General features: G+C 45.6%; 2 protein-coding genes across 3 annotated transcripts; one reads left to right on the top strand and one right to left on the bottom strand.

Annotated features, from left to right (window-relative positions):
- Nucleotides 1–22,628: 22,628 nt before the first annotated feature.
- LOC144112459 (uncharacterized) lies at nt 22,629–24,040 on the top strand. The gene has a single exon (XM_077645289.1). The coding sequence runs from the start codon at nt 22,886–22,888 to the stop codon at nt 23,696–23,698; it is 813 nt and encodes a 270-aa protein (XP_077501415.1). The 5' UTR covers nt 22,629–22,885; the 3' UTR covers nt 23,699–24,040.
- Nucleotides 24,041–40,807: 16,767 nt separating this feature from the next.
- Nucleotides 40,808–63,627, bottom strand: Rpi (Ribose-5-phosphate isomerase). Of its 2 annotated transcripts, none has more exons than XM_077645292.1 (8): nt 63,374–63,627; nt 62,410–62,470; nt 59,610–59,665; nt 57,155–57,214; nt 54,459–54,592; nt 51,763–51,904; nt 41,944–42,043; nt 40,808–41,134 (listed from the first exon to the last, which is right to left on the bottom strand). In XM_077645292.1, exons 1-8 carry the CDS (start codon nt 63,611–63,613, stop codon nt 41,043–41,045), a joined length of 885 nt encoding a protein of 294 aa, XP_077501418.1. In that variant the 5' UTR covers nt 63,614–63,627; the 3' UTR covers nt 40,808–41,042. The 2 variants fall into 2 exon arrangements, with proteins under 2 accessions (XP_077501418.1, XP_077501419.1); XM_077645293.1 differs by having other exon boundaries at nt 63,407–63,625.
- Between the last annotated feature and the right edge of the window lie 8,462 nt (nt 63,628–72,089).

Genomic DNA, 72,089 nt, shown 5'->3' with positions numbered 1-72,089 from the left:
GAAAACACAAAAAAGCCAGATCCGAAAAAGGAGCCAAGCATCTCCCACCCGTCCCGAATACGAGGCGAATGCGCCATCCACCAAGCCACCACTGTGATACTGTATATTAGCGCATGCATTATGTCTCGTCGATCGTCGCGATTACAAGCCAGCTAAGGCGGGGTCATTGCCGCTAGAAGTCGTGCCCGCAAAAACGCGAATAATAAAACAATTTTCAAAACCCGATGGAATTGAGTAAAAAGCCACGGCTGGAAGTGTTTTCGTCATCCCGTCTGTCAAGAAAAAAGTATATAGTCTCAACGTCAGCGCATGCTCCGCCGCATTGTTGTTGTTATTGTTGTTGTTGTCATCAAGATGAAAATGGCGCATACCCACTGCGGGGATTGGCCAAGACGCAGGCGGCAGCTGACAGGTGCTGAAAACGTTAAAAAATTAATAAGAAAATAAAAATAAAAATAAGAATGCAGAATTGTTGGCGGGAATTAAAAAAAAACACTGTGAGATCAAACGGAATGATCACCACGACTTTTTTGGTCGTCTTTTCCATGGAAGGCTGTAAGCGGTCACCCGTTGAATATATACCGACGTTTGTTCGCATCAATTTCCACATTATATTCGCTGTAAAAGTTGTTTGTATCGCACATATTAGCAGCACAGCGTGCTAATATTTTTCAAATTCAACTTCTGGTTGCGCTTCTGAACAGCTGAGGCATCACTTCCGGCGGAACGGAAGAAAAACGAAGCTGGAAAGCATCAGCGCCATTGCTCAGAGCCAACAACATTGCTCAGAGGCAGCAGCAGGAACAGCAAGAAGTATGCAACGGGTAAGCCGACGTTCGATTTCCCCAACTAAGAACGTACCCGCCCAGGACCTGTTCCTGTGGCTGAGCAGAGTCACAAAGCGAGAAGTAAATAGCTTCAAACAGTTGCTCTGTGGAGAACTGTATTGTAAGGTGATCGCAAAGGTGTGGCCGAATATGCTGAATGCCAAGAAAATAAAGACCAACACGGGACGGTTTTTTGACCCGGAACCCAACATGAGGCTTTTAGAAACGGCGCTTAAGAAGATGGCAGGAGAAAATGCTTTTCCTGTGCAGAACCTAGCGAAAGGAAACTTTAACGACCACCTGCAGTTCTGCAGGTGGTTAAAAAAGCTTCATGACGACCAAAGTTCTAAAGAGGCCGCTGGACCATTGAAGGCGACTGCAAGCCGCCCGGAGCGCCGCACCGTGTCTACGGCATCAGCGGACTGCAACGCAAGTGCCGACGTCAAGAATGGCACGAAGAAGGATTCACATTCGAAGGAGACGCACGGTGGACTGGGAACAAGTTCTGCAAGCATCATTGAGATGATAAAACAAGGCGAAATCAACCAATCAAAAATTTTTAAAATTCAACACTTGTGCCAAGTAAAAATTGACAAGAACGAAGGGGACCAAATGTTTGCCCGACAAATCATGGACATTATTCAAGATGTCGGGAACATATCAATGAGTGCTGAAGGCAATGTGGATGACTTGCAAGAGCTCAAGTGAGGCCAGGTTGGCCGTCAAGTGAAGTGAGGACGCACCATTTAACCAGACGTCAATTGAAGACAAAAATGAATTTTCGCGAAAATTCTGGTGCAGTTTCTTTTTTTTAACTGAAGCTGCATGTTGTGTGGTGGTGGTGTTTCTTTAGCCGCGATTTGCCTTAGATTTGCCTGCATTTTTGCTTTTGCTTTTCATGTTGTGTCCTTTGTGTTTCATTTTCTTCACCTTTACCATCGGCGACTGTAAGCGACTATTCTTTGAAATTATAGCGAAGTTTGTGTCGAATTCCCGATCCTTATTACTTTGTAAAAGTCATTCCTGTCACATACATGAGCAGCAAGGTGCGCTAATCATTTCGAAGTGCAATGACAATCCACTGTTATTGCGCCCCTTTTTGTGACTTTTATTTCTTTACATTTATTTTCCGCTCCTCCTCCTCAATGACTACGGGACCTGAGAGGAGACCACGACAGACAAGTAATAAATAATTTTGTCTTCACGTGGCAGTTATTGCGCTTTTGAGAGCATACATTGCGTATGTTCCCTATAGCGAGTCCATGCCAGGTACAGGGAGGGCAGATGGTTCTTGATAATTACCAATTGAACAAGGCAGGGACACTCCACGGGCTCTTCCCAGCGTCTCGACAAGAGGACTTGTCTTCGTCCGGGCACACTGTTCATTACTGACGGAGTTCAAATAGGGTCTTCACTTCACTGCGAAGAGGAAGGCCCGGTAAAGGGGGGGGGGGGGGGTTAAAGTGGAAGGGGGTTAGAATGGGGAGGGTGAATCGTGTCCAGGCACGATGGCTTCTACGGAGGATTAACCGGTTGACCTGCAAAACTGCGAAAAGACAAATTTATTATGGAATAGCTCAGCTAATCCAGGATATACAAAACGAAAGACGTCGGTTTTCACTGTGTTTATTGGCGTTGGCGTTGACAATGTTCTATACGGCGATGGCATTGAGGAAACGAAGGGGGCATAACTGGCTCCTTGGATACACGGCAGCCTCATTCGTGCTTTGATACATGTGGCGGTGGTGAGACAGAGATGTGGCCTGAATGCATTAGCGCTGACAGCGTTGTGGCTGACATGCGGCACTGCAGCAATAGCTAGGCCGCAGCGTTCATTTGGTGATCAATCTCTCGCGATCAACCATTAACTGCATGCTACCTCCCAGGGGGGCAGGGAGGGCGCGCTGCCTATCCAGTGGGCGGAAGGCAATCAAAGCAGGCTTTTGCAGTTGGACACCAACGCCACGTACATGAAAGCGAGATTTAGGTTCAAACCAGACCGCGGCGGCTACGTTTTTATGGAGGCAAAACGCTAAGGCGCCCGTGTGGTGTGCGATGTCAGTGCATGTTAAAGGTCGCCAGGTGGTCGAAATTATTCCGGAGCCCGCCACTACGGCACCTCTTTCTTCTTTTCTTCTTTCACTTCCTCCTTTATCCCTTCCCTTACGGCGCGGTTCAGGTGTCCGCCGATATATGAGACAGATGCTGCGCCATTTCCTTTGCCCCCAAAACCAATTATTATTCCACTTACCCACCGAGCCGGTTGTGCGCCTTTCCTTTCGTGAAAATGAACGGCCTTTGCAAAGTTGTCAACGCCAATTAATTGTATGAACGCCGTCGGCTCACTTGTTTTGTTTGGTTTTTGAGGAAAGTAAATGGCGCAGTAAATCGTCTCACATATCCCTGTGGACACCCGAACCGCGCCGTAAAGGAAGGGATGAAGGGGGAAGGGAAAGAAGACAGACAAAACTGAAAATTGAAAGCTGGATTTTGAGGAAAGGTGCGGCGCTGCGCAGCGGGGGAACGCCTGTGGCTCGGTGCTACTAGCGGCGCCTGCGCTGTAGTGACTAGGGAGCGATTGAGAAATATCCGCGACGAGTTGTGATGTCATGTTACTCCTCGGAGTACCGCCATGGCGAAATCGCAAGTTCGCGGCCAGGAAAGCTTTCGCTCTAAAAGGATAGCGCAGTAAATAAGAATCCGGGAGTGTGGAGCATGGAGAAAAAACTAACTAGGGCTCGAAAGGCTGTGTGTCCGGCTGCGACCGGAGGCTTGGTATGACTGGCTGCGTTGACCTGAAAAACTCACATAAAAGAATTAAGCAGCGTGGCGAAACAAAATAGCAGCCCCATCCCTCCCCCCAAGAAAAAAAAAAGAAACTGAAGGAAAAGGAAAAAATGGCGGCCAGCTCACAGAAACAATGAATAAGAATAATGATATTAAAAAGAATAAATATAATACCGAATAAAAACAGAAACGATGACAAAACACAGCCTTTCTTTCTTACGAAAGTTTCTTTCCATGGCGCAAAACATAAATTGTAGGCGGTCTAAAACTTCATGTACCCTACAGCAGCACCTATGTCCGCAAGGACTGACTTCACAAGGAATTTATTTACACTGTTCATTACCATCCTTGCATTTCATATTTCAGAGCTCCCGTTTATACCAAATACAGCCCAGTAAGCGCTTGTCCAATACTATCATCAAATAAAAAATTTAATCTCTTTAATTAACCTTATTTCGTGGCCCATATTGGATTGTGTTGCACTTAATGTTACCAAATCTACCAGTGTGCTCAACAGTAGCATCTTAATATCCATGGCCTTTCCCTTTCTTGGCATTATCGCGATGTACCTGGAAGCCCTTTAGATTTGCTCGCTGTTGATTTGTTTCAGGGTTTAATGTCCCAAAGCGGCTCAGGCTATGAAGCAAGCCGTAGTGAAGGGTTCCGGAAATTTCAACCACGTGGAGTTCTTTAACGTGCACTGACATCGTACAGTAGGCGGGCCTCTAGAACTTCGCCTTCATCGGAATCCGACCGCCGCAGCCGGGATTGAACCCGCATCTTTCGGGCCAGCAGCCGAGCGCCATAACCAGTTAGCCTCCGCGGCGGATTGCTGCCTCTTGAATAGACACACAGAAACATAGCATAAAGTTGGTATCCCTGACCCGCTCATTTAAAACTTTCGCCAAAAGAAAAGGTTCATAAACATTGAAAAACGTCACTCAGAGGATCTGAGCATAGCGCGTCGTTGACGTAAATATTAATTAGCTAAATAACAAGCGCCTCCCCAACACATAGGATGCGGTGAGGGTGTACAGCGGCTTACCTAAACCTCTGAAAATGAGTCTTTATATAACAGTTGTAACTGCGAGTGGCCATCTAGGGGGAAACAACAAGGAGGCCAACGAAAAGGCTGGAAGTTAGAATGAGGAAAACACAGGCAAGCAACAATGTTAGGACCCAGAAAGAAAGCATACTGTGTTAGGGGGCGAGCACTAGTTCATGGCATCCAAGCTGAAATCTAAGCTGAGAGTAAGGACAACCGTCGACTTCAATCAACCAAAAGATGAGACGGCTTTCGTAAACGGTACTCGACAATAGATCATACTGACACTATCAATCAGGCGACAGAAAATGTGTAGAGTATAACCAAACCTATGGAGCGTTCGTTGATTTTGAGAAGGCATTTGAATCAATGAAACCTCAGCAGTCATGCAGACATTGCGGAATTAAGGTGTAGAAGAGTCTAATCAGAAAATACTGTAAATATATCACGACTGCGCAGCTACATAGTCCTCCATGAATTCGGCGATAAAATTCCAATATGGAAGGGTGCCTGGCAGGGAGACACCATCTCGCCAATGATATTCACCGCCTGCTTACAGGAGGATTCCGAGGTCTGGATTGGGAACGGTCGGCGATAAGAGTTCATGGAGAATACCTAAGTAATTTGCGATTCGCTCATGATAGTGCCTTGCTCAGTCACTTAAGAAATGAGCTGCAAAGCATGATCAAAAGTTAAACAGGCAGAGCGGGACGGTAGGTCTTAATATTAACACGGAGAAAACCAAAGTAATGTTCAACCGTCTCGCAAGGAAACAGCTGTTCACAATTGGTTGCAAGGTGCTGGAAGTGGTAAGGGAATACGTCTACTTAGGGCAGGTAGTGAAGAATGGGGTGCAGCGCATATGGCAGGTTCTCTCAGATCATGAATGGCACTTTACCAAAATTCATTAAGGGAAAAGTATACAACCACTGTATCTTACCGGTACTCACCTATGGGGCAGAAACGTGGAAGCCAACGAAAAGGGTTCAGCTTAAGTTAAGGACAACACAGCGAGCTATTGAAATAAAAATTATAGGCGTAACGTTAAGAGACCGGAAGCGGGCTGAATGGGTGAGGAAACAAACGCGCGTTAATGACATCCTAGTCGAAATCAAGAGTAAGAAATGGGCTTGGCCAGGGCATGTAATGCAATGTCACCACTGGTCCTAAAGGGTAACGGAGTGGATTCCAAGAGAAGGCAAGCGTAGCAGGGGGCGGCAGAAAGTTGGGTGGGCGCATGCGATCAAGAAGTTTGCAGGGTTAAGGTGGCCGCAGCTGGGCAAAGGACACAGTTAATTGCAGAGACATGAGAGAGGCCTTTTCCCTGTAGTGGGCGTAGTCAGGCTGATTATGCGCGGTGTCGCACATTTGATGCCGAGACTTAAGCCACCAGAGTTCTCTTGGAATAGCATTAATGTAAAAAAAAAACAGTTTAAAATGACCGAAAAAGATGAAAACACAAAAAAGCCAGATCCGAAAAAGGAGCCAAGCATCTCCCACCCGTCCCGAATACGAGGCGAATGCGCCATCCACCAAGCCACCACTGTGATACTGTATATTAGCGCATGCATTATGTCTCGTCAATCGTCGCGATTACAAGCCAGCTAAGGCGGGGTCATTGCCGCTAGAAGTCGTGCCCGCAAAATGGCGCATACCCGCTGCGGGGATTGGCCAAGACGCAGGCGGCAGCTGACAGGTGCTGAAAACGTTAAAAAATTAATAAGAAAATAAAAATAAAAATAAGAATGCAAAATTGTTGGCGGGAATTAAAAAAAAAACACTGTGAGATCAAACGGAATGATCACCACGACTTTTTTGGTCGTCTTTTCCATGGAAGGCTGTAAGCGGTCACCCGTTGAATATATACCGACGTTTGTTCGCATCAATTTCCACATTATATTCGCTGTAAAAGTTGTTTGTATCGCACATATTAGCAGCACAGCGTGCTAATATTTTTCAAATTCAACTTCTGGTTGCGCTTCTGAACAGCTGAGGCATCACTTCCGGCGGAACGGAAGAAAAACGAAGCTGAAAAGCATCAGTGCCATTGCTCAGAGCCAACAACATTGCTCAGAGGCAGCAGCAGGAACAGCAAGAAGTATGCAACGGGTAAGCCGACGTTCGATTTCCCCAACTAAGAACGTACCCGCCCAGGACCTGTTCCTGTGGCTGAGCAGAGTCACAAAGCGAGAAGTAAATAGCTTCAAACAGTTGCTCTGTGGAGAACTGTATTGTAAGGTGATCGCAAAGGTGTGGCCGAATATGCTGAATGCCAAGAAAATCAAGACCAACACGGGACGGTTTTTTGACCCGGAGCCCAACATGAGGCTTTTAGAAACGGCGCTTAAGAAGATGGCAGGAGAAAATGCTTTTCCTGTGCAGAACCTAGCGAAAGGAAACTTTAACGACCACCTGCAGTTCTGCAGGTGGTTAAAAAAGCTTCATGACGACCACGGTTCTAAAGAGGCCGCTGGACCATTGAAGGCGACTGCAAGCCGCCCGGAGCGCCGCACCGTGTCTACGGCATCAGCGGACTGCAACGCAAGTGCCGACGTCAAGAATGGCACGAAGAAGGATTCACATTCGAAGGAGACGCACGGTGGACTGGGAACAAGTTCTGCAAGCATCATTGAGATGATAAAACAAGGCGAAATCAACCAATCAAAAATTTTTAAAATTCAACACTTGTGCCAAGTAAAAATTGACAAGAACGAAGGGGACCAAATGTTTGCCCGACAAATCATGGACATTATTCAAGATGTCGGGAACATATCAATGAGTGCTGAAGGCAATGTGGATGACTTGCAAGAGCTCAAGCGAGGCCAGGTTGGCCGTCAAGTGAAGTGAGGACGCACCATTTAACCAGACGTCAATTGAAGACAAAAATGAATTTTCGCGAAAATTCTGGTGCAGTTTCTTTTTTTTAACTGAAGCTGCATGTTGTGTGGTGGTGGTGTTTCTTTAGCCGCGATTTGCCTTAGATTTGCCTGCATTTTTGCTTTTGCTTTTCATGTTGTGTCCTTTGTGTTTCATTTTCTTCACCTTTACCATCGGCGACTGTAAGCGACTATTCTTTGAAATTATAGCGAAGTTTGTGTCGAATTCCCGATCCTTATTACTTTGTAAAAGTCATTCCTGTCACATACATGAGCAGCAAGGTGCGCTAATCATTTCGAAGTGCAGATGACAATGCACTGTTATTGCGCCCCTTTTTGTGACTTTTATTTCTTTACATTTATTTTCCGCTCCTCCTCCTCAATGACTACGGGACCTGAGAGGAGACCACGACAGACAAGTAATAAATAATTTTGTCTTCACGTGGCAGTTATTGCGCTTTTGAGAGCATACATTGCGTATGTTCTCTATAGCGAGTCCATGCCAGGTACAGGGAGGGCAGATGGTTCTTGATAATCACCAATTGAACAAGGCAGGGACACTCCACGGGCTCTTCCCAGCGTCTCGACAAGAGGACTTGTCTTCGTCCGGGCACACTGTTCATTATTGACGGAGTTCAAATAGGGTCTTCACTTCACTGCGAAGAGGAAGGCCCGGTAAAGGGGGGGGGGGGGTTAAAGTGGAAGGGGGTTAGAATGGGGAGGGTGAATCGTGTCCAGGCACGATGGCTTCTACGGAGGATTAACCGGTTGACCTGCAAAACTGCGAAAAGACAAATTTATTATGGAATAGCTCAGCTAATCCAGGATATACAAAACGAAAGACGTCGGTGTTCACTGTATTTATTGGCGTTGGCGTTGACAATGTTCTATACGGCGATGGCATTGAGGAAACGAAGGGGGCATAACTGGCTCCTTGGATACACGGCCGCCTCATTCGTGCTTTGATACATGTGGCGGTGGTGAGACAGAGATGTGGCCTGAATGCATTAGCGCTGGCAGCGTTGTGGCTGACATGCGGCACTGCAGCAATAGCTAGGCCGCAGCGTTCATTTGGTGATCAATCTCTCGCGATCAACCATTAACTGCATGCTACCTCCCAGGGGGGCAGGGAGGGCGCGCTGCCTATCCAGTGGGCGGAAGGCAATCAAAGCAGGCTTTTGCAGTTGGACACCAACGCCACGTACATGAAAGCGAGATTTAGGTTCAAACCAGACCGCGGCGGCTACGTTTTTATGGAGGCAAAACGCTAAGGCGCCCGTGTGGTGTGCGATGTCAGTGCATGTTAAAGGTCGCCAGGTGGTCGAAATTATTCCGGAGCCCGCCACTACGGCACCTCTTTCTTCTTTTCTTCTTTCACTTCCTCCTTTATCCCTTCCCTTACGGCGCGGTTCAGGTGTCCGCCGATATATGAGACAGATGCTGCGCCATTTCCTTTGCCCCCAAAACCAATTATTATTCCACTTACCCACGGAGCCGGTTGTGCGCCTTTCCTTTCGTGAAAATGAACGGCCTTTGCAAAGTTGTCAACGCCAATTAATTGTATGAACGCCGTCGGCTCACTTGTTTTGTTTGGTTTTTGAGGAAAGTAAATGGCGCAGTAAATCGTCTCACATATCCCCGTGGACACCCGAACCGCGCCGTAAAGGAAGGGATAAAGGGGGAAGGGAAAGAAGACAGACAAAACTGAAAATTGAAAGCTGGATTTTGAGGAAAAGGTGCGGCGCTGCGCAGCGGGGAACGCCTGTGGCTCGGTGCTACTAGTGGCGCCTGCGCTGTAGTGACTAGGGAGCGATTGAGAAATATCCGCGACGAGTTGTGATGTCATGTTACTCCTCGGAGTACCGCCATGGCGAAATCGCAAGTTCGCGGCCAGGAAAGCTTTCGCTCTAAAAGGATAGCGCCGTAGATGAGAATCCGGGGGTGTGAGCATGGAGAAAAAACTAACTAGGGCTCGAAAGGCTGTGTGTCCGGCTGCGACTGGTGGCTTGGTATGACTGGCTGCGTTGACCTGAAAAACTCACATAAAAGAATTAAGCAGCGTGGCGAAACAAAATAGCAGCCCCATCCCCCCCCCCCCCAACAAAAAAAAAGAAACTGAAGAAAAAGGAAAAAATGGCGGCCAGCTCACAGAAACAATGAATAAGAATAATGATATTAAAAAGAATAAATATAATACCGAATAAAAACAGAAACGATGACAAAACAGAGCCTTTCTTTCTTACGAAAGTTTCTTTCCATGGCGCAAAACAAATTGTAGGCGGTCTAAAACTTCATGTACCCTACAGCAGCACCTATGTCCGCAAGGACTGACTTCACAAGGAATTTATTTACACTGTTCATTAGCATCCTTGCATTTCATATTTCAGAGCTCCCGTTTATACCAAATACAGCCCAGTAAGGGCTTGTCCAATACTATCATCAAATAAAAAATTTAATCTCTTTAATTAACCTTATTTCGTGGCCCATATTGGATTGTGTTGCACTTAATGTTACCAAATCTACCAGTGTGCTCAATAGTAGCATTTTAATGTCCATGGCCTTTCCCTTTCTTGGCATTATCGCGATGTACCTGGAAGCCTTTTAGATTTGCTCGCTGTTGATTGTTTTCAGGGTTTAATGTCCCAAAGCGGCTCAGGCTATGAAGCAAGCCGTAGTGAAGGGTTCCCGGAAATTTCGACCACGTGGAGTTCTTTAACGTGCACTGACATCGTACAGTAGGCGGGCCTCTAGAACTTCGCCTTCATCGGAATCCGACCGCCGCAGCCGGGATTGAACCCGCATCTTTCGGGCCAGCAGCCGAGCGCCATAACCAGTTAGCCTCCGCGGCGGATTTGCTGCCTCTTGAATAGACACACAGAAACATAGTATAAAGTTGGTATCCCTGACCCGCTTATTTAAAACTTTCGCCAAAAGAAAAGGTTCATAAACATTGAAAAACGTCACTCAGAGGATCTGAGCATAGCGCGTCGTTGACGTAAATATTACATTAGCTGAAATAACAAGCGCCTCCCAACACATAAGATGCGGTGAGGGTGTACAGCGGCTTACATTAACCTCTGAAAATGAGTCTTTATATAACAGTTGTAATTGCGAGTGGCCATCTCGGGGGAAACAACAAGGAGGCCAACGAAAAGGCTGGAAGTTAGAATGAGGAAAACACAGGCAAGCAACAATGTTAGGACCCAGAAAGAAAGCATACTGTGTTAGGGGGCGAGCACTAGTTCATGGCATCCAAGCTGAAATCTAAGCTGAGAGTAAGGACAACCGTCGACTTCAATCAACCAAAAGATGAGACGGCTTTCGTAAAGGGTACTCGACAATAGATCATACTGACACTATCAATCAGGCGACAGAAAATGTGTAGAATATAACCAAACCTATGGAGCGTTCGTTGATTTTGAGAAGGCATTTGAATCAATGAAACCTCAGCAGTCATGCAGGCATTGCGGAATTAAGGTGTAGAAGAGTCTAATCAGAAAATACTGTAAATATATCACGACTGCGCAGCTACATAGTCCTCCATGAATTCGGCGATAAAATTCCAATATGGAAGGGTGCCTGGCAGGGAGACACCATCTCGCCAATGATATTCACCGCCTGCTTACAGGAGGATTCCGAGGTCTGGATTGTGAAGGGTTGGCGATAAGAGTTCATGGAGAATACCTAAGTAATTCGCGATTCGCTCATGATAGTGCCTTGCTCAGTCACTTAAGAAATGAGCTGCAAAGCATGATCAAAAGTTAAACAGGCAGAGCGGGACGGTAGGTCTTAATATTAACACGGAGAAAACCAAAGTAATGTTCAACCGTCTCGCAAGGAAACAGCTGTTCACAATTGGTTGCAACGTGCTGGAAGTGGTAAGGGAATACGTCTACTTAGGGCAGGTAGTGAAGAATGGGGTGCAGCGCATATGGCAGGTTCTCTCAGATCATGAATGGCAGTTTACCAAAATCCATCAAGGGAAAAGTATACAACCCCTGTATCTTACCGGTACTCACCTATGGGGCAGAAACGTGGAGGCCAACGAAAAGGGTTCAGTTAAGGACAACGCAGCGAACTATTGAAAGAAAAATTATAGGCGTAACGTTAAGAGACCGGAAGCGGGCTGAGTGGGGATGAAACAAACGCGCGTTAATGACATCCTAGTCTAAATCAAGAGTAAGAAATGGGCTTGGCCAGGGCATGTAATGCAATGTAACCGCTGGTCCTAAAGGGTAACGGAGTGGATTCCAAGAGAAGGCAAGCGTAGCAGGGGGCGGTAGAAAGTTGGGTGGGCAAAGGACAGAGTTAATTGCAGAGACATGAGAGAGGCCTTTTCCCTGTAGTGGGCCTAGTCAGGCTGATTATGATGATGAATGAAGCTGAAATCGAGAGAAGTAAAAAGACATGGGCAAGGCATGCAAATGAAAAAAACAAACGATGGACGGTCCCTTTGGGCAACGACATTGTTTCTAAGGGAACATAGGTTTTTCCGCGACTTCTTTCCCATACGGAGAGCGAGGCTAGCATGTTAAGCAGTATGTTCAGTAGGTTGAGCAGTAGCCGTAATTGGCTGGCTTGTATGTTAGGCAAGTGCGTGGCCATATCACACTGAACGAATTATGGCATACTGTTGTTTTGCCAAGTTAGCTTATGGTGCTGAGAATATTCGTAAGGTGCACAGCTTCACGTTTTCAGTGTATGAAGTTTCGTGGGCGAACTTCTCGACGTGACTTGCGCAATAACCAATTCTAACTCGGAAGAAGCACCTTTATTTCTCCGAAACGTTCGCTGCACTGAGAGTTTCGGTGTGTTAGAGTTCGTTCAACCCGAACACATTTTCATTAACTACCAGCGAGCTTCGGCGAAGTATCTCACAAATGACCGTTTTACTGAAAAGCTCCTTCAAGTTGTATTTCACTGCATTCCGCTGAGTGCTTTTCGATCGACTTGTGCTCCCTTTCAGCTGTGCCTGATCGTCCGGGCGGAAAGAAATAACTACGCCTCTTTCGCGTTCGTCAAACTTGGACACCGCAGCGCCAGTACCGCATGAGAAAAACAGGCGCTTGTGTTCGATTGAAAGTGAGCGAGCTCTGCAGGTTGTTGCTACTCGGGTAGCATGGCCGGACCGGTGATCGAACGAGGATGATCGGAGACGGGGTAACGAAGAAGGCAAGGAGAACTTTATAAATATCTTTACATTATTCACACGTACAGCAAATTAGAGTACTTCTCAGTGAAAAAGTCTCGATGTGAGGAAGCTCTCGATGTGAGGTCGCTCTTGGTCGTACTCTGCGCCGAGTTTTATAGGGTTTTTCTTCCCTGAAATCCCTAGATGGAGGCCGTATTTGCTGAGGAAGGCGTGTCCAAGTTCACAGTGGCAGATCCCACACTCTCTATCCAGGGAGCACGCCCCCGTCATGTGCGGAGCTTGAGAGGAGGGTGCCATCTACGTCGGGAAGACACAGGAATCTCCACAGTCACATCCCCACGGTTTGCAGGTGGTCGCAAGTGTTTCTCATCAATGCACGGGCGAGGCTACGCGGAAGGGTACGCGGTGTCCGCTTCCCCTTTAGAGATGAATGCCAATGTCAAAACATGATTACTGGATCCGCCGACCACTGGATCTTCTCGAGACGGTCTATTACGCTGGCAGAGCTGCGCCGGCGGCTTTCAGGGAAGGCCAACTGGCGCCGTTGTCGAGGATAAGTCGGGGATTAACACCGCGTCGCTTCCCGGTACTCTCCCGTAGGATAGTCTGCTGCAGTCGCGCAGGCCTCAGTCTTCCAGCGCCCCATCGAAGTGGCCAGCATGAGCGATAGAGGGAACCTTTTTCTGTTTTCAGACAAAGGGCATCTGGTTAGCAGCCGTCGCGAGGTTGTCGGCTTTGCTGACAGTTCTCGGATGTCTTTGTTCCAGCCCACGTGTACAGAAGTACGATAATAGCAAAGGGTCTTGAATGAGCTTTCTTATCTCTTCGAATGCCTCTTGGTGTACATTTTTGCTCAGTCGTATCGTTTACTGTCGAATAAGCTTGCTGGACATGTGAACGTAGGGCCCCAAACAAAATATGAAGGTCAGACATACCTTGATTTTTGAGCTCCTTATTTTGCGCAACGCACTCACTTAAAACATCGACAAAAGATGCCGACGGGGACACACTCTTGGCCGCAGTAGCTGGTTCTTTTGTCACTTGTGCATATGAGAGTCCCCCTTGCAGTCTGGCTGTGATTCGGTCGCTCAGGAACATAGACACTTTTTGCTGGAGGTCGAACAACCGACTCGCACGCAATGGACCTTGGCGTCTTGCTGGACTCGTCTCTTAGGGACATTGTTGGGTAACGCAACAACATCAGGCTCCAACACTGGGAACTCGTCTAATCCTGGAACAGGCGTCTCAGTCGGTTGGGTTTTGGGACCAGCAATAAAGGATATTCGACAGTGCAGTGCGCTCACACAGAATGGGCAGCCTCCGAAACTCGCTGGATGATCCCCACCGCAATTGGCGCAAGCAAAATCGGCCTTGCAGGTTTTAAAGTCGTGGCCGCCTCCGCTCCGCTTACAGCGCGTCGATACTTTGTGCAAACTTTGGCCACGTGCCCAAACCGTTCGCATCTAAAACACCGTGGAGGAACTTCAGTGAAGTCGGCAACTGCGTGTTTTGTGAATCCCACATCAATATTTTCGGGGCGCTCTGAGTTGGGAGCGAATGTCAACACGATAGAGTTGGTAGGTTTCGCAGCCCATTCTTTTCCTGGAGACTCCACACGACGCACAAGTCGTTTCCACGTGCAGAACACATTGTGGTTTCAGATAATCAAGTAGGTCGCGTTCTGAATACCGCTTTGGTACACCATTAATACACAGGTGTTCTTCATGTAGGAATGGGACAATCGCACGTTAACTTTGATGCCAAAAATATGAGAGCTCTGCAGGAGCTTGTCAACCTGCTTTTCCGTTGAGACATCCAGCTGAATAGCCCCGTGCATGGTGAACCGACTACGAATCGGAGATGATCCCAGCAGTGATCGAATGGCCGCGAAAAGTAAGATGGGATTCTTCTCTCTTAAATCAACCCCTTTCTCTGTGGGCTCAACCACTACCGGGATCCTGACCGTTCGTTGCTTGCGATGACTCACCAAATTGAAGCCCTCGTTGTCCACGTCAGCCATATCGGCCACTGACTCGTCACCGTTCACAATCGTTGACTCATCCCCACTGAACGATGAGGTCTCGCTGGACGGGTGGTATTCTCGATGTTCTGGTCGCTCCACAGCCTGGGAAGCCATGGCCGCCTCTTCCGAGCCAGCCTCCTTAGATTGGCGTGGTCCCTTTAGGCTTGCCGGCGCCGGAGCAGCAGTACTCTTCCCATAGGGACAGTACCGTCTTGAAGATGCTGCCGTCCTCGAATATTCAAATAAAACTAGGTCATTTAGGCAAAATTAGGTAAACAAACAGAGCTGAGGCGACAGTAGATCGAACAACGTCTTCCTCTTCCTCCCGTGACTGTCTTGAGTGAAGAGCTGCTATAGCCGTAAGGGAAGCTAAGTTTGAATTTTTTTTCATTATAGTCATTAAAACTGTTTTGTCTAAGTTAAGAGCCATTTGCCACTTCGAACACCATTCAGCTACCTTGCCAAAATCGTTGTTTAAGCTTATTTGATCTTCCCGGCTTTTGTTTCTCTATATAGTACGCAATCATCTGCGAACAACCTCAGTTTCGCTTCTACCTGGTCAGCAATGTCATTTATGAAGAGAAGGAAGAAAATTGCCCTGTGGTACACCGGAAAGGACCGGGACAGTATCTGAAGTGTAGTCGCCGAGTTGCACGAACTGGCGGCGGCCGAATAAATAATTGGCGATCTATTGGACTACTGACCCACTGCCTAATATATGACAGCTTCTGTAGCAGTTTGGCGTGGCAGCCCCGGTCGAAGGCCTTTGAGAAGTCTAAGAAGATTACATCTGTTTGCATTTGGTGGTTAATTGCTTTTGCGAAGTCATGTAAAGTCACGACAAATTGTGTAACAGTAGACAGACCACGTCTGAAGCCATGTTGTTGGGGATAGGGAATGTTATTTGATTCAACAAACTCTGTTATTGATTTTAGGATAATGTGTTCTAAAACTTTACAGGAAGTACACGTAAGAGAAACCGGCCGGTAATTTGACTGGAGTCTTATCACCTGATTTATGAACTGCATGGTATTATTTTTCCAACTTTCCATTCCGCTGGGAGGCAGAGCTCGCATATGGACTTATTGAATACAAGGCATAGGTATACTTACTCATGGGTTCGGCATAACGTTTCAAGAAGACATTTGGAATTTCGCCCGGATCGCTGCACTTTTTATCATCTAGGTTTAACAACAACGTTAATACTCCTTCAGCAACGACTCCGGCATCCAGTACCCCATATTGTTCTGTTTTCTTGCCTAAACGAATGCATAATACCAATGTCTGGTGTAAATACGGATTGGAAAAATGCATTAAACGCAACCGCCTGCTTTTTTTTTCGTAAGATGGCAAAGCGTTTGGAGGGTGTTCTTTGTCACTAATATAGCGCCAGAATTTGTGGGGTGATTCTTTGATAAAGTTGCTAAGAGTTGCTTTACAGAAGTGCTGCTCTGCTTCTTTTGTCTTTTCCTTCAATTCTTTGTTCACTGTATTAACCTTCTGGCAGTAGTCTGATACCGCGGGCTTGATTTGTTGGATTTTCTCAACCTTTTAATTCTACGTTTTAAGTGAATTATTTCGCGAGTTATCTATGGAGTGTGCTTTGTTGTGGTCTTTTTTATTAGAGGGACAAACTGCCTCATACAGTGCAGTACATACTTTTTCAACAGCAGCCGTATCTCATCGATGTCTGCAGAGCCTTCTGTGCATAGGTTGTAGAAATCGAGGTATTCGTGTGCAAGGTATATAATGATAGCTGCATCATCAGCTTTGTTAAAGGCATGCATATACACGCTTTGTATAACCACTCTGGCGAAACCGTACTGGATACGATAGTGTGCACACAACAATATTATGATCATATAAACCATCGAAAATATTTACGCTAACCTTTTCCTTCAGAAAATGGTCGCTTAGGAAAATAAGACCCAGAATATAGCTTGAAGTACCCTGCACTCGAGTAGCATTGGAAACAACCTGTGTTAGATTCAGAGCGAATAAAAAGTGTACCAGCAAGATAGTTTATTGGCGTGGACGGGCTTAACAAGTTCCATTTTATGTCTGGAAGGTTGAAGTCTCCTACCATTATTACACCGCTTCCCAGCATGTACCTCTGCATATACTCAAGGAGCGGCTCAAGATAGGAAGGCTCTGCGTTTTGGAGACTGTACACAGGGCCAACGCAGGCAGAGCTCTCACTCAGCTGAACCTTACACCAGACTGCTTCAACGCCTGAAACGTCTGGCATTAGTGAATAGCGCATGCTTTGCCTCAGAAGCACAGCCACTCCCCCACTTCTAGTTATTCTATCTTTACGAACCATGGCGTAGCCAGGAGGAGCAATTTCATGGTTCTCGATATCTGCGTGCAGCCACGTTTCCGTGATGCAAACAATATCAGGGTTTAGAGCAATCAAGATTGCCTCTAGCTTTTCAACTTTGTTTACGAGGCGACGCGCATTAACATTTATAACAGTTAGGGGCGTCGGCGGCTTCGAGTTGTTCGGGCTGGAGCGTCGTCCTGGCTTTCGTTTTTTTGGCTCTTCAATAATGTAGCGCATTTCTTCGTCCCATGCGTACAAACGCTTGTTTATTTTTATTTTATCGTATTTAAGGTAGACATTATCTTTTTGATCACGGTCTACTTTTGTTCTCGCCCAGAGTTTTTTTTTCTAACTTCTCGCACAGATCGGGAAAAGTCTTCTCCAATTGAATACCCAGATTGTTTCCGCTTCGTGCAGTTCCCGGTATGTTAGTTTTATCTGGGTAGTCAAATAATTTCAAGATAACAGGCTTATGCTTTGAATCTTCAGATGATTCCTTTCGTCCGAGACGTTGAATCCTTTCAAAGCCTGTGTTTTTATTACTAGCTTTTCTTCAAACATTTTCTCTATAGTGTCCTGCAAGCTTTGGGGATCTCAGTTTCTTGTTCCTGAACGACATATATAATGATATTAGACCTGCGTCTTCTGTTATCCAGATCATCAACTGTTTTCGTCAAGGATACAACCATTTTCTGAACTTTATCAACTCGTTCCAGGCATTCCATGACCTGTTTTTCAATCTTTCCGATTTTTTTCTAGTTTTTTTTTATCTATTGAACCTAGTTTTTGGTTGGTCACCGTTTTCTCTTGTTTTATCTCCTGAAAGTCTTTCGCGATCGCTTTCAGTTTCTCTTCATTGTTTCGCCTGTGGGCCCGGGGTTAGTCTCGACGTCCCCCGCCAGTAACAACAGATATCGTAAAGCGACTAACATGTTGCAAAACCATTAAACCAGGGGCAGTGGGCACGGCAGCAAAATCAGTCAAAGGTTGTTGCTACGAAAGCTTTTGCCGAAGCGTTTTCTCACCTGAATCACAAAAAGGAACAGGTGTGTGTCCGGCATCTTGGTAGTGCTGCCGCGACCATTGAAGGACTCTCTGCTGAAGCTCTTTCTTATATACCAGTCCACAGACGTCACAGTCATCGTCGCTTGTGTTGCCGTTGCTGATAGTACGGCGCTGTTGGGTACGTAGTTGAAGCAGTCGCCGTCTGGACCTCGATGAATGCACAAGTCACGTTCTCAGACTCCAGGCGGCCTGAACAGATCTGAGGAAGCGATCGGCCTTGAAGAGGGTCCTGACGATACCAGCAGCAATCCAAGCGAAACCTGAATCACAAAAAGGAACGGGTTTCTATCCGGCATCTTGGTAGTGCTGCCGCGACCACTGAAGGATTCTCTGCTGAAGCTCTGGCTTATATACCAGTCCACAGACGTCACAGTCATCGTCGCTTGTGTTGCCGTTGCTGATAGTGCGGCGCTGTTGGGTATGTAGTTGAAGCAGTCGCCGTCTGGACCTCGATGAATGCACAAGTCACGTTCCCAGACTCCAGGCGGCCGGAACAGATCTGAGAAAGCGATCGGCCTTGAAGAGGGTCCTGACGATACCAGCAGCAATCCAAGCGAAACCTGAATCACAAAAAGGAACGGGTTTCTATCCGGCATCTTGGTAGTGCTGCCGCGACCACTGAAGGATTCTCTGCTGAAGCTCTGGCTTATATACCAGTCCACAGACGTCACAGTCATCGTCGCTTGTGTTGCCGTTGCTGATAGTGCGGCGCTGTTGGGTATGTAGTTGAAGCAGTCGCCGTCTGGACCTCGATGAATGCACAAGTCACGTTCCCAGACTCCAGGCGGCCGGAACAGATCTGAGAAAGCGATCGGCCTTGAAGAGGGTCCTGACGATACCAGCAGCAATCCAAGCGAAACCTGAATCACAAAAAGGAATGGGTTTCTATCCGGCATCTTGGTAGTGCTGCCGCGACCACTGAAGGATTCTCTGCTGAAGCTCTGGCTTATATACCAGTCCACAGACGTCACAGTCATCGTCGCTTGTGTTGCCGTTGCTGATAGTGCGGCGCTGTTGGGTATGTAGTTGAAGCAGTCGCCGTCTGGACCTCGATGAATGCACAAGTCACGTTCCCAGACTCCAGGCGGCCGGAACAGATCTGAGGAAGCGATCGGCCTTGAAGAGTGTCCTGACGATACCAGCAGCAATCCAAGCGAAACCTGAATATCAAAAAGGAACGGGGTTCTATCCGGCATCTTGGTAGTGCTGCAGCGCCCACTTGCTTGCCATAATGCCAAGGCAAGATAGCCGACGGTCGTTATAAGTGTAACTGACAGGACACTAAAAGAGAAGAGAAGCGTAGCAGAATGCGGCAGAATGATGGGTCGGCGGATGAGATTAAGAAGTCTTCGGGGATAAGGTAGCCGCAGCCGGCACAGGACAGTGTAACTGGAGAAATATGGGAGAGGCCTTTGACCAGCGGTGGGCGTAGTCGGGTTTATTATGATCATCTCACTTGTCCCCTGCCACCACACCTGCTAACTCGGTCCCCGTTATGTGGTCTCATGACGTCACACACCCCTCGACCGGTCAGCGCTCGGCCATATCATTGTGAACCTGTGACGTAGTCACTGCTTCGACCAATCAGCAAATTTTATGACTAAGACGTCTTGTTTTCCCGTGATGACACTTCCAATTAAAATCATTGACCTGATTACACCCACTATCAGACAAAAGCCGCTCAAATCAGGCCCTGGAGCAGGCGTAGTTACCACCGTACACTGCGATATATTAATGCAATTGTTCACCTGTATACCTGTACTATTCGTTAACGTAACCGTACAATTGTATTTTAAGAATCCGTATGCCTAGTATGAGGGGGCTTCTATAGCATTGTGGGATGCACCGCGTTGACCACTGTCTTCTGTATGTCGACGGTTGAAATAGTGCACGGTTGTGCAAAACAAGCGTGTTGCTTACTTCTGCGTAGATGCAAAGAATTGCATCCTCATACCTGACATTGAGGAGGCTAGCTATAGGTGCCACCGTAGAGAATTCTTCATTTTGCCAGCACAGGACGTTAGGAAATGCGGATCTTGTTGCCGTTGTGACCATAGGCGGGTTTCCAGGTTCATACCGAGACGGGTTCTTTCCATCCACGGACAATACGCCCTCTGCCATGGCTGATTAGTTACACCGAACAGCTGTTCCAGAAACTGTTTGGGTACACTGCATAATGTAATGCTACTGTTGTACAGCCGCTTCTATTTTTTTTTATATTGAAAAGCGAATGGTTGCTGAAGACGGGGAGACAGGTGTTTCCTGGTGGTAATTGAGAGGTGTGTTGGTGCTTGGACTATCTAGATAGAAATTTTAATCCTTGTTTTGCGCTGCGGTATTACGGTATATGCGAAATGTCAGTTTATAATTTATTTGTCTTCGGCTTTCTCACCGACTGCATTTCTTAGTTTCCATTAGCTATTTTTGTGTTCTGAAAAATTTCGAAAGTGTGCGTTTGGCCGGAATCAGTACCAAGAGGTATAAACAGGACGTGCCAGACACGAGGCGCGCAATTTCTTTCTCTTGAGCTGATCCCTCGCCCAACCCTGCTCTCTCTCATGAAGAGAATGTGCACAATTCTATGCCAACTGAGGGGGAGCTGTGGTTGGCTTTTACCTACTGCGATCAGTCTCGGTTTTATTCCAGCACTCTAGGATAAGGCGGCGTTTATCCCCATACAGAAATAGTGGGAATCTTTGTGCGGGCGACGAGTTCATGAAGAGCGTTGTTTTGAGCCTCGTGCATAAGATGTATGTGTAGCATGATGAGCTTTGTTGAGTTCAGTGTGCGCGGCGGGACCGATGCGGTAGACACCGCATAGCTGGTTCGCTGTCCTCAAGCGGCGGTTTGCTGCCTCCATGGCCGCTCATACGCGTCTTTGGACTAGATGTCGGATGCAGTGCAGTCTTCTGCGGCGTTCAACGCGGCCCTTCGACTCGTCTGTCTCACGTTTGGCTAGCGCTTTTCCTTGTCCCGCTCCGCAGGGTGCACGTTCCGGTCATGCTAGTAAGGTTGGTGTGTACCACGGTGCACAATACGATCAGGCACTAACTTTTCAGCGTGCGAGCTTGGGTTTCGTTGCCAGTTCAACTTAATGTCGAGCCGGGAAATTCGGATCACTTGTATGCGGATGGGCCACTCGGCATTAGAGGTAAAAGACAACTGCGCCCAATTTTAGTTCCGAGTAAAAATCGGTTCTACATGTTTACTTTGTTGTGCAACAAAACGCGAATTTATATCTGACAAAAAATGTTTTAAAATTTTCGCCTAATTTCATTGAAACTGCTGAAGTCTATATAGGATACGACTCGGGAAAAACCGGTGCAATAATTGACGGTGTAACCTAGCTTCACCGGTTTGCACTGAAAAAGCTGTCTTGACGTCACAGTACTTCACTCTCGAAAGCAACTAGTAACGACGATACTTTATTTTATTTCTATTTTTAATTTTTCTACTCTAAAAGCTCTGTTTTTCACTCCAAATACATCCTTCGTATTTTCAACGCCGCATTGAATAGACAGTAACTTCAGTAAAACTTCTTTTTTGGCTATAGTTGGTGCATGTTGAACCAAGGAAAAGGAGCAGCGCAAAAGCATGCAACCACAGAAGAAGAAAGGACAAGACACAAGCGCTTGTTTCTTGTCCTTTCTTGTGTGGTTGCATGCTTTTGCGTTGCTCCTTTACCTTGGTTCATTGGATAGACAGTTCCCGACTCCAGTTCGCCATCGGTGTGCCGTTAAAGCAACGCAGCTGACAGCCCTATCGTGTGGAAAGTCAAGGCAATTTCAAGGACAGCTCTTAGAGGGGGCGGTATTATTTGCGCAATGCATTTCTTTCCGGCAAGAAAAAAATATGAAATCGGAACTGTGAGTCGCTTTTGCAAGTTTTCTCTCTAGGGACACGTGAAGGGGATTCTTTTTCAATAGTCCTTAACGTAAAGATGTTTTAACGCGACGGCGTTAAAGAGCTCGTGTCGCAGAAAACTCGGTGTTGCCGGCGTCTGGCCGTGAGCGAAAAATGGCACATCTCGGTGGACACCTGAACCGCGCCTTAAGGAAAAGGACTTTCCTTCCCTTACTGCGCTGTACGTGTGTCCAGCGAGAATTGTGAGACGGGCGTCATTTTCTTTCCTTAAAACCAATTTTCATTTCAATTTCCTTCCCTTATACGGCCCAGTTCGGGTGTCCACCGAGATATGCGAGACAGGCGTTTCCGTAAAAAAAAAAATTGTTTTCATTTTCCTTGCCTTCCGGTGCGGTTGTGGTGTTCACCAAGATACGTTTCCTTACCTTAAATTGACCGGGCAAGGGGTCGCACCGAAGGGCGATGGCGTTCTGTGGCTTCCTTGGCAATGGTGCAACACGCTGTCGCGACCAGCTCTTAAAGGCGAACCTTAAGCGTCTTTCAAATTTTTTCTTTCATTTTCGAGATTTGAAAAGTGTTTGTATAAATACAATGATTAGAGCTCTTGTAGCTTTTGGCCATTCCACGTGGCCATGCGCTAAAATGGCAGGGAGAGCAGAAGACGAGGAGGCAGCCGCGCTCGCGTGCCACGCGCAGTAGCGCCCCTAGCTCGCCCGGCGGACCGACGGTTGTGCTGGGCTTTGCCGGTCCAGGCCGGTTCCCAAGCGCCCCTTGCCCCGATAGACGAAGGCACAGTCGGTGGATTCGCTTCCCGTACCTCGCGAAGCTGAGTCCAGCCCCTGGTTTGCCTTCGACTGCGGCCGCCGGAAACATCGCACCGGGAGGAGCCCCAAGTTGGCCACGGAGTCTGACCTAAACTGATCATGGAGAGCGACGAATCCGGGAACTTCAGGAAAGCTCCAAAGCAAAAGTCGAGCCCCAAGGAAAGCGACCCTGACGCATCCAAGCTGATAGGAACCCAGAAGCAGGTAAACCCCGGCCAGCCGAAGCCCCGACGAACCAGGAAGAAGGCAACTGTGGCCGCGGGTGCGGTCGACTTGTCGCCTGGGAAACCTAGCATAAGCCGCCGCAGCGCTCAACCACCTTCGCCGAGGGAGCCCGTGGCACTCAAGGATGGTGTACCGAAAGCCCCTGCTCCCACGTCAGGCAAGACAGCATTGCAGAAGAACCATTGTGTAAAGAAGACGGCTGGTCTGCCTGGAAGCGAGGCCACTGGGCCCTCGACGGATGAAGTGAAGATTCTTCACCGGAGGGGCCGTACTTCTGGCACGCCGAGGGAGGCATCAGACATCACCGACGGGGGTGCACGTACGCGTAGTACCAGCCGGCGGCCAGGCAGCAAATCTCGCAGTGACAGAGGTGAGAAGCGCCACCGAAGCAGCCGTCACCAGTCTCGAAGCAGCGGGGGTGGACGACGTCGCCCCCGATCGCATCGGCAGTCTCGGGCTGGATCCTCTGCCCGGAGCATCTCAGGCAAGCGAACATCCAAGAAGCGCCGCCATTCCCGCTCAAAGTCATCAAAGCGTAGCTCCGGGCGGAAGCGCACAGGCGGACGCCACCACCGCTCTACGAGCATGTCGTCAGCCAGTGGAGCGGCGAAGATATACCCAAAAAAAATCCCACGATCGAGGTCTCCTGGAAGCGCCCGGAGGAAGCATGGGGCCAGCAAATATTAAGACGACGATGTCAGAGTGACTCTAGATACGGGGTGGAAGCGGATTCGGACAAGCACCGGTTCTTTCGAGAACCGAAGGAGGACCGGCCGTGGATTCCTTGTGTTAAAAAATCTCTTTGAAATAATCTGAAATCAGGAACTTGGCGGGAAGGCTGTACGCGAGAAACGGCCAATAGTATATCATACAGTGAGCCGTGCAAGAAAGACGATGATGTGGAACAGCGGAAACCAGTCGCCCGAGATCTTAAACGACCTGCAGCTCAGGCGGTGTTGTCGAAACAAAACTGAAATTTGATAGTGATAACCTTCAGATGCTATTAAATTAGCTTCACTTGCAGTGGCACTAATTCTTTTCATATTTATCGTTTTGATTGTTGGATTCGGAATTTTGGGGAGTTTATAGGCGGAATAGATGCAAGAACACTGATTTCGCTCACATTTGTTACCAGTCTCGAGATTTTTGTTAGTACCTTACCCAAGGGAGAGGAGGAGGGGGGTGGGGGGGTGGAGGAAATCATGTGGGTAATGGCCCCCTTAAAGCTGCTGCCCTGCTGCTGCCCTAAGTGCTCACAGTTTTGTGAACAGGCGTTTGGACGTCTGCACTAGCTGGTACCGTAGAGTAAAACACAACCGGGCATAAGCCGCCAATTATCTCCGCTCATGCGCGCTGAGCGGAGATAAGTATTCTGCATTTCTGTTGACGTTAAGCCAGCTTTCGCCTATGTCTGTGCAGCATAAATTCAATCTTCATGGCGAACACCTGTCCCTCCTCCATTTCCCAAAGAGTCCCACGAATGTATTTTGCACTTAGTGATACGCTTAGAGGAGCAAAAACTACTACTGCGGGCATGTCAGGGCCATTGAACTAATGGTGGAAAACTGTGGTAACCGGACGACACATAAAAAAAAAGATGAAGATACCACCTAAACTGATTGTTAGAAAAGAACGAAAAAAGCCTACTGTGGCCAGTACCACACCGTGCGTATGTGCCATTAAGCTTGAGGACTTCATCATCATCACAAAAATTAAGCTTTGCAAAGCTGACGCTGGTCTAGCTGGTGCAGATAAAAAGTGGTGGAAAACAGTGCACATTGGCCAAGGGACAAAATAAAATGAAAGACCACACGTGCCTTTACCATAAAAAAAGGAACGATATGAAAACATCCATTCAGCGCGAGAGAGTGAAAGTGTGAGTGAGAAATCCTGATCAGACGAAAGGACGAGAAGCAAAACCGAACCGATTTCCCGTGGATTAGAAACAAGGCATTGTACCCCTAACGCCAATGAGGAATCACCGTTCAGCAATATAAATGGAGGTCATGTATGAGCACCTCACACCGCGAAGTAGGCGAATATCATTACAGGAGCAAAAGTTAATCACACTGACTGCTTATCGTCAGCAATTGATATGAACGCTGATGCGTAATACATCAGAATGTGATTGCAGCAAGCATGTCAATGTCTGCAAAACAGTGCTCCAGGGGACCCTCCAGTGAGCGCAGGGATCCCTTAACGCTATCGTGGTTAAGGCTGGTTCCGAGCTCTGAAATTCAATGGTTTTTAAGAACTTTCAAGGACACGTACGCCAATATTTTTTTTTCAAGAATCAACAAGCACAGCATGTAATCGCAACAATTTCTACATATATCATGAACGTAACTTCAATTGCACAAAGCACTTCTATCAACAAAATTTAAGAGCTAGGTTGCTCTTCAGTTGCGGCTATCACAAAAGCTGAGCTTCCTCTTTTTTTGAGCTCAACCTTGATGCTGAGAGTGTCTTATCCTTTCTCTTTAACAGTGTTCGTCAAACCGTAGATCTTTATCACCTATGACCGGTAATTAGTGGCTTCGGCTTCGCTTTTGTTACAGAATCTGCTAAACCATCCTACTCAGAAAAACTGCTTCTAACATTTCTTTCGGCCGTCTAATCAAGTTCATGTTCACATTGCTGTTTATACCTGTGGTTATTCGCACTTTCGGCCTCCTGCTTCTACACGCTTCCAAAAACAAACAATGATGCCTTGGAAAGCCAAGGATGACCACAATTTCTCTTGTGATCTGCAGAAAGCATGCCAACTAATCTGTCCACAGCCCCAGAAAAAGTTCTCGGTGATATGCAAATAATTCCTTGCAATATTTCACAGCAAATTCCTTATTTATGCTGAATCCTGCAACACGCTCTCTTACCTTTACCTCAAAATAAGAAACACTAACTCTCCACAGTTCTCTGCATGAAGAACTTACATGCAGTTCGCTATCAATCTTTGAGAAGAGGCAGATTTTGATTATGATTATGGATTTTTATGGCACAAGAGGGCACCTATGGCCAGAGAGCGCCATGGCACAAGGTATTTTCGGTTAGCCAAGCTGGGATCAAAGACCCATTTTCCAAGCTTTTCACCCCTGATAATCCGAGCACAAGGCTAGGGGAAAGCTTGCACCCACTGTATTGCCGGTGGGTACCCGGCCGCACTGGGGATCGAACCCCGCACTTCTCGCACGCAGAGGCAGATTTTGCTGGAAACCCTAGGGATGTGATGCCACCATTTCCAGACTGGCCAAGCCATGTTTCCTGTTTCTAGAACAGTTTGAAAATTGATCGATAATTCTGGGGGTTTGTGTACATTGCTGCTTTAGGGTGCCACCAGATCAAGGAGTAGCTGTACTAACTCTGATCAATTTAGATAGAGGCTGAAGTAGCTCAAAGCGCAGCAGCAGCAACGATGACAAAACCAAAATACCTTACATGACGTTCATTAAACGAATATTTCCTGCATTGTCTCAGAAATGGGCAAAAATCACTGGCTCCATCGACGACAGAGCACATAACACCTGTGCCAGAAGGTGTTAACACATATGCACACGTGCATTCACTCCCAGTTTCGAGTCACTTAGTGGTGGATTCAGTCAATGTGGCATAGATACGACATCCTGCTCGGATCCAGAAGTGCTATTCTCCACAGCACATGTATTTTTACGCACACCGAGAGAAGAAAAAGGCGGGCGAAAGTCTTCTTTTGTGACAGCTTTTTTTTTTGTTTTCATCAACAGCGCAGCCCACAGGCGGAGCTACATTTTCGCATCGTGGGCTGATCCTAGAAGTTCGCCGCGGCCCAACAGTGCCCGGTCATCTAGAGCACCTGCTCATTACACTCCCCCCCCCCTTCACCCGCCCTCACCTGATCCACTGAAGGGTGTCTAATAAAGTTATTACCAGCCAACACGTGCACTTGCGGACGACTTCTACAAGAAATACTGTGTCCAAAGTAGGACAAAGGTCTATCCCGTAACCCTCCAACTGAACTTGTTCTGTGCCAGCTGCGGCCACCTTATCCTTGCAACTTTCCTAATCTCATCCGCCTGCTAGACTCTCCGCCACCCCCTGTTACACTTCCATTTTCTTGGAACCCATCCAGTTACACCGATAGACCATTGGTTATCTTCTCTTCGCATTGCATGCTCTTTTCATGCCCATTTTGTCTCCTCGAATTCAGCTCAAATATGATGAAGTCGAATCCGTTTCCTGACCCATTAATCCTCTCTTCCTGTTTCTTAAAGTTAGACGTATCATTAAAAAAAATTAGACGCCCTTAATACGCTACATGTTTAAGGGTTTTCAAGGACCCACAATATTTCTGGACTCTCAAGGCGCTTGAAAACAATTTTCTCAGATTCAAGGATGTTCAATATTTTCCAGGAGCGGCATGGACCCTGCTTTTAGAATCAGCTTAAGCACCAAAGCTTTTTGTAGCCACACAGCGTGTGTTGTTGTCCTCTCTCTGTTGTGTCTCGTACAGTTTGTCTTCTTTTTCACCATTATGAATGTGCACAAAATTGCCAAAACTTCTGAACTTCCATTGAGTTCACCATGGCAGTAGGGGTGCTAGCTCAGTTTGCGCCTTGCCTGCCGTGGCCGCGTGGGTCCTTCGAAGGGCGGTGTGCCACTGTGTCGAGTCGTTCGTCTCCTGTGGGTTGCAGTTTGTTGGCCGCGGGAATTGCTGCAATTAATTCTTTGTGAGCGGAAACGCATTTCGCTTAAACCCAAACCATTTTACCCCACTGACTACTTTTCTGTCATGGGATGCAAATGGCGTATTCTGGTATCTATGATGCGGTTCGATTCAGTGCCGAATGATTGGGTCCGACAAGCCGCTTTCTCATTTGTCGTTTAGGAAAAATTGGGACATTGTTTCCAAACAAATTTTTAATTTAAATGCCCCAAGTTATGAAACCGGCTCGGTTCTTTCTTCAGGGGTGACAACGGGAAGTCCGCTGTGCAGTTTTGAATGGAAGGAAAGGAGAGGACGGAGGAGAGTGGCGCTGCTCCATCTAGAAGTACGGAACGGAGGGGAGGAGGAGGTGAGGAGAGGAGTGACAGAGACAGTTATTCTGCACCATTGATTCATGCACAGTGCAATGTAGATAAAGCCCAGAATGTCCAATTCTGCATTTATGGATATAAACCCATTAAAACTAACTTGAAAAAAAACAGTCACAAAAGACAATGGACAAGAGGAGTGTACACGCCACAACGACTGGACTGTACAACGCAGCACGAGAACCGCTTCACGGCGTGTGTCGCTCAGGTCGTGTACAAGTTCTCCCTCACATGCGAAAGAGTATACATAGGCCAAACAGGTCGATGTATTAATGACCGGCTGCGTGAGCACCACTCCTCCCCGGGGTCCGATGACGGTGCCAACTTGCCTCGCCATTGCAATGAATGTGGGTGTTATCCACTGTTCAGCAACGCAATGATTCTTGGTAGAGGCAGGGGTAAGCAAGAGCGAGAAATCTTGGAGGCTTACCATGTCAGTTTGTCAGGCCAAGATTGCATTAGCACAACTTCGGTGCGCTTACTCGAAAAGGAATTTGCTTTTTTAGGCCGGTCACGGTAGAGGTGTATCTTGTGTGCCCTATGCGCTGTGAGTTGTGATACGGCTGTTGCGCATGCTCTGCTGGCCTTGCTGGGACTATGTTTTTGTTTAATAAGTCTCAGTTGACAGTCCAGTCGTTGGGGCGTGTACACTTCTTCTCTTGTCTATTGTCTTTTGTGACTGGTTTTTTTCAAGTTACTATGAACCAACTGGCCTGCATTTCAACCCTTCTCCATTAAAACAATTGCGTCATACCCTAAAGGCAGAGCTTATATGTCCCCTGCAGCTTTTTCTCGTTCTTCAAAATTACTTTATTTTAGGTTTTTATTATTTTGTAGTTTTCATATAATTTTATTATTCTACATGCACGCCTCGTGCATATATTGTTGTATCAGCGCAATAGTGACAGCTCGAGTACCCGTGCCAAGTTTGCTTCGATCCTTCAGCTGCAGCAAGCGATGGCTTCTTCAAAACTTCGCAGCAAAGCCAGCCCTCCCCGCTGCCTTCTAGTGGAATTGAAGAGCCGGTGTCCCGTCATGCAGTTAAGGTGATGCCGTATGCTTATACTTTGTGATGATGATGATGATGATGATGATGATGATGTGGCACTGCGTTGAGCCGTCACGGTAAGCTCTGAAAGGCTAGGGTGAATAGGCCGGAAGATACGGTCTCCAGAGGTACCAGGGTGATTGGGGTATTTTAAGCAAAAATCTAATTGACACTTTAATTACATTACGTGTTGAGAATTCGATATAAGCCTGCAGTCCGCTCGGCCTGCTTCTCCTACTTCGCCACCGCTGCGCGCGACACATACGGTGTGCCTGTGCAGCCGCCAACACTACTTCTTCAGCGACATGGATCCTTCTGCGCTCGCCCTCTACGCTTGAGGGGATTGCCCACTATGGCAGACACACGATGCGTTAATTCTGGCTCCATTCCAACCTTACACGTGGAGCTGTCGAGACACGTCTCCGCGTCGAGTCCGTCGCCGCGCTCAGCCGTGTGGCGTAACTAGAGCACTTCCCAACAGCCAGCGCACCTGTAAACTCGGCCGTGTCACGTGGTCTCGCAAGGTCACATCTCTCCAGCGACCAATAAGCCCTCAGCCATGTCACCTGTCAGAGAAAATAGAGGAATTCAGTACCTCACTGAAGAGCAGCCATTCGGCTTTAACTCATGGCGACGACCTTAGTTTTCAAGCAATGAACGATAATCTCACATATATCATTACAGAGGGCGCAGTACAAGCAGGCGGTAGGACGGTTAGACAGCATATCAGGAAGCTCTCTCAGGAGACCAAAGGTCTGATTGAGAAACGCAAAAGCATGAAAGCCTCTAGCCCCACAGAGAGTACAGAACTGGCAGAGCTTTCAAGGCTTATTTATTAAGCCCAAGGCAACCAACATAGGGTAGCTTCAAAATTGGATGGAACTCCTAAGTTCCGCCTTAAGAGGATGACGAAATAGCCTTAATGGGTTAAAGAACAAATATGAAGAACTGCCCATTCTCTACTTAACATATATAGTTCACTCAGAGTCCCCATATCAATAGTGACGCAGCGGTACAGCGGTTAAGCGATGCACCACCTTCCTTCGATGGCTAGTCCTGCCACCGATGGGGTTTGTGCGACCCGAGTTGCTCTTTACGACCAGCCTCTCGCGACCAATAATTAACTCAACTGCCAGCTGCCACAATGGTCAGTTTCCTCACAACCCGGTGGGCAGGTAGCGGTGACGCCACAAGGTCGCATGACCTAGGTGGCCCGCCTGGATTGCTTCCCGGGGATTTTCGCTCACAACACGGACGACGATTACGAAATTTCTGCCTTATCGCTGTCCATTAAAATTCCAATAAGGAAGCGCGTCAGGGAGACAGGCACGATCCCGCAAAAGTTATTCACCACATGTGTACACAAAGTATTCAAAGGCCTTGATTAGGGACAGGTCGCGGTAAAGGTAATGGAGAATACCCTTGTAATCTGACATTCGCTAATGACCCTGTCTTGCTAAGTCACTCAGAGTGTGCCGCCAAGCATGATCAATGAGTAGAACGGTCAATCTAAAAGTTAATATGTAGAAAACCAATGTATTCTTCAAAATTTCCGGAGAGGCACAACGGATTACTATAGACACCGAGGCGCTGGATGTTGTAAGGGAACACGTCTACTTAGGGCAGGTACTGACCGCAGATGCGGATCACGAGAGTGCAATAACTAGAAGAATAAGGTGGAGCGCATTTGGCAGGTTCGCTGAAATTATGAATGTCATTCTATCATTATCCCTAAAGACAAAAATAAATAACACCTGCAATTTACCGGTGCTCACCTGTGGGGCAGAAACCGGCAAATTAATAAAAAGTGTGGAACTTAAATTAAGGACAATGCCGTGAGCTATGCAAAGGAAAATTATAGATGTGACATTAAAAAGACAGGAAGAGGGCAGAGTGGGCCAGGGAACGAACGCGGGTTATAATGATGCCCTAGTAGCAAACGAGAACAAGATTTGTTTATGGTTTGGTTTATGGGGGTTTAACGTCCCAAAGCGACAAAGCTATCAGAGACGCTGTAGTCAAGGTCTCCGGAAATTTCGGTAACCTGAGTTCTTTAATGCGCACTGACATCGCACAGTACACGGACCTCTTGAATTTCGCCTCCATCGAAATAAGACCGCCGCAGCCGGGATCGAACCCGCGTCTTTCGGGTCAGCGGCCGAGCACCATAACCACTGAACCAACGCGGCGGCTTCAAGAACAAGAAATGGGCTTGGGCAGGGCATATAATGCGAAGGCAAAATAACTGATGGTCCTTATAAGGGTAACGGAAAGGACACTACAAGAAAAGACAAGCGTAGCAGAGGGCGGCAGAATGATGGGTCGGCGGATGACATTAAGAAGTCTTCGGGGATAAGGTAGCCGCAGCCGGCACAGGACAGTGTAACTGGAGAAATATGGAAGAGGCCTTTGTCCAGCGGTGGGCGTAGTCGGGTTTATTATGATCATCTCACTTGTCCCCTGCCACCACACCTGCTAACTCGGTCCCCGTTATGTGGTCTCATGACGTCACACACCCCTCGACCGGTCAGCGCTCGGCCATGTCATGTGAACCTGTGACGTCGTCACTGCTTTGACCAATTAGCAAATTGTATGACTAAGACGTCCAGTTTTCCCGTGATGACACTTCCAATTAAAATTATTGACCTGATTACACCCACTATCAGACAAAAGCCGCTCAAATCAGGCCCTGGAGCAGGCGTAGTTACCACCGTACACTGCGATATATTAATGCAATTGTTCACCTGTATACCTGTACTATTCGTTAGCGTTACCGTACAATTCTATATTAAGAATCCGTATGCCTAGTGTAAGGGGGCTTCTATAGTATTGTGGGATGCACCGCGTTGACCACTGTCTTCTGCATATCGACGGTTGTGCAGTACAAGAGTGTTGCTAACATCCGCGTAGATGCGAAGATTGCATCCTCAAACCTGACATGGAGGAAGCTAGCTCTCTAGTCTAAAAGCGCCATCGTAGAGAATTCTTCATTTTGCCAACACAGGACGTTAGGAACTGCGGATCTTGTTGCCGTTGTGACCCTAGGTGGGTTTCCAGGTTCATACCGAGACGGGTTCTTTCCATCCACGGACAATACGCCCTCTGCCATGGCTGATTAGTTACACCGAACAGTTGTTCCAGAAAGTGTTTGGGTACACTTCATAATGTAATGCTGCTCTTGCACAGCCGCATCTATTTAGTTTATATTGAAAAGCAAATGGTTGCTGAAGACGAGGAGTCAGGTGTTTCCCGGTAGTAATCGCTAGGTGTATTGGTGCTTGGAGTACCGAGATAGAAATTTTAATACTTGTTTTGCGCTGCGGTATTATGGTATAAGCGAAACATCAGTTTATAATTTATTCGTCTTTGACTTTCCGACCGACTTCATTCCTTCGTTTCCATGGACTATTCGTGTGTTCTGAAAAATTTCGAAGGTGTGCGTTTGGGCGGAATCAGTACCAAGAGGTAGAACAGGACGTGCCGGACACGAGGCGCGCAATTTTTTTCTGTTCAGCTGATCCCTCGCCCAACCCTGCTCTCTCATGAAGAGAATGTGCACAATTCTATGCCAGCTGAGGGGGAGCTGTGGTCGGCTTTTGCCTATTGCAATTAGTCTCGGTTTTATTGGTTTTATTTCAGCACTCTAGGATAAGGCGGCGTTTATCCCCATACAGAAATTAGGTGGGAGTCTTGGTGCGGGCGGCGAGTTCACGAAGAGCCTTTTTTGTGAGCCTCGTGCATCAGATGTATACGTGTTGCATGATGAGCTTTGGTGAGTTCAGTGTGCGTGGCGGTGGGACCGATGCGGTAGACACCGCATAGCGGGTTCGCTGTCCTTAAGCGGCGGTTTGCTGTCTCTATGGCCGCTAATAAGCGTCTTTGGACTAGACGTCGGATGCAGTGCAGTCCTCTGCGGCGTTCAGCGCGGCCCTTCGACTCGTCTGTCTCACGTTCGGCTAGTGCTTTTTTCTTGTCCCGCTCCGCAGGGTGCACGTACCGGTCATGCTAGTAAGGTTGGTGTGTACCACGGTGCACATTACGATCGGGCACTTACTTTTCAGCATGCGAGCTTGGGTTTTGGTGCCAGTTCAACTTAATGCCGAGCCGGGAAAGTCGGATTTGCAGTATTGCGGATGGGCCACTCGACATTAGAGGCAAAGGACAACTGCGCCCAATCTTGGTTCTGAGTAAAAATCGGTTCCACATGTTTACTTCGTTGTGCAACAAAACGCGAATTTATAGCTGACAAATAACTTTTTAAAATTTTCGCCTAATTTTAGTGAAACTGCTGAAGTCTATACAGGATACGACTCGGGAATGACAGGTGCAATAATTGACGGTGTAACCTAGCTTCACCGATCTGCACTGAAAAAGCTGTCTTGACGGCACAGTACTTCACTCACGAATACTAGTAACGACGATACTTTATTTTATTTATATTTTTATTTTTCTACTCTGAAAGCTCCGTTTTTCACTGCAAATACATTCTTCGTCTTTTCAACGCCGCATAGGATAGACAGTTGCCGACTTCAGTTCGCAATCGGTGTGCCGTTAAAGCAACGCAGCTGACAGCCCTACGGTGTGGAAAGTCGAGGAAATTTCAAGGACAGCTCTTAGAGGGGGCGGTATTATTTTCGCAATGCATTTCACGAACTCTTCACGGCAAGAAAAAAATATGAAATCGGAACTGATGTCATTCGCTTTTGAAAGTTTTCTCTCTAGGGAGACGTGAAGGGGGTTCTTTTTCAATAGTCCTTAACGTAAAGATGTTTTAACGCGACATCGTTAAAGAGCTCGTGTCGCAAAAAAGCCGGTGTCGTCGCCGTCTTTGGCCCTGAGCGATAAATGGCACATCTATGTGGATACCTGAACCGCGCCGTAAGGAAAGGGATTTTCCTTCCCTTACTGCGCGTTACGGGTGTCCAGCGAGGATTGTGAACAGTCGTCATTTCCTTTCCTTAAAACCAATTTTCATTTCAATTTCCTTCCCTTACGGCCCGGTTCGGGTGTCCACCGAGATATGTGAGACAGGCGTCCTTTCCTTTCCGTAAAAAAAAAATATTTTCATTTTCCTTGCCTTACGGCGCGGTTCCCGTGTTCAGCAAGATACGTTTCCTTTCCTTTGATTGTCCGGACAAGGGGTCGCACCGAAGGACGATGGCGTTCCGTGGATTCCCTGGCAATGCTGCAACACGCTGTCGCGACCTGCTCTTAAAGGCGAAGGTTAAGCGTCCTCCAAATTTTTTCGTTCATTTTCGAGACTTGAAAAGTGTTTGTACAAATGCAATGATTAGTAGTCTTGCACCTTTTGGCCATTGCACGTGGCCATGCGCTACAATGGCAGGGCGAGCAGAAGACGAGGAGGAGGCAGCCGCGCTCGCGTGCCACGCGCAGTAGCGCCCCTAGCTCGCCCCGCGGACCGACGGTTGTGCCGGTCCAGGCCGGTTCCCAAGCGCCCCTTGCCCCGATAGACGAAGGCACAGTCGGTGGATTCGCTTCCCGTACCTCGCGAAGCTGAGTCCAGCCCCTGGTTTGCCTTCGACTGCGGCCGCCGGAAACATCGCCCCGGGAGGAGCCCCAAGTTGGCCACGGAGTCTGACCTAAACTGATCATGGAGAGCGACGAATCCGGACATTTTAGGAAAGCTCCAAAGCGAAAGTCGAGCCCCAAGGAAAGCGATCCCGACGAGTCCAAGCTGACAGGAACCCAGAAGCAGGTAAACCCCGGCCAGCCGAAGCCCCGACGAACCAGGAAGAAGGCAACTGTGGCCGCGGCTGCGGTCGACTTGTCGCCTGGGAAACCTAGCATAAGCCGCCGCAGCGCTCAACCACCTTCGCCGAAGGAGCCAGTGGCACTCAAGGATGGCGTACCGAAAGCCACTGCTCCCACGTCAGGCAAGACAGCATTGCAGAAGAAGAAGCACTCTGTAAAAAATGCGGCTGATCTGCCTGGAAGCGAGGCCACTAGTCCCTCGACGGATGAAGTGAAGATGAAGATCCTCCACCGGAGGGGCCGTACTCCCGGCACGCCGACGGAGGTATCAGACAACACCGACAGGGGTGCACGTACGCGTAGTACCAGCCGGCGGCCAGGCAGCATCCTCCACCGGAGGGGCCGTACTCCTGGCACGTCAACGAAAGTATCAGACAACACAGACGGGGGTGCACGTACGCGTAGTACCAGCCGGCGGCCAGGCAGCAAATCTCGCAGTGCCGGAGGTGAGAAGCGCCACCGAAGCAGGCATCACCAGTCGCGAGGCAGCAGTGGCGGACGACGTCGCCGTTCTCGGGCCGGATCCTCTGTCCGCAGCGCCTCAGGCAAGCAAGTGCCCAAGAAGCGCCGCCATGCCCGCTCAAAGTCATCAAAGCGCAGCGCCGGTCGGAAGCACAGTGGATGACGTCACCACCGTTCTGCGAGCGATTCGTCAGCCAGCGGAGCTGCGAAGATAAGCCGAAAGAAAATCCGACCTTCGAAGTCTACCGCAAGCACCAGGAGGAAGCATGGGCCCACCAAGAATTATGAGGAGGATGCCAGAGTGACTCTAGATACGGGGAGTGGGAACCGATTCGGACAAGCACAGGTTCTTTCGAGAACCGGGAAGGGACCCGTGGATTCCTTCGTGTTAAAAAATCCCTTTGAAATCTCCTGAAATTAAAATCTTGGCTGGGTAGGCTGTTCACGAAAAACGGGAACCAGCATCTCAGTGTATCGTGCAAGAAAAGCAATGACGTGGAACTGCGGAAAACAATCGCCGCGAGAAAATCTTAAGCTACGTGGGAGCTCGGCTGATGCTGGTGAAACAAAACTAAAATTTGATAATGCTAATAAAGTAGATTCACTTGATGTGGAACTAGTTTCCTTTTCTTCATATTTATCTGCTTGGATTGTTGGCTTCGGAGTTTTGGGAATTCCAATGACGAAATAGGTGCGAAAACACCGATCTCGTTCGCATTTGTTTGCAGTCTCGAATTTGCCATTGGCAGATCCAAGGGGAAAGAAAGATCGGTTGGGCAATCTGGCCCTTCTAAAGCTGCTGTCTGTGGACAGGTGTGTGGACGTCTGTACTACCTGGCACCTATACTTGACTCAGCCGGCTCGTGGCGGATTGAGTCTAGTAGCCTAGACACGTAGCCTAGTAGTAGAGTCTAGTAGCTCATGTGTGCTTTGTGTCAATAGAGATTTTATATTTGTTGACGTGAAGGCAGCTTTCGCCTGTTTCTGCACAGTATAAGTTGTCTTTTCTAACCAACACCTGCGCATTCTCCAATTTCCTGGAGGAAGTCGCATGAATGCATTGTGTACTCAGAAATACATTTAGAAGCCCAAAAACACTCTTGTTGAGGGCATGTGCATGCGAGAGAGAGAGAGGAAAATATTTTTGTACGTTTTTTTATTTTATACACGTCAGCAGAGGTTATTGAACTAATGGTGGAAAACAGCCCAAAATGAACGAGACACACAAGAAAAACAAAGGCACCATACACACTGATTGTTAGGAGAAGAAAAAAGAGCCCACTGCACAAAGATTAACTGTGGCAAAGCAGTAGTTTGGGCTAGTTGGTGCAGTCTCATATGGCAGAAAACACCGCAAGAGACAAAAGAAAAAGGAAGACCGCAGGCGCTCTTACAAAAAAAAATATAAAAACTCTTAATGCAATAGAGTTGAAGGTCCATTTGGTGGAAAACCTGGCAATGGCGTCGTCGTGACTGAAAAATCCTAATCAGTCAAGATGGTAGTTAAGTAGAAGAGCGGTTTCCTGAAAAAACGGGGGGTGGTCAAGCGGTATCGAATCATTGTGTCCTGGGTGGGGAGATGGGAAAGCTACTTCCACACTACTGAGGAACACTTGTTCAGCGCTATATCTAAAGGCCTTGCACGAGCACCTCACACCATACATTAAGCGAATCACAATAAAAGAACACTGAGTTAATTTCACTTTAGTTTTTTGCATACTCAATTAAGTGCACACTTCATGCAATTAACTTAGTGTACACTTAGTTAAGTGTGCATTTAGTTAAGTGCACCACTCGTCTCTGCCGTCACAGGAGACAGGTATCTGTGCTGCGATAACACGTTGCAAAGCCATGTCAGTTGAGAATTTGGCTCCCATCTTAACTCCAAAAAAGATTAGAGTGATGCTGAGACCTGATCACGTCAGCATTCTGCGCCCATTGATGCAGGCGCGAAGGTGCTCAGCCTTCCCCGCAAGCACTAAATTGCACCCCTGCAAGAAACCTTTCTTAATAAAAGTTATTTCTGGGCAAGTTAGTACATCCTGATTATAGAAAAAATAAGATTACTTGTGTCTAGTGTCTTGTTATGTGGTTGCATGTGTTAATAGCGCTGCTACTTTTTCTAGCAACAGGAACCTTTCTCCCAGCTTTGAGTGAAAGTGCGGGGGAAGCCCTCTAGTGGGAGATACGCTTTCCTGCGGGGGAAGCGTTCTTTTGAAGTTTCTTGTTTGCATCGAGAGTGCGACGGAAACGTTCCACGAGGACTGCTGCCCTAAGTCCGTGGTTCACGGTCTCTGCGAAGTTTTTCTTAACCGAAGTACATACGGAAAAGTTTGTCTAAGTTAATTTTGTCTATGTTGATCCAATAGGAAAACCAATCAAAAGCATTTGCATTTGTCATATCCGAGAATTTGTTGCGCCCATCAACATGAGGCCGGCAAGATGAAGGAAAAATGATTGCTTTTAATGGCTGGAATGCTAGAACGTCTAAAGGCTTGGAGCCGAGAAACACGTGACACCGGCACGAGGAGCAAGCTCAATTCGACCACACTTCGACGTCATTATCTTCGACGACTGGTGCTGTTCCTGCTGCACAAGGCCGCTGCTGCTGCTACAAATTCCTCTTAATGAAGTTCGTGTAATAGAAGTCTACTATAATTTGCTAAAAATATCAACAGAACTCCTAAATTTCCTCACCCCTCAAAAAAGAAGTGAGAAAATAGAAATCAAAAAGGGTTCATCCAGAGAAACAGTGCAAAAGAGTGGACAAAAGGAAGACGGACAACACGAATGCATTTGTCCTATCTTTGTAGTTGCTTCTCAAGATGAATTCACGCCTAACTAGTCCAACTGTCTATGCTTGTTTAAAAGAGGTGTGAGGCACAGAAACACAACCTCTTATTACTGCACGTACACAAGATGTATTAGAGCATTCAATTGGGAAGAAATCTGTACACAGTAATGGGGAATACCTCTGAAATTTCGAAGTGAATGGCAATACTGTTCTGCTAAACAACTCAGGAGATAAACAGCAGCCAATGACCGAGGGCTTGGACAAGGAAACCACAATTCTAAGTTAAAATATTAAATCAGTTGACCCTCAGGTAATATCAGTTGACCCTCAGGTAATTCGGATCCGAAGGGAACTGAAAATCTGTCTGAATTAAGAGGAGTTCAGGGGAGCCTTTTGAATGCCCCTGATGTTGACAGTACCAAAGAGTCAATTAAAATAAACTGTAAGTTTGAAATAAGTGTGTGTGATTAACAAGGAAATGAAAGCAATATTGAACAGTCGGGCAAAGCAGCCACAGTTGACAACAGATGATAACACTACTGTAAGTAGTTACAGAGTACACAGAGGCACTCCGACCAAGTAAATACACATTCTGATCATGAGAGAGAATTTAGCAGAAGAATGAGAATGACCTGGAGTGGATTTGGCTCTTGCAGTATGCATATGCAGCTACGTAGCACACATAGGCGTATGGAGTTTTTGGCTGTTATTTTTTAAATATCTGGTGGACTTTTTTCAATGGTTATTTCAGAACGTTTTTTTTTTTTGCTGACTTATCATATTCCTGCGCGGACAAGAGTAACTTGGAGGAATTTATCCTGGCGTTTTTTGTCAGCACACGCAGTCCATTTATCAGCAATTAACACAAAATGGTCATACCTAAAGGCACGATTTTCGAAGAAAGTGATAACGCCATTAAAAAATGCAACGAACGAAAAATAATGGAGCCATCATACAAAAGCACAAGTGGTCGTTTACTTCTAAGAACTCAGTTTGAATGTTATTGCTTGGTTGCGGAGAGACATCGCATGACCTCCATGTTGACGGCGTCAAGAACATGTCACTGAAACGTTGCAATAGCCAGAACATGACATTTTTTACGAACCATACACATGGCATTGTATCACTGTTCTTACATACGGCGTAGAAACCCACTTAACCAATTCAGAGCCCTTAGCAAATGATGACAATGAAGAAACAGCACTTTGCTAGAAGGTGGCGAGGATGTTAAGCCTCCCAGTCTTCAGCAAGCAGTGCCACGGGTGTCAAGGGTACCCGCCTTTTTTGGCTAAAACCAAATTTCAAAAATTGAATTCAGTGTACATTTTACCAGTTCTTTTTTTTTTTCAGTTTAAACCAAAAAGCCCAACCCCTAAGTAAGCGGTAAGGTTTAATGCACTAAAGCGGTACATGGGCTAGGAGGGATGCCACAGTGGAGGGCATCAGAATAATTTAGACCACCTGGGGTCCTATAGCGTGTGCTGACATTACACAGCACATGGGCGCGTTTGCATTTCGCCTCCACCAAAATGCAGTCGCCACAGCCAGGCTTCCATCCCACTACCTTAGAATCACCAGCTGAACATCAGTCGCTAAGCTACCGTGGTAGGTCTTGCTCTCGAATTATGAACGGCTGCTTATCAATATCCACGAACAGTAAAGTATATAATCAATGAATGCTGCCACTATTCACATATGGTGTCCAAATTCAGAGGCTCACATAGCCACTAGACATAAGTTTAATTAAGAACAGTAAACCACGACAAGGGAAATGATAGGTACAGCATTGAGAGACAAAGGCAGAAAAGCATGGATTAAAGAACAAGAACACATTGAGGATATTCTCGCTGAAATTAAGAAGCCAAACTGTACAAATGCTCACAAAAGTTCTTGGAATGGTGAAATCACGAACAGCCCCAATTACCTCACAGCCTAGAGGTGCAGCCAGACATTGCCGGGTACACTGTACCGGTCAAGCAGAGAAGTGCAAGGTGTTCCTTGCAATTCATTGCTGCATGCTTATACTGCCTAGGGATTACGCTTTGTTGTAATTTTTGCATTCTGAAAACTTTTGTGGGCACCTTCGAAATGTATAATGTGCAGAACAGATAACTGGTGGTCTGTTATGCCACAAAGTGAATGCCAAGGAAACATTACTACAGACAGCAGAGAATTACAAAGAATGCTAAACATGGGAAATCTGCTGGAACAAGATGGCCATGGTGGACGTAAAACAGGAACAGTTGGGCACTATTAGGAGAGGTCTGTCTTGCAGTGAACTATACTGCATCACAAAGCTTTGTTTCAGCAGTTTATTAAGTTTAGAATAGCTTTCAAGAAGGGATTTTGCAATAAGCTGACGTCGAAAATTATACGTTTTTTTGGTTTTGGGAGTTTTAACTTCCAAGGGACTAAGGCTATGAGGGACATCATAGTGAAGGGCTCCGGAAATTTCTACCACCTGGGGTTCTTTAACGTGCACTGACATCACACAGTACACAGGCCTCTAGAATTTCGCCTCCATCGAAATTCGACCGCTGCGGCCAGGATCGAACCCGAGTCTTTCGGGTCAGCAGCCAAGGACCATAATCACTGAGCGACCGCGGCGAGCACCGCTGGTAATAATGATCGCGGTCAGGAGGAAGAAGTATGATGCCAAAATAGAAAAACCCGCATTTATTCCACATTGAAGAAGATAAAAAATGATGCATGACTTTGGCCACCCGCTAATTTGCAAATAACAGCACCTACAAATTGTTCATATATGGTGACGAGCCAGCCAATATAGGCTTGCACTGCTGAAGTCAGTTTAAAGCACACTTCAAGTATTGTACATTATTCTGCTTTGCATACGAATAAGAAAATAGAGTAAAATAGGAACCACTCGCTCATGCAGCTTTCTTCTCATTCACTGAGCCATCGTTCAGGCCATAGTAGGCCTTGTGTGCCATTCCAACAAAAAGACCCGTTTCCACAACACCTGAAAGAAGGAAAAATGTATTGTATCCAGTTCAACTTTCAGAAACCCTAGAACTACACGTCCAAAGATGCCATAACAAAACAAAAAGCACTTAAATGTCAGAGACAGGTTATCCAACAGTAGCATCCAACAAAATGGATCACAACTACCTTTAATAGTTTCTCTGGTTTCAAGGTCTGACGAGAATGGAGCAGCAAAAGACATAATAAATGTAGCCACTGAAGCTATCAGGTTTCTTCCTTGCACTCGGCAGGCATAAACCATTATCACTTGTTAACCTGCCACAAACGAAGGCTTAAAACAGTTACGATAACTTATTGGCCCTATGTTAGTCATATAGAAAAAGGTCAGTAAAAACTCATTCAGCACAAGGCTTCATTGCTGACCAGGTATAAAATAAAAGCAACATTTAAAAAGAAGGGCCAGTGAAGCACTTCCACACAGAAGCACTCAGGTGAATGTCTTTTACAACTGAACAAAAACAGCAGAATACAATAGCAACTTTTAGGTAACCTCGCTAGCAATGACAAAAATGTTAAAGTAAAACCCACAAAAATACAGGCCACCACAAGTTCCCTGCCAGTCACAGACAATATATTCATCATTATAATTAAATCAGAAGTCATGCATTTAATTAGAAAAGAATACTATGCCGAACCTTGATACAGCAAACCAAGAATTAGATTTATGCCACAGATGAAGTTTTTTTTATTTGTGTTTGCAGCTTTACAGTAATTTTATCAGTTACCATTGTTGTTTTCAGTGAAAGACAAATAGCCTGCGTAAATTGTATAGCAATGCCTACTCACCAGGAATCATTTTCAGGGCAGTGTTAACAGCTGACCAATCTTTTTGCGGTGTGAATTTGCAGTCAAGTATGAAGTTTCCATTGTCAGTTACAACTGGTCCCTTGAGTTCAAATAGGGAAAAGAAGAATTCAAATAAAAAACTGAAACCTTGACCACAATGACCACGTGGTAAACAAGTGCACAAGCCAAAGCACTTGTTTGCACAAAATAAAATAATTCTGTTTGTGCAAATCAGTAGCTGCACAATAATAGTGTGCTACATGTTTGGCAGTGGCAAATGAAAAACTGAACTGCAACTAGAACACATACTATGCATAGTTTGATATGCAGAGTATGTGTTTGGGAAATCATCCACAAATTTCATGCACACCATAATCCAGCATGTCCTCCATTTTTCACAAATGCTGCTTCACCACTGTTTAACAGCATATTCCAATCAGCGATTCAGATCCGTTTTCTTGCTCCGCTAAGTGAAAAGCATGCTTCAATGGGCAATCTGGATACAAATCCCCAGTTCTTATTGGTCAAGACGAATTTTGTGCTCTTTCGTGAAAGCAGGGCTCAGCTACGAATCGCCAACTGAAATATGGTATTAGCCCTTCCATTTCTACACCATGAACAAGCATGGCTTCCTCATGTTGTCAGTACCACTTTTACCATTTCCTCCTTGTAAACAAACTCAATCTTGTGCATGCAGTTTAAGTTCATGCGAAAAAATGCAGCCGCATGCTGCTAGAAATTTGGCTTGAGCTCAAAACTGCCTGAACACTAGCAAACAGAGTTTCCAAGTGATGTCCCTTCATGGCATTTTATGCGAGTGGGGTTACTATGATCCGAGTGAGCTCAAAGCTGATCTCACATTTCTTAAAAATTAAAGGCTTTGCCAATGCACTGCTAGTGAGTTCAGGGATTAGTGTAATTTCTTTGTCATAATTTTCACCCCAGGATGTCAACAGCCTGTCAACTGGTAGCAGAGAAGGAAAGTTAAGATAAAAGATCGATCTTGTATGCCCTGATTGGCATCTGTGCCAGGCATAACATAAATACAGCGGTAATAAAAAAAAACTCCATGTGGTAGTTCTAATGCACTTAAAGAGACGTGAGGGAATGTTGCCAAGACTGCAAGGCTGTACTCAGCACCACTCCTTTCTTAGAGGCCTACCATAAAAAGGCTGCAATTGCTGCAATTTAGACGCTTTGATGGCAAATATGTCAGTGCTATGTCAACAGCGGCACTCTTAACAATGTCTTCTGCAACTTCGGTTGAGCATTCATTGTAAAAAAGCTCGGGGGCCTTCTTAACTATTCTTAAAGAAGAAAATGTGACAGTATTTAGGCTGCCTGCAATGGTGTCTACAACAAGTGTTCAATGTTGTCGCAGTATTCCTGCCAAAACCACGTTGGAATCCTTATATGGAGCTCTTATACGGTATGCATCAGTCATCACCTTCTAGAATGTTCCAGTAGCTTCCATTAGATTATCACATGGGGTTTTACAAATCTGACCCACTAATCCACCCACAAATCGCCTTTAATACATAATCTGGAGTGGGCCTACTTCCAAAATTTTGAGGGTCCTTTGGAACTTTTTGGGGGCGTGGGACAAATTCCAAATTCTGGGAGTCCTCAGATTTTAAAATTTGCCGGTGTGATAAGACTGGTCCACTTGTGGTCATGTGGTGTTGCTGACGTCACGACCTTCTTGACCAATAAAGGAATTTGAACACTGAGAAGCCGCAAATGTTTTGTGTGACAATAACCTATATGCTATCGCGTAAGAAAATCTTTACTGTGTGCAAAATTATGAAGAAATGCCCATTGTCTATAAAAAGCTTTTATTTTAATAGCCCATGCCTGCAGTCAGTGGCATAGTCACTTCTTGAGCCTCCCACCCCATCTGAAACAAAACTGACACTATGATACCTAGTAATGGATGCTCAAAGTAAAGCTGATTATATTGGTAGATGAGTTAAAAAAGTTTTGGGTGTCAAGGCAGAAATGGCAAGGCTCATAATTCTAAAAACCTGGCAAGCAAAAGGGTAAAACAGCCTTGAGATAAATTTGAAAAGTAAACAATAAATATAAAAAAGGAAGGCAGAGAAAGGGGTGACCAAAGAAATGATGCCTGCGGCCAAGACCGTCACCACAGCGCAACATAGTGCCCTTGCCCTACTTGCATTATCGGATACCAAAGTGCATGAGCCACAAAAATTTCTGAAGGTATACATATTCAGCAGTAATCTGCCTGGCCAGGCAAGACACAGCAGCACAAAAAGCGAAATTGATTCTCGTTGATGGATTTCTTCTGACCTAGGTCTCCTACCAAGTGTGGCTGGTGTGGTGGGCAAAATATTTGGCTGCTGACAGCATGGCATAGCAGCTCTTATGTGACGTGTACCGAGATGGCTCTAATCGCGACAAAAAAGGCACCGGGGAAGCGCAGAACACACGCGAGATCTGCACAGGCAGAGGCAAAAATGGCAGTTTTTGCTCACCAGGCAACACCTCCCAACATCGCATTGTTGGTAAACAGTAAGAGGTCTCTAGTATCTTCAATGCTCTATTGGTTATTACGCTTCTGCCTGCCACCAGTACCATCTCAATTACAGAAGACCGAAAAAAAGAGAAAAAGTCATGTTCATAACTGCAGAACTCAAGCGAAATGGCTGCACCGCCAGCCTTATAGGGAAGCTGCACTGCCCAGGTGGCAGTGCAGCTGTTACACTCAGCCGCTAAAAACTGCTGCTGTCAGCTGCTTGGGCCGCCCCAAGTGTGAGAGAACATTCTGAACGATCAGACACTCGCGTTTGGCTGATTGTAGTCACTGCCTAGCTTCTCTCATGTGGTTTCAACACAGCGTGGCAGCTCATGCCAATAAGCACATGAAGGTGGCGTAGAAAAGCACTATGAGTACACCAAAAAATTTCGGATGTTCCAAACTCTCTCCCTCGCCTCTACAGATGATACGAATGCGAGAGCCGCGACCGCACCCTCGAGCACTAAGCGCTGCCCACACATCGGCAAAAGTCGCGATCTCTAATCACACGCACCGAGTGACGGTGTGCGGCCTGCACATCGCCAAAGTTGCAATTGCTGATCGTGCGGTACGCACTGCGAGTAGCGAGCTGTGGCCACACAGCAGTGAATAAATGCTGTCAGCCGTAAACAGATCGGTGTGAATGCATTTTTTATGCTTCTGCATACGAATTTTGTTTGTTTGGATGATACAATATTTCGGATGCAAATTTTTTCGCGACACCATGAGATTCGTACCACCGGCATTCTACTGTATACATTCCATGCGCAAAAGGCGTCAGCAAAACCTCAGCTTGTATTCTCGGAAGGGAAGGGGTGCGAACAGTACATTAGCTGCTTTACCACTGTTGGTTGCCTCCTGCCCCGCCCGAAGCACCAGAATATCATCCTAAAGGAAAGGCCGAAGTCGTTGAGTGAAAATACTCTGCTCCGAGTGCACGGCATTATATGTTGGGGAAACAAAGTATTTCATGGAAAGAATGAAGCAGCACAAAGCTGATGTCAAATTGAGCGAAGCGTTGTGGCCGAGCAATGCGAGGCATATGATCACAGGATGGACTTTGGCAGAACTATTATGCTGAAGACCAAGTCAAATCCGTGCACAAGGCTGCTGCTTGAGTCACGGTACATTCAGCAGGCATCACGAAACATTAACCACTCTCTCGGAAGCCTCCCCTCTTCCTAGATTCACAGTTTAAGTTCAGTGACTTTGCAGTCAACTATATGTATGTACAAAAGCAAAGCTGCGCTGTACCCACAGTTGCACCTCGACGAAGAAACCAAGTAAGGCTTCGAAACGCCGTGTTTTCTTACAAAAACTTGGTTGGTGCTCATTTCTCACTCAAATTTGCATCCCAAACCAGACAGACCTCTGTCAAACGCTTTCATTTCAATCGCATAGCTATGATTATAACGAGGCAGCAACGGGTGGAAAAACAAGATGCCACATATCAACAAGTTCGATGCCTGCTTGCTTGGATGCGTCGAATCGAACCTTGCTCAACGCGCACCAAGAAGAGCAACACATGCCCGAGCCTCTATAAAGCTTCTGCAGGAGCTCCGTAAGCATGCCAGGTGTGTGCCATGTGGGAAAGCATCTTGCAGAGCCACCATGACCTCCTACACAACAGTGGGCTCTTCTCAACAGCCTGTCCGCACGTGAATAATTGTGCCACTGATGGGTTAAGTGAAGATTAGCACAGAGGCCTGTAGGAGGCATGCAGATGCAGCCATGCACTGAAGCTGTCTGCCCGTCTCATCGCGGGGTCACTCTCCGTGGACTGATCACTGTCTACATTTCACACAAAGTGCTACACACAAAGAAACTTGAACTGTCGCAAAGTAATGAAATTAGAATCGGAAGTAGAAGCCTTTACCTCCGGTTTCTTCTTTTAGCAGAGGCGGTTCTTGACGATGGTGACATGCATGTCATTGGCAAGAAAAATCCAAGGAACAGTGTTGTATTTCAGCCGTGCCTTTTTGAAAGAAACCCCTAGAGATCACATTAGGGACAAGCTCTGCATGCAGCCTTTCTAAAGAAAGAGTTTCGAGCAGAGTACGCTTGCTTTCGTTGGCTTGAAATTTTCCCTCTTCACAGCAGCAACCCTCTGTGCAGCGAGCATTTGAGCTTGAGAGACACCGCGGAAGACGACCCGTTGGAACCAGAGTTGTTCGTGCACCTGAACGCAGAGCAATACCTCGAGTTGAATGTGGTGCTCAAATTCTGCTAACATGTTTAGCATGTCTATAACACACGCAACATGAGGGACAACTCATGCATCCCGAGAAACAACACTCGCTGAAAGCTCACTAGGGTGGCTCTTCAACGTGACGTCACGTGGGCAGACATGGACGAGGTTTCCCCCTCTGCTGTTCTCCTCTGCAGCACTCGCGCAGGATGTTGGAGATTTGAACGCCGTGCTTTCAATTCATGATTGCGCCAATGTTGCAGCTAAAATTTTAAAAATACAGTGTAGACCACTTATAACGTAAGTTGCGGGAGTTGCGTAAATCTGTGCTATAAGCGGTTCAGTGCCACGTAACTAAAACGCCATTTATAGCCCATTTCACTCTCTCTCTCTCTCTCTCTCTCTCTCACACACACACACACACACACACACACACACACACACGCACACACGCACACAGAGAGAGAAACAACACTCGCTGAAAGCTCACTAGGGTGGCTCTTCAACGTGACGTCACGTGGGCAGACATGGACGAGGTTTCCCCCTCTGCTGTTCTCCTCTGCAGCACTCGCGCAGGATGTTGGAGATTTGAACGCCGTGCTTTCAATTCATGACTGCGCCAATGTTGCAGCTAAAATTTTAAAAATACAGTGTAGACCACTTATAACGTAAGTTGCGGGAGTTGCGTAAATCTGTGCTATAAGCGGTTCAGTGCCACGTAACTAAAACGCCATTTATAGCCCATTTCACACACACACACACGCGCACACGCACACGCGCGCACACACACACACACACACACACACACACACACACACACACACACACACACACACACACAAAACAATTGCAACTCAGCACCAAGAATGTTTGCATCGCAAGTGCATTATTAGCAGAAGAATGCGGTGATTTTTCATCTGGAGGTGTTTTTTCACTGCAGTTCGAATGATTTCGTCCTCAACAAGACTTAAACACTGAACAGCTTTGTCGCTCAAACTGTTTTTTGCGCAGTACATTTCCTTCTTGCTCAGGTATTCGAGCGCGTCCTTGCACGGCACATCTGGCATTGGGTCGACATCGTCCTCCCCATCCGATTCATCTTCGGTCGCAAGCTCCATGCCACTGCGCACTACTGTGACAATCGCAGCATCCGTGCTCATTTCTTAGCAGACCACCAGCTCATTTTCATCAGCACTGACAATTCTTCAAAAGTGTCTGTTGCAGAAATGAAGTTTCCCTCAACGAGGCCGGACCACGTCGTCAGCGTTGACTGCCCCATCGATGGTGTTGCTCTGCTCATCGCCTTCAAAAACTTTGGCATTACATACGAAGCCAGCCTTCCGAAAGCACTAGCTTACTGTTTTGGCTTTCAACTGCCACCATGAAGCAACAACCATGTCAATTGCACCCCTTAAATGCACCTTAAGGTGCTGCTGCTGCTGCATGCTTAGCAGAAGTCTTTCACAAATGTGTTTCTTGTACACTGCCTTTACAGTGGCAATGACGCCCTGCTCAAGGGGCGGACTTTTGGCGATAGTGTTGGCTGGCAAAAATTTCAAGTTGACTGCAGTCAACCTGGGGTGGATGTTATGAGCTGTGCAGTTGTCAAGGATGAGCACAACCCGCCGCTTCTCTGGCACCATATCCTCATCAAACTTGCAAAGCCAGCTCGTAAAAAGCTCTCGCGTCATCCATGCTTTTCTGTTTGCTTTGTACGTTACTGGCAAATACTCACGCGTCTTGAAACAACACGGCCTCACCAATTTGCCAATGACAAACAGGCGACGCTTATCAGTGCCGTCCATATTTGCCCAAAACAACACTGTTACACGTTCCTTTAAAGCCTTATGGCCCGAGCAGGGTTCACCTTTCAGCGCGAGAGTGCAGTTGGGCAGCAGGTTATAAAATAAGCCTGCTTCATCGGCATTATAAATGTCTCTGTCCGTGTACGTCGAGAGAATGGTTTCTAAATTTAAGCGGAGCCAGACTGCGATGGTCTCGTCCTTCACCTCTCCGCTTTCACCGCACACAACTTTGCAGCTGATGCTATGGCAGTCTTTAAAACGCTGTATCCACCTATTAAGGGGGTTGAAGTCGTCGTGGCCTAAAAGAACACCCAGGCACCTAGCTTTCTGTTGGAGCATCGGGCCACTGACTGGTATGCTCTGAGGCCCAACTTCTCGAAACGATCCGAAGAGCGCTGCGTTCACGTCCTCATACTTTGACACATGAATTCTCTTCCGCGACAGTGAACTAGAATCTTGCCGCAGTTGCTGCCGCACCTCGCCCCTATTTTTGAAGATTGTCGACACGGCTGTGTCCGATATGCCTTATTTTGCAGCTACCGCTGCCTTCTTCAGCCCGCTCTCAATGTCCTTCATAATGCATTCCTTCGTTTCAAGCGATAATGCTTTCTGCTTTTTCGTGTCGCTTGAAGACGCCGACGCCATGGCGGCAGAACCAGAGAGCACAACAAGCACGCTCTGAACGCAGCAAAGAAACTGCTGAAAATAAAATAAAAATGACAGCTGCACTACTGCTTTTACCCCGCACTCTATTCAGCGCACGCCCGGATTGGGCACTGCCAGCATGACGTACGCGCCTCCCCTTCCTTCAGGTACTTCGAGGCCGCCGGGGCTGCCTGCTCCTCCATCTCTCTCCCTCTCTCTTTTCATCGCGCGCATCCCACGGTCTCTCTGTTGCGGGCTGCACCCTTTGCCTACCAAAAACAGTGCTTTAACCGGCATTCTGGTTTTTGCGCCTGCGTATTAAGCGGTCTACTCATACACTGAGTTCTATGGCAGCAATACCAGTGGTCAGAAAAACCCATGTTATTACCGGTTCTGCTCTAAAAGTGGTTATGCTATAAATGGTCTCCACTGTAACTTTACAACCGTGAGTAACTTGAGAACCCTAGAAGGTTAGCAAATTCAAAAACTGCCCCAGTATCCCTTTAAAGGATTAGCAAGCAGCTCTAAGTGTATTATACGCTTGGAAAGCAGGGCATTCAACTAATCCAGAAGCAATTTTCGGAGCTCGGACATTAGCCTCCACTGCCATGTCCTGAAAACTCTCGAAAAAAAAAAATGCCGAAGGATTGGTTCAATCAAGGGTCACGTGCCGAGTGCCTTTGCATCAGTGAGATGACAAGCTTTATGGAAGACTTCACGAACACAGAGTGATGTTTAAGAATGCGAAACTGATGGTGGATCACTCCAAAAAACATGACCACCGCACAGGCTTCGCTGACATAAAAAATCCGCACCCGCCCTCAGTGCTCCACACAGGGAGGCAGTGAAGCCTCTTGGGGAGGGGGAAGAGGGGGCAGTACTGCCAAATTCACACATACTCAGGCTATGTCACATTACCGACTGCAACAATGGACCACCATGCTTAAAACATTCAGCTGCAGAAGAAACGAAACCGGTCTCAAAACCTGGAAATCTTTCCTGGCCTATATCATCTGGGATGTATTGGCGCACATACGACTGACATGGTGTGGCTTGGCTGCAAAGAAAATTTGGATGCAGGCTGCGTGGACCTTCTGTTGCGACAGTTATCTGCACTTTTCTTGGTGCTGTTGCATTCTTGCACAGTGGAATGCACAAATGCCCGCAGGATTAAACAGCAACCTCAATTTTGTCAGCTCTTCAAATGATAAAGAAGGGTGAAGACTGAATTTACAAGCCATACAAAGAGCAAAACGACAGCCGTAAAGACCTGCCAGGATTTGTGGTGTGCATTCATTACTGGTAAGCATAGAGCTTTCACTGTGCATACTTGTGTTTACACGCAATTTTTGAGAACAAGCAGGTAGCTCTCGTTTGTTCCATCACTTTCCCCAAGCTCTGAACAAATCCAACTGTGATCATGGTGCTCATTGGGCTGGATGGTGATATTTCTCAAAGCATCCCTAATGCTCAATCTCAAGCAAAAAATGTTCATTATCAGAAAGTCTATGGTGTTCGGCTCTGCAGAGAGGCCCAGTTAGAAAGGATGCTTCTACCAACCACGCCATATTTCTGGCATGCTCAAGATGACCTCTGATATCACACTGTTTGGAAGCAGAGCGTGGCCATCACTTTCACCCTTTTGTACTGATGTGTTTCTGATATTCCCATTTGTCAGGGGTTAAACATTTTTGTACTGCTCCCTCCGTAATCTCCTGCTTTCGCTTGATCACCCAGCCAGTAAGCGGGACCCCTCATTTTCTCATAAAGACGCAAAAAGAAAAGTCTTCCAAGTGCCCGCTTGCTCTGCCTTGCACCAGAAAGCTTTCTTGCTTTTTTCTAGCTTTGTGTTTGTTTGTTCTTTCCCAGTACTGCCCCATCTGCACACCCCACCATCGGTCATTTGACCTGAGCGCCACCCAAGAAAAATTTCTGCTAACACCACTGCCTGCAGCATAAACTTCTTTTGAAGTGCTGTACCAGCTGCATGTGTGTGACTGATGTTGCCCATTTTGTTATGAACTGCTGCTAGCCCAGATGAGCGTTTGTTAGCACAAGCAAGTGGTAGTTACAGGGGCTAAGTTGGGACTGTAAGGCAATTCTTCAGTTTGAGCAACTCTCCTCCACAATTTGAAGGAAATGCCTGCAAACTCCTCAAAGAAGTCCTGCTCCACTTCAGCAATGCCAAGGGTTGATTTTAATCGGCTACAGCTTCATGTACATTTGTGTTCAATTTAATATTTGATGAAGCGCTTCTGATCCTTTTGCACTAACTTGCTCTCATAGAACAGCATGCAGCTAACCTAATCTACATATCTGATGAAGCTGGAGTTGTGGTGTACATTCATATGCACTATACCCACCCTTTTCTTTTTAGCCCACATCTACCACTCAAACCATTACGCCTTCTCCATTGCACCTCCTAGCTGGGGTTAGTCACTCAGCAGCGGACAGTACTGGCAGACCAATTTATATATGATATGGATTAAGATGTTGATATTAGGAAACACTTGCCCCTCTTTGATAAGGTCCCAGCTTATACACACCAGTCCACAAAGTATCTCGGGTATGACAGCAACTGGGAAGGTCTGTCTTAGTAATATGTACTTAGAGCACATTTTACAAATTTTCTGGAATTTTCTTACACATTTCTTAGCTGCCTGCCGTAACTCTGCCTTATGACCAAGCAGCTTTTCTATTTTTCTTTGCACAGGGACATAGGACATAGGTATCACTTCAACAGGAATGCCCTTCTTCCAGTTTTCACCAAGTGTAGAGGAGTCCTTCCTGCAGGAAGATAACAATGGATGTGGTAGATATAAACGTTTCTCACAGCAGTGCTACAGTGCGCTGAAAATGAAACAAGTGGTTCACCGGCTCTTTGTGAATGGACAGCGAACACTTGTGTGCTCTGCAATTTCAAACAGGAAAGATTAAAATGCAGAGGAGAAAGAGAGCAGGCTGTTATTAACACACCACGCACAGGGTTAGAAAATGATTTCCATTGGGTGAAGTGTAGTAGCCTGTTCATGGACGGGATGCACACAAGCATGGAACTGTAACCCACTTGCTGTACACCCAATTGCTAGCCATGCACATGAAACTGCTAATGCTTGCCATTTAAGATTCAAAGCCCCTCTATTCCACCAAACACACGTCAGAGGGTTCCTGAATTATCCACCCTAGTATTGGTGGAAACAAGTCATTATAAGTTCAAATGTGCTTGAGTAAAACAACAAGCTTCAAGAGGCTTCAAAGGCTAATTTTTGGTTTAAATTTGCTAGCAATTCACATTTAACACTTCTGTTATAACATGCAATAGTTACCAAGTTACGCAGAACACTCAATCTACCAGTTCTTGTCTCAAAACTCAATACCTCCTGACAAAAGAAAAACTTGAACATCATATGCACAGTCTCAAAATAACACCATGCCCAAACTACCAACTACTTAATGAGGTAGAGATGCCAAATTTTTTATTCTGTTCCCTCCTTTTGGTAGAATTAGTCTATGCCAAGTCAACAATTTTAAGTTAAATCTCTTCTCCCATGCAGTTTCGATTTCAGTCCCAGTAGCCGAGCAGTTACTACGAAGTCAAGAAGGTTTGAGATCAAGTGAGGCATACAAGAGCTACAATATAATCGCCATTTTGTTAAATACTCTACAACTCTTATGCTAGTAGCTTGTCCAAGGAGTCACAATGACAACTAAGGAACAAAAGTTTTTTATATTGCAGTACCTGTACACCTCATGATATTAAATATGCAGATACCTCCAGCATGAAAGAGAACAATCTATCTGCCCAAAAAGAGGAATTTTTTGGTTGTTTCTCAACTAAAGTTGAACTTTTGAATATTATACACCAAAAGGAAAACTAGTTAGAGAACAAAAAGTGTGCTTGTCCCACATAATTAGGCAGTAATCATCAATTGAATGCTCAGATTTTTTTTTTCCCTTACATATTGGAGGGACATGTACATGTGACTTCACACCCACTGTCAGCTGCTCAAACTGAAGCTACGCAAGAGAATAAATTCAATTATAAGTTGTCTACTGCACACAGACAAATTTCGCATAGTGCTCTATATTTACTACTGTCTTATGTGTCACTTAAAAAGAACACACAATAAAAAATTTGGTGACTCTGCCCCTTGACGCCTCTCTGAATACTCGTTGCAAGGTAAGAAAGATGCAAAGCTCCAAATCTCTGCTTTGTGAAATTTATGTAGCAAGTCAGGAGGTCTTATATGAGCCATTCGGACCAAATTAATATTTTGCAAGAATTTGGGCTAAGATATTTCTTGTAGCCAGGCATCACCTTCATTGTTCAAGGAGTATCAAAATGAAATGAAACACTTTAGTTTCACTTTCTTGTTTAAAACACTTCATATGCAATTGCTATCATGAATCACAACACAGAATATATGAAGGTTCAACATTACACAGCAAGGTTTCTTACAATGCGGTTTCAACCGTGATATTGCCAAGCTCAGGTAACAAACCAATTGTCAAAACTAGTGTTCGACAGTTAGTTGCACTAATGCTTGACAAATAAACCCTCTCCTAGACTGTAATCAACTGCACTACGGCACCAAAAAGCAGGTGTAGGAATACCACAAGGCGCATAAAAGCACAGCATAAAAATGCAAGAACTATGCCACAGACAGCAGCGAGAAACTCCTAAAAAATGTCTCCAATATTTATGACTGTAGCGATCAACATGCTTTCACTAATTTGTGGCATCTCACTGGGTAATCTTCTATAAATAATGAAATTGAAGTCGCTGGACAGAAAAAGCTTGCCAGCACAGTGGCCAAGCATTAACTATGCTCCTCCCTTTGCAAATTTCAAAACTGTTCAAAGCTTCTCTATTAATCTATTTTCCTTCAAATTGACAGCTATTCTGAAGTCTTCCTTTGAACAGCAGTCATTTGTAGTTGGAATTCATTGGCAATACAGCCAAAAACCTTTGATAATAACTGCAATGAGCACCAAATCTTGCCGAGAAGACCTAACCTAGTACTACCAATGCAGCAAACTAGCCACAACATAATGAAATAAATGGAAAGGGGGAAAAGGTTCTCCCACACTTTTCTTTTTGTGTCTAGTGTTTGTGCCAGCAACTGCCATACTGAACTCAAATTTAGGCGTGAACAAATGACTCCAAAATAAAACAAGAGAAGAACACATTCTAACAACAGGCTGAATTTAAGTGAAAGAAAGTTATTCCTGAAACTATGAAGCCTGTGAGGCAGAGGCAACTATCATTGAAATCCAGAAGACAAGAAATGGCTATGAAAAGATTACATGGTTATTAGATGCAAATGTAAACCTTCCTCACCTGTAGTCAGCCACCACTACAAATTCCTTCGCACAAGATGCAATAATCTTCTCCTGAGTGAGGCATCCGCCGCCTCCTTTAATCAGTGTCAACTTTGCATCAATTTCATCAGCACCGTCAATTGCCACATTCAGCTGAAAGCAGAACCCAAAATACTCAAGAAAATCGGGCCTGATTTGGCCCAAGAAAAACCATGAGATACATCCAAGACAGCCGTGCACAGCTGTCACACTGCTCAACTTTCTCTTGCAGCCATTTGACAGTAACATGTACCATATTTACTTGTGTAATGAACGAGCTCGCATACTGAATGCGCCCCCCAATTTCGGGTGTCAAAAAGTGCTATCTTTTTTGCCCTCAGATAATGAACATACCCAATTCTTTTTGCATGCAGACCGCTCCTGATAATAATGAATGCTGTGCTATCTTTTTTTTCCCTCACGTAAGGAACACACCCAATTCTTTTTGCACGCAGTCCGCTCCTGATGGTAGTGAATGCTAGCAGGCACCTCTTTGTGACCACCGGAACAACTACACTATACTATAAAGCACCATCGGTCAAATTTCAAGACTACAACATCTCAACCTATGGAATCAACAGCCAATAAAAATGCTGCTTGAAGAATATGCAAATCAACAGCAACAACGGCTGGTCGCATGGGTTTCTCTGTTCGACCTGACACAACAAGAATAATAGCAAATGAAACTTGTTGTGGTTGGTCTTTGTGCTGAATACTGCGGACTTTTGCTAGAGTATCCTCTACTTGAGAGCTCTTTACAAAGCATCGCCCACTAACCAGTTATAATACGGACTGGTTTGAGACAAAAGTTATGGACTACGCTCTCGAGGAAGGAAACTGTACTGCAGCATGCGTTTCTGGAAAGCTGTATCTGATAAAATATTTATTTATGTAGCCTATTTTCTGTCCTGCTTTTACCACTTAAAAATTTTTTTCTGGATATTTTACCCTGCACAATAATGCAACCCCCAAATCTTGACAGATTTTTTTTAAAAGTGTGGTCATTGTGCAAGCAAATACAGTAAACCCTCGATGGACTGATAATTTATCAGCAGTCAGAGGTGCCAACAATGGTTGATGACATCTTTAATTCAAAAGACACATACAGTATAACCACAACTTATTCACCACAACTTATTCAGAACAATTTAGAATACAAATAAAGTGCGGTTCCCAGAATTTAGCCCTTCTGAAATGTTGCTAACTAAATGATATGGTTTGTAGCACAGAAGAAATAAAATCCAATACACACACAACTGAGTTTAAAAAGTGTAAAAGCTATAGGCACCTTTAATCGTTTTTAACAGGTACCTGTATTTCACATTCTTCAGGTTTTCCCTTTACGTTGTAATGCAAGAAGTGTGTGCTGCTGGGTTGATTTATGTGGAAAGGTAAAGAGACTTAGTGGCTGTATTGCAATTCCAGCTTTTTGTTCCCTGCATTGTGAGGTACAATTGCCTTAAGTGTTGCAGCCTCTGTCAGGCATACTGTGCGCTTTAACCATACTGATCGAGACAGAAATCTGCCAGTCATGGCCAGAGAACTCTGTATGAAGCTGGACATCAGCTTCAATACATTTGTAACAAAGCTTGGTTTGTCTGGATTGTGAGGTTTAACTCAGGCTGTGAGGGACGCCGTAGTGGAGGGCTGCGGATAATTTCGACCACCTGGGGTTCTTTAACATGCACTGACATCACACAGCACATGGTCCTCTAGCAGTTTACCTCCACTGAAACGCGACTGCCACAGCCGGGATTGAACCCGCTTCTTTCGAGTCAGCAGGTGAGCGCCATAACCACTGAGCCACCACGACGGCTATTTGCAACAAAGTGGGCAACTCTGCATTACTGCAACATCTGTGCAAGCCTTGCGCGCTCACAAAGGAACAGAAAAAACATTGTGTCTAAGCTTGCCATGGTCCAATGAGCCAATACACAACTAATGGTGACGGTTTGCTCGATAGCATCACCACTGCTGACAAAACATGCTGTCACCACAAGTCAACGTGCCAGTTCATGCAGTAGCAACATATAGATTCATAGCCCCAACAAAGGGTCAAGGAACATCCCTCAGCACGTAAAAAGTAATTTGCACCATCTTTTGAAGACAAAAGGTATCATTGTTCTGAATTTCTCAAAACACTGAAAAAAAAAAGTTGTAGGCAAAAGTGTCAGGAGCAAGGCCACATGTAACATGTCATGATGACACCAGACCTCATACCAGATTGAACACCACGCAGCATACTGCAAATCCTGGCAGGACTGTTCAACACAGTGAATACACTGTCTGGATTAGGTACCGAGTGCCTCCCATCTCAGAGATTGAGACAAATAGGTTGCATGGAGAAGATTTTCATAGGAATGGCGCTGTCATGGACACTGTGAAGTAGTGCGTCATCTCTACTGGTAAAGCCATTTATCGGCATGGTTGCAAGCCGCTTACTCATTACTGGTGCAAAATGCACAGCCATTAATGAGCACTACATCAGAAGACAGGTGTAGTAGCTGTCAATACGCCTACAAAGAGGTGTCGTCATGATATTTGCAGTTACTATAGTTAGCACTGAGGAAAATTGGGGAAATTACTTTTAAAGTGACCCTCAAAGGCTTACAACTTTTATAATAGGCTCGGCCACAAAACCATACAAAAACTTCACAACACTCTTGGCCAACTTACTTCAGGGCTTTCTTCCAAATCTGTCATCACAAGACCATGTTTCCGGATCAATTCTTTTGCCTAAAATACAAACAGTTGGTATATAGCAAGCTGAACACAAATTCAGGCCATCAGTAACAATAAAAAATGAAGTTAATAGCACTGCTGAAACTTTATCACAGTAGAATATTGATACATATAGTAACACTGCGTAGAGTGAAGATAAGGATACGGTAAAGTAAAACTATGGTCCTTACTTAGATGCCATATGTCAATTCTTTTTCCTTATGCAGTATGCACAGCTTTAATAAAAACACGAATACAGACAACAGCCCATCAGGCTTTCCTATATCGAGCTTCAAAACCAGTGAATCTGCAGCAGAGCAAGCAAGCTGAAATTGAAATTACAAAAGGCAAAAGCAAACTGACTCTATAAGCATTTACAAAGAAAAAACTAGGGTGTTGAAGCTGCCACACAAGTGTCAACCTCGTTTTCTCTAGTTTACAATGTAGTGCTCTGCAAGTGACCCTTTGCAGTTGTCAGAGTCATCTCTGTTTGCTGCACTGAACTCGGCACACCAACTGAGAGCCACTGATCGCTATAAGAAAAGCAGAAGCTGCTTCACAAAGTTTCCACCAACAAGGCAACATAAGAAAACTGCAAAAATGTTTAGTGTTTTGAAAAAAATTACATCTACTTAAGATAAACAGAAGGAAAAAGACAAAACTACAATCACGAATGAAAGTAATCTGAAGAGGCAGAAGCTAACAGCATACACTTGACATTGTTGATTGTAAAGTGGCTCCATTCAAAGTTGCACATCAAACATTTCAGTATTAGGTTCACTTATCAAGAAGGTTCTAGAGTTTGCTTTGAGACATAGACATGATGGCTTTGCAGCTAACATTCCGTTCGGTTGTTGGAAGAGCGAGAGCAACAGGATTGTCTTCCATACACAATGTGGTGAGTTATGGATTGTAGGGTTTAACATCTCAAAGTGACACACTGGATACGAGGGAAACTGTAGTGGAAGGCTCCACATTAATTTAGACCACCTGGAGTTCTTTAAAATACACTGACATTGCACAGCACATGGGCGTTTTTGTATTTCACTTCTATCGAAATGCAGTTGCTGCAGCCGGGATCGAACTCACGATCCTGGGATTAGCAGCCTAACGCCAAAGCCACTGAACCCCCACAGCAGGTCCACAGAATGCGGTGAAAATGAGGCAGTGGGCGATGCAATTGTTGAACATAAAAATGCTGCACTTCCTGCCATCTCAAAATCTTTGACTCCAAAGATGTGTTTAACTGTGACAAAATACTGGTGCTTTTCAAACAGCTGCCCAAAAAAACCTACAACTTCCAAAGTAAAAAATGTATACATGAAAAAACCAGTAAATAAAGATTCACTCTCTTGACATGTTGCAATTATGATAACAATTATGACAAGGTCCCGCCACTTATTCTGCACTAGTACAACAGCTCCCCAAACGTGTGGACAATGTCGTCTTTCCCGAATTTCTCTTTGTATGAGACTCTAAGTATGGAGTAAATAAATGGATGTGCTCCTATTGCTTGACTGCTGTTCTGCGCACTGTCTGACACTGTCCCTTACCCTTGTGGAATACCAAGCTTCGGTTTGCGCCTCAAAATGTAGCTTGCAAACAACAGCCTCTAGATCAACGCACCATTCGCAATCTTAAAGGGACACTGAGGACAAACTGAAGTTTGCCTGCATCTATGCATTACCTCATTGTAATGACAAGTATGCTACTTTCACTGAAAGTTGAGTTATTATAAGCTAGAAGAGGTCAGAAAACGAAATACAGGTATTGCTCCGACTGGCTATTTTCGCAAGCAAATTCACTCTTTTAATGGTATGCATCAAGAACACAGCCCCCTGATATGGTCTCTGGAGCTTGCACCAGTTGTGCAAATTGACTGCAACTGAACGGCCCAGTATTGTGAACTGGCAACAAATCTTTTTCTTGAATTACTGCAATGCTAACAAACTGATGTAGTTAGTTTTTCATTGTCAGGGCATAAGCTCACATAATGTAGGAATTGTGAATATTTACCTTGATACAGCATTTAATCAGATGCAAAAAAAAATTTTCATTAAAACTTTTAAGCACTTGCTCATTGCATTCCATAGGCACATGAATATCAAAATATGGAGAGCACACAGTGCCCAAGTAAAGCTCTAAGGAAGTGCACCTTCAAGAATACAGCATTAACAAGGATGTCTGCAGAGAAGTCATGCAGCCAAAGTATGCCTCAAGATAAGTGGACAAGTACCAAAATGTAAACAGCTGGATAACGCTATCTGCATTGTAGAAATCAGTTCAGACTAAAGACTAAAGAAACTCATAGAGACAAGATACTTAGAGAGCACACATCTTGTAAACTCATTCCCTGCACTGCAAGCTCCACACTTAGAAGTAGGAAAACTTGAAATATAGCACAACTCACTTGGAATGACGTAGGCACACAGGATATCTTCCATCCATGTTCTTTTACCCTACGAGCTGAATTAGAAAAGAATTTCACATGTAAAGACAAGGAGAAACTACAGGCGCAAAGATGCAAGCAAAATGAATGCATCATGAATATGAAAATGAGAAAAAAAATTGACTATTCATTAACAGATCAGCAAAGCTTATCCAATACTAAATGCTAATTCAGGAAAAAAAAGAATGGCATGTAAACTACACCTCAACAGAAAACTAGAGCAGTCAAGCCAGATTAGAAGAGCAAGCAAAACCTTTAATTGCAACTGTAAAGCTCATACACATGTAAGGTCTTACAAGTAAGCTATCCCAAAATACACTGAAAAAAACTGCTTGGTGTAACTATAAAAAAATGCTGCGCAGCCTTAACCCTTTCAGATGCTTTGCATCAAACTGTGTACATTGCAAATGCACAGCTTTTTCTCAGAATGTGCACCGTGCTAGCACGAATTTCATCATAATGTGTAGCACTAATTTCTTTGTTTTGAGGCTAATCTAGCATCTTTCACCTTGTAAATGGGTGATTTCTTATGCCAAACAGCTCACGCAGCAAAACATATTGACGGAACCGTGAGCTTGGTACCACACCTAATGTCATTTTCTTGACGACAGATTTTGGTGTTAGTACTCATGTCTATTTCTCTTCTGGATTTCTGCCGTATATGCATCTAGCTTAGAAGTACAAAATTATGTCACTATTCCTAGTGTGTTCATTTCAGAAATGTTGGTGTTTTAATATTATAGCTTCCAGGTATTATAACAGCTTGTAAAAAATTTTGCATGTAAAAAGTGCATGCAAAAAATTAACCACTGGTGTTTTCCATTGGAAAACTAACGATTTGGCATTTCTGAGGCCTGGATATGCTATTTAGTTCAAAGAATATTTGTTTTCACTCAATCAATCAAAATGATAAATGGCATCTGAAAGGATTAATTAAACATCCAAACTTTTGAACATACAGTAAGGTCTGTAGCTATTTTTGCAATTCTTACGAAGTTTCTATTTTCATTCTGCTTCGATTTCCTAAGCAGAGACAACAGCTAATGACAGTTCTGTGAAGGGAACGAGAACAAACTGTTCCAAAATATGTTGTCTTGCCTATGGAACAGGCCAAATAGTTTTCTTATGCTACAAACGCAACACGCATCTCAGTTAAAGTAAGAATCACCGCTTGCACAATTTTCTTCAGAAGAATAACCTTCTCGTTTTTAGAACTCGTGCGAGTTGCACAAAATGGATGGAGTGCCGAGTGTCCATTTTCTTCTTCGCTAATTCGTTTACAATTTAGGCGCAACCAAGCTATTAATAAACATAGTGATTTTACATTTAGTACTGACTAGATAAGCTCTAGGAAAAGGTTTAGACATCTGATAGTCTGCAAGCAGCAGTAAGAATTTAAATTGCTTCAGTCCAAAATAAATTTTGTATTAAACTGAGTGCACAAAGGAACCAAAGAACTAAATAACGAGAAAGAATGGGTATATATCTTCTCGGCCACCAATTACACATGGCATCCCGCAAGGCAGCATTTTAGGGCCACTGTTATTTAACACATACATAATTAAATGACATTGTAAACATAGATACATCAATACAATTTATCAGACATGCTGACGATAGAACTATACTTATCCCTGGGATAAGTATAGCGACAGACTTATAATAAAGTGCAATGAAATCCTGGAAAAGCTTTCCACATGGTCCGAACAAAATGCCATTAAGATAAATCCTAACAAGAGAAAGGCCATTATATTCTGTGCTCAAAGCAAACCTATTGCAATAAGACGCCCAATTATTTTTGAATTCCACAATATAGACGTCGTTAATGACCATCAAATCTTTAATGTATATTTTTGTTCAAACTTAGGTTGGCATGCACACATTAACTACATTACGAAAAAAAAAATTTCGGCGCTAGCGGGCATTGTATCGCGTTGTCACAGGCTGCTCCCAGTAAAAGCTAAACTTCAGGTGTATCACACCTTGTTCAACTCATATTTAAACTATTGTTCTCTAGTTTCATGCACCACAACACAGACTAATCTTAACCTACTTCTTGTTTTACAGAAAAAGATAATCTGCTACATTGCAAATATTGAACTAATGTCCGCTACAAAGTATGCATTCTATTCCTTAAATATTGTAAGAGTAGACAACTTATTCACATATCGATTACTTACTGCAAGCAGCCTACTTTTCTCCTACAGAGATCAAAGAATTTTTATCACCTCTAGCCGCCCTAAAACATCGTACTTCTAATATACACACAAGATGTCTAGATGTTTGGGAAATCCACATGTTCACACAAATTACAAATGCTAATTACTAGCACATAACCTTCCATTAAAACTTAATATGTACTCAGACACAAACAACATAACCCCAAAGAGATTGAGTCAGTACTTTGCGAAATTGTGAACCATAGTGTTTTTCTTTTTTTGTGGTGCTACATTACTCTCTCTACTGAATATTTGATTCATGTCTCACTGCGATGCATGTGATGTATGTTGAATTTTATTTTTCTTTCTCTACCAAAAGGACATTGTCTTTTATCGTGTTTCTTCCTATCAATTTCTTGAGTATATGGTATGTACTGCTGTAAATCCTTACATGTATTTTTGCCCTTCGCAACAGTGCCTTGTAACAGCCTCCTGGGCCCCGTCAAGCTGCTTATTTAGCTTTTAGCCCAGGAGGCCGTCAAGTTTTTCTGCAAAATAAAGTACGAATGAATGTATGAATGAATGAATAAATTTTTTCATACCCAGATGCTCAACCGCATAGACTACAGTGCTTCCACTTCCAATGCCCACAATGAAGTTGTTCTGCAAAATGCAAAGCCACATAACATCAACTTCAAGCACAAGAAACAGCCTATTTCAGCAGTAAACATACAGAAACATGCTTGCTGACTGTCTACTCATGGTTGAAAAATAATGAATGAAACTAAATATACACTCGAATGTTGCAACAATGCATTGTGTTCGTAAGCTCTACAAATCCCAGAATTCAAAGCGGAACAGACGCTGAAATGATGATGGGCACATACCCAAAACGTAAACTGGATGACAGCAAACTCCAGCACATCGAGGTTTGAGTCTCTTCACGTCACACACAACGATTCCATGTTGTTAATTACATGTTACACGTGACTACATGCGCGAAGCCAAAATCGACAACCTCAAAACAACGTTTCGGCGCAATAGATGATTAATCGTCACGGTAGAGAGGAAAAAAACCCGTGCATCGGTAATCCCCTGTAAACAGCGGATTACGCCATCTGACCAGCTGGGTTTTCGCAAGTTTGCAGACAAAATATGAAACTAAGGAGGAACGTACTCTAATCTTAAAAACATTCCACTTGGCGACTTTGCTAGTTCTGAAACCACTTGAGCATCCGATAAATAACTTATCAGTTTCCAATGGTGCGCCTCAATCTCGGGTGCACTGAACCCGAGCAACGGTCCGGTGGAAATTTCAAGCAATAAACTTGACGGTACACTACATGCTATGCTCTAAACACACACACAAAATAAGCTCCCGCCGAATTAACTCTTGACCATGCTCTGGCGTTGTCAATGTGCGAACGTTTCGCACATTTACGCGACAAAAAATAGGCACCGTGCAATGGCATAGATTCAGTAGTAAGCCACGAATCACGTCAAAGACACTCAGAAACGCTTTGCACGTTAATTATCAAAACCACTTAGTGAAAGAAACTTCCCCACTTCTGAAAAGTGCAGCATAGAGCGGCCGTTCACCTTGACGTGGTTGTCGACTGCTCTCTGGGCAGCGGCTTCCTTTGCCTTCTCGACGAGATCCATACCACCCGAAATCGAGCGCCGAGTGACCAGGGGCGACAGGCGGAATGCTAGCCGTGAGTGAGATAACACGTGGGTATGAGGGCAGCTTACATTTGTTAGAAATCCTAACCCTCGGACAACTTTATCTGAGAAGAGAACACCCATTATCCCTGGCGCCTTCTACTGACGACAAAGCCAACGATTTCAAATAGGCGCGAACTTTAAAATCAGCGCCTTGAAAACCTACCAATGTGCATCATTGTTGAATTATGTTCATGTTGCTCGTTTCTCGAGTGATAGAAGTATAAAATTCTGTAACCGTTGTGTCTAGCGGAATGACCATTGCCCTGCTGAGACGTGTATGTCCATCTCCCACCACATCTTTCAGAGCCCGAGCTAAATGAAACCTGGGGACGACCTTACTTGCATGTTCTGCTGGGCTTCTACGTGCAATTTCTGTGCCACAATAAATCCCCAGAACAACGTGGCATATAAGTTCTACGGCTATATGCAAATACGTATCTTTGCACCAAGGTACTTAAATGTGCTAGTTAGGTCCTACTTTAAAAAGCTTATTAGCGCAAAGACAAGTGGACAGGAAAGTAACACTTACCACGACACTGGCTCTTCAAGCAACGTATTATTGCGATCGAAATTTTGCAGCACGAGGGTGTGCGGGAAAACTTTATTTCGGTGTAGTCATTGAATCCAGTCGCCTGAAATGTGTCAAGGCAGGGCTTAGTCTGGCTCCATCGGAGAGGGGTCTCTAGTGATTCGAGCGCAGGTGGAGAGGGTAAGAGAGAGAGAGCGGCTGGCAGCCTGTTTTACACATACTTTTATACAAAGGGGAGAAATAAGTTTAAGGTTGTTTTTTTTCTTGCTCATTTTATAACATAGTTTTATACAAAGTGAATGGAGAAATCAGTTTACGACACAGACCTTAAACTAGCGATTCCCAAGCTCTGCCAGTGTGCTGGATGGTATGTGAAGTAAAACATCTTACACTGAAACGAAGCGCCGATGATTCTACCGTATGCATATTTATGAAACAACTACTTCACAGTATTTTTGAAAACGTGGATAAAGGTAGCATTTCTGAGCATTCGCCAATACCCAAAGACAATGACGGCGATGCGGGTCTCAGACACCTCGCCAATATTAGAGGGGGGTCGGAGACCCCTGAGGCCCCCCTGACTTTAAGCGCTGTGTCAAGGTATGTAAGGGCGCGTATGCTCCATCTGCTAGTAAAATGCCACGCGTCTGGTTTGCGGGGCAGAGCTATACAATTAACTTTTTTTTTTCGAGCATGCGTCCCGTATACTTCTGATCGCCCGTGTGTCAGACGAAGGTATGTAGGTAAGACTGGCAGATGAGTAAATTATCGGCTTGGGGGGCATATGCACGCGTTGTATGGGCCATGCATTGGGCAAAATGTGAAAGACGCGACGATTATAAGCCACTTTTCGAGCAGCATCAAATCATAAAGCAACACCGTGACGCAAAAAACACGGGAGTTCATAGAAGGCTCTCCTATTTTCAAGAAAGGGCCTTAGCGTTTTTCCTCCATAAAAACGCAGCCGCCGCGGTCGAGTTCCCGGGTTCGAACCCGACCGCGGCGGCTGCGTTTTTATGGAGGAAAAACGCTAAGGCGCCCGTGTGCTGTGCGATGTCAGTGCACGTTAAAGATCCCCAGGTGGTCGAAATTATGCCGGAGCCCTCCACTACGGCACCTATTCTTCCTTTCTTCTTTCACTCCCTCCTTTATCCCTTCCCTTACGGCGCGGTTCAGGTGTCCAAAGATATATGAGACAGATACTGCGCCATTTCTTTTCCCCAAAAAACCAATTATTAATTATTATTATGCCTGCACGAGCAAGCCATCGATATCCGTGTTTTCGGGCGAAATCGCTTATCTTGATAGATCCTATGTACTAGTGGCACTAAGTCTGCGTTGTCTTTTTGTTGTTGTCGTTGCCGTTCAAACCTCATGTTTTCCAATAAATCTGCCAGTCGCTAGAAAGCGCCAATGCCGTGATAAGCGTTTCGTTCCTCCACCCTGTTGTCTTTGTGCCAGATTTTTGAAAAATTTACCTTTCTTCGGTTGGTTTTTTTCCTCGATTTTTTGCACCTGTTGTTTTCTCGTAATTGCCCCTATATAAAGTAATTACTAACAGGCTTTGAAAATTGCGCGCATGCACTGTTCTGGTATGGCTGACGTTCTTTGTTCCTCGCAGCGTCGACCAATGCTTCAAAGGTCAAGAGTGCACAAATGGGCACAAAACTTGGCTTCGTTCTAAGAATAAAATGTTTTTATGGAAACTGAATGTTTAATGTGAGAGAATCAATATGTGTGTGCTTATAAAAAATCTCTATAAAGAGATTAATATCGAGTAGTCTTCCGCAGGCTGTCCCACGAGCATAGATTGAAGGACACTAAACGAAATGCTAGGGCAATATATGACCAGTTGCATGCACATTAACATATGTATGAATGGGAGCTAAAGACGAAAAATTTACCGCGCGTAATATGATTATATGATAACCTGTGCCTAGCTCTGTAATATGAGAGGACTGAAGGTATTTCGAGTAAAATAAAATAAAAATACCTGCCGATGTATCTGAACCTGCGTCTTCTTTCAGATGGGTAGTCGTCACCGATTCGATGGTCACCTTTCACTAATCGAGCTCAGGACGCAGCCAAGAGAGCGAGAGAAATGAAGCGGAAGAGGGAGGACAGGGACGTTAACCAGAAGGGGTGCTCGGGTTGGCTACCCTGCATTGGAGAAGAGGGATGTTGGGACTGAGAAGGAAAAGAGAGAAGGGGCTACGGGCACAGTCACAATTGGTCCCTCAATCCACTCGCTCTCAGGAGGCAAAACTGCCTTGTAGTCCTTGAGGGCAGTCGATTGCTGTGGCCACGGCCCCAGGATCTTTTTCTCGGTTAAAGGGCGAGGATCTAGGCGGTCCAGATCACAACGCAGCGTATGTCTGTCGGTCGCAAAAGCAGGGCACCGACACAGGAGATCTACATACGATATAATTGTCGCCTCGCAGCCACGGACGCAGCCATGTTTCGTGCAGATGTGCTGAGCCAAGTGCCGAGGATGCGCTGCGGATCCCACGACGGCCATTTCCATCAAACGCCAGCCCTGCTGGGAAAAACCAGTTCAGTGTCTCCATATTTCGCTGCTGAGTCCAGGAAGGGTGTCAGACAGGGGAACACAATATCTCCAATGTGCGATGTCAGTGCACGTTAAAGACCCCCCGGGGGTCGCAATTATTCCGGAGCCCTCCACAATGGCACCTTTTTCTCTCTTTCTTCCTTCAATCCCACCTTCCTCCCATCCCTTACGGCGCGGTTCCAGTGTCCACCGACATATGTGAGACAATTACTGCGCCATTTCCTTTCCTCAAAAACAAATTTTCATCCACTGCGTGCTTACCAGAGCTATTCGGAGGGTTGAGTTGGGAGGAGCTATAAATTCCCTCGATTTACTGATGATACCCCGCTAAGTGACTCAACGTGGGAAATTTCTGCGCGCGATTGAGGACCTATACAGGCAAAGAAGAACAATGGAACTGAAAATTAACTGGCAGAAAACTAAAGTTCTGTGCAGCAGTCTGTGAAGGGAACAACAGCTTACAATAAGCAGCGAGGTGTTGGAAGTGGTAAACGAATACATCTACATGGGACAAGAAGTTACCGCAGATCCAGACCATGTGAGGGAAATAGCGAAGGGAAAAATTAAAGGTGTACTTAAGGGGCACTTTCATTGCCTCCTCTGTTACTTAGTAATGTAATTATTTATTTATTAACACTTCAAAGGCAACATTATGGTTATTATATGTGGGAGCATTACATTAAACAGTGATGGTAATTGTTTAATCAATTACACAAATTATTTATTTGATTTATTGTATTAGATTTTATAATTTATTGATGAATTAGTTTCATTATTATTTTGTTTGTTCAATTCTGGAGAAATTACTAGCAATTCACCAATTTCGTGAATTACTCGGAGTGATTAGCGAAAATAATTGCCTTATTATTTACTATTTGTAACATTTAGTAATTCGGTGATTTAGACTTCGCATTAAATTATTATTAATCATTACAAGTCACAATTACACTCTTGCTAGATGATCGACAGTCTATGAGGACACGCTCTGTCCGCAGCCCGTGGTGACACATACTGTCCACGCCACTCATGAGGCAAGAAATGCCTTCGCATCAATAAGAACGGGGTGCCGTGTGTTTGGCAGGTACTCTCAGGTCGTGACTAACACTTACCAGTATCTTTCAAGAGGAACGTGTATCTAGTTGTACCTTTTGCCAGTATTCACCTGTAGGGCAGAAAGTTAGAAGCTAACGAAACAGCTTGAAATTAAATTTAGGACAGTGCTGCAAGCTACAGAACCAAATATAATAGGGGGTAACGTTACGCAAAGTACAGGAAAAGGGCCAAGTGGGTAAGGAAACAAATGCGAGTTAAAGATGTCCTAGCTAGCTGAAATCAAGAAGAAATGCGTTTGGGGTGGGCATGGAACGCCAAGGCAAGATAACTAATTTAGTACCTCAAAGTAACAAAATGGATTCCAAGAAAATGCAAACGTAGCAAAGGGTGGCAGAGATCAGTAAATGATGAGATTAGGAAGTTTGCTGTAAAAAGGTGGCCATCGATGGCACAGGACATGGTTAATCGGAGGAATATGAGTGATATTTGTCCTGCAGTGGACGTAGTTAGGCTGATGGTGATGATGACCCTGGCAACAGCATAAATTCTAGAACTGCACACATTCAACCATCCCGCCCAATCCTTGTCACAAATCCCTGTTCGGAACTTCTGTACATCGTGAGTGTTTCACTCCGCCGCTGAAGCTAATTCAACGTGCCCTCTGGAAGTTCTTGTTCTGCGCATTAAAGCTCGCTGTTCTGTATAGCGTCACGAAAACCGTACTTCGTGCTTTCGGGCCTCGCGCCCTGCATACGCGCCCTGCGCGCCGCGCACTGACACAGCTGAAGAAGCTGAAAAACCTTGCAAGCAAGACTCGCGAGATGGGCGCCTGATGCTGCATCGCTACGCGTACGATCGAGTACTGGCGAAGCAACACTAATAGGCCCAAACAACTAAAAGACCTCCTGAGTATTACCTCAGGATGCCCGCGTCTGGATGTTCCTAGGTCATCAGGTTGCCCCTAACTGGTCCTCAAGCAGTACAACTAGTATCCATTTTCCGTCTGTTGCGCATACTCAGGATGTTTGAGGATCATGGCAGGGAACGCTTTCAGTACTGTACTTCAGGATTTGTATCAAGCACTCTTTTTTCATAGGAATGCCGTATTCAAAGCAAAGGTAATGTAAGAGAAGATAACCCAAATAAGCAAAAGGCAGAGGCACATCATGGATTTACTACGCCCAGTGCCGCAGACAGCTGTAGCTCTCGCTGGAGTTGAATTCTGTTGCCTGAATGGAAAAGACGACTGATGCAAAAATCTAAACAGTCCACCCCCATCAGAAGCATGTGTTAATAAGAACAGGTTTAAAAGCAAAAATATCAGAAGATATCTCAAAGCATATAATTTTTTGGGTCACAATGGTTTCCTTCATTATATCACTGTTGTGCACAAATATATTTTAATAAATGTAGTAGTAGTAAGTGTTTAATCAAAAATCAAAAAATATAATAGAAAGGAAGTTAAAAGATTTTTGCTCACCCCGGCATCTGCCATCACTTTATCGGCGGCACCTGAGCTGGGGCAGCGGAAATAAAGGATAGGAGGCAGTAATGAGAGCCGAGTGCGAGAGATAAATGTGGTTTTACCTCCGTTAAATTCCACAATAATGTCCCGCGATAGGACAATTGTAGGACATTTCAGGAATTTTCATCCTCTAGTCGTCCAGCAAAGTACAAAATGAGGACACATTTAGCCATGATTCACTCAGAAAATACTCAGAATGTCCAGGTCAGGATGAGGACGTCCTTACCATTTGAGGACGTCCTCAGTACGTTTGGCGTTGTCAGGGATTATTCATACGAGTTTATCTGTGTCACAAATGTGTTTCGTATGAACTCATATGAGTTAGGCCGCCGCGATGGCTCAGTGGTCATTGTTTTCGGCTACTGACCCGAAAGACGCGAGTTCGATCCCGGCCGCGGTGGTCGAATTTGGATGGGAGAGAAATTATAGAAGCCTGCGTACTGTGCGATGTCAGTGCACATTAAAAAACCCCAGGTGGTCGCAATTTCCGGATCCCTCATTGCATGAGTCGCTTTGGGATGTTAAACCCCTGTAAGGCCGCTGCTCTTTTCCAGCTGCGTACCTTTGCAGGACGCCGGCACACAAGCGGCTCCCCAGTGCAAGCGAGAGCCCCCGAGTTCATACGGGGAATGAGAAGGATAGCTTGACGCACCGACCCCCCCTCCTCCCTTAACGACCTAGGCTAGCATCGGAGAGGCACCTGTAGCGTCCCGCCGGGCCTCGTGAACAAAAGCGTATTTCCAGGAGGGCAGTGACAGACACCTGTCATGGCGGACAGGCCGTACTCAACCAAACCGTGAGAAAACAGGGACGATCCTTATCTGGTTTCCCGGAGCGGCAGACAAACCCCTTCATGCTTATTAGCTGTGTCCCGCTGTCGGTAGTGCGGCGGCTTCGTGGCCCTTTCGCTCCCTCTTCTGTTGCTGACGGGCGACGCGGACCGATGATGGGTGGCGGTGTGCCTGAGGCAAGTCGGATTAGCTCCGAAGGGAGAGCATGTGGATACTCTTACTTGAGAGAGAGTGATGGCGTATTTGTTTTTGATTTAGTTTGTGTTGTTAATGAGACCCTGGGTTCGAGGCTAAGCCCAACCCACGGGGTAGTCCCTATCTTGCATGTTATTGTTGATTGGAGAATTGATGCTTAGGGCGGGCCACTGAAAATGACCGCCCATAGTCCTTTGTTAATTAAGTGCTTAAAAGCGCATGTGAACGGATTCAGTCCAGTCCAGTCTGAGCTGGGGCTCCATGCTTAACATGTAACGTGGTGCTACTTAGGCTCTAACCCGTCGGGTCGATGAGTAAAGTAGCGCAAAGTTTGTTCTTTTGTATATTCATTTCTGCTTCTTCCAGTTTAACTCTGTGTATATGTATGCTGTAAATATATGCTCTGCTGTCATCATCTACAAGCTTGCCTCCTGTCCATATTCCAAGCCGAACGACACTAGAGGAAGGGTTCGTAAACCTTCCTCGAAGAAACGAACGACCGTTGAAATCCTACTACCCCCATAAGCCATATGCCGTAAGGCATATGAGTTTACACGCGCCACAAATATGCCTTGTATGGACTTACATGTAGTATACCTCAACTGACACGCGGCTCTCCTGCGCACACACAAACTCCGATGTGTTGTGTATCAGACGGACGCCAGGCTGGAACTGAACAAACGTTTATTGAGACAGTGCCTTTTTATAGGCCGATGAACATGTGATCTGCCGACGACTGCTTGCGTGGCTGATAAGCGATATAAACCCAGTGGACCACGAATATCTGTCAAATATCCCGTTTAGATCCGAACGTCAGCGGTCCAGACTGGATGTCGACGGGACGTCTGCCGGATGTCTTTTCTGGTCAGTAATGAAGATTCACCTTTAGGGTCGACCCAATGGATGTCCGGACGATATCAGTTTTTGGACATCCGCCTACAGATAACCAGTGGATGTCCCACGGATTCACTCTTTCTAGACTATGCAGTTGTCCCGCGTGGGCGCGGTCACTTTTTTCTCTGACAATTTTTATGAGCACATGTACAATGTTCAGTTTCTTAAACATATGGGCATGTTCTTGAGGATAAATTTTTATCAGTAAAAACTTTTTTCTGAACCGAAATGCGCCCTGTTGTTTCCGCCGCAGTACTTCAGATCGCAAGGGACATGACTTCCAATTCTGCCAAAGCCAGACTAGCAAGACGGCAGTGGCTGTGTCCACAGAGAAACTGTATGGCTCTGTCGGATGCCTACGTACACTGTCCATTTTCGCGAGTGTGTGCTGAGCAATAGTCTTTACTAAACCCTTTGTGCGCAAAGTTCCGACACTGAGTCCATTAAAAAGACGTTTAACATTGAAATCATTTGTGCAACACCCCTTCGAAATAGCCTCCCTTGCAGTCTATACACAGCTTCCAATGCTTCTTGAGGTCTTGGCAACAGTTGGACAACGCTTCTTTTGGCAGGGCTGTCAGCTCTTTTGTCGTGACGCCTTGAATGGCCTCTACGCCCCCATCCATCGACCTTTTAGGGCTTTCTTCACACGAGGAAACGGTAAAAAAATCGCAAGGAGAGAGGTCAGGCGAGTATGGCGGATGGGGAAGTACACTAATGTTGTGCTTGGCAAGAAATTTTGTCACGCTGAGAGCAGTGTGCGGCCTTGCGTTATCGTGGAGAAGGCTCCATTGTCCAGATGCCCATAAGTCAGGGCGAAGGCGTCGCAGTGCATCACTCATGTGTTGTAGCACGTGGATATAACACTCCTGATTCACTGTCTGACCTTGTGGGACGAACTTGTGGTGTATGAAACGTCTGGCATCGAAAAAAACTATCAGCATCGCCTTTTTTTTGGTATTTTGTCGCCGCACCTTTCTCGACGCCGGATAGCTTGTGGG

This window comes from Amblyomma americanum, unplaced genomic scaffold, assembly GCF_052857255.1.
Source record: "Amblyomma americanum isolate KBUSLIRL-KWMA unplaced genomic scaffold, ASM5285725v1 scaffold_164, whole genome shotgun sequence".
In the NCBI taxonomy this organism is placed as follows: Eukaryota; Metazoa; Arthropoda; class Arachnida; order Ixodida; family Ixodidae; genus Amblyomma; species Amblyomma americanum.
The sequence above is the reverse complement of the archived record's forward strand: the minus strand, read 5'-3'. Positions and strand labels throughout refer to the sequence as shown.

Coding starts and splice junctions, on each gene's coding strand:
- LOC144112459 (XM_077645289.1), top strand. CDS start 22,886: ATGGAGAGCGACGAATCCGGGAACTTCAGGAAAGCTCCAAAGCAAAAG.
- Rpi (XM_077645292.1), bottom strand. CDS start 63,613: ATGGGTGTTCTCTTCTCAGATAAAGTTGTCCGAGGGTTAGGATTTCTA. Junction 57,215..59,609: donor GTGTGCCTACGTCATTCCAA/GTGAGTTGTGCT, acceptor TTTGTATTTTAG/GCAAAAGAATTGATCCGGAA. Junction 51,905..54,458: donor GTAGTGGTGGCTGACTACAG/GTGAGGAAGGTT, acceptor ATCTTCCTGCAG/GAAGGACTCCTCTACACTTG.